This window comes from Zea mays, chromosome 5 (assembly GCF_902167145.1).
Source record: "Zea mays cultivar B73 chromosome 5, Zm-B73-REFERENCE-NAM-5.0, whole genome shotgun sequence".
In the NCBI taxonomy this organism is placed as follows: domain Eukaryota; kingdom Viridiplantae; phylum Streptophyta; class Magnoliopsida; order Poales; family Poaceae; genus Zea; species Zea mays.
The window spans coordinates 7,780,095-7,850,378 of NC_050100.1; the positions used below are offsets into that span (position 1 = coordinate 7,780,095).

General features: G+C 44.9%; 2 protein-coding genes across 2 annotated transcripts; both read right to left on the reverse strand.

The window, feature by feature from the left end:
• Positions 1-14,397: 14,397 nt before the first annotated feature.
• Positions 14,398-16,829, reverse strand: LOC103625886 (heat shock 70 kDa protein BIP2). The gene is made up of 2 exons (XM_008646286.3): positions 15,187-16,829; positions 14,398-15,070 (listed from the first exon to the last, which is right to left on the reverse strand). Exons 1-2 carry the CDS (start codon positions 16,457-16,459, stop codon positions 14,583-14,585), a joined length of 1,761 nt encoding a protein of 586 aa, XP_008644508.1. The 5' UTR covers positions 16,460-16,829; the 3' UTR covers positions 14,398-14,582.
• On the reverse strand, positions 16,717-26,254 carry LOC103625885 (myosin-12). The gene is made up of 40 exons (XM_020537869.2): positions 25,811-26,254; positions 25,536-25,664; positions 25,316-25,459; positions 25,072-25,217; positions 24,848-25,004; positions 24,688-24,746; positions 24,459-24,618; positions 24,221-24,370; positions 23,975-24,111; positions 23,749-23,895; positions 23,528-23,629; positions 23,380-23,437; positions 23,174-23,275; positions 23,056-23,093; positions 22,795-22,921; positions 22,540-22,710; positions 22,336-22,467; positions 22,118-22,224; positions 21,929-21,986; positions 21,637-21,814; positions 21,331-21,536; positions 21,133-21,252; positions 20,951-21,049; positions 20,645-20,860; positions 20,421-20,560; positions 20,229-20,333; positions 20,009-20,123; positions 19,855-19,899; positions 19,688-19,753; positions 19,388-19,558; positions 19,126-19,281; positions 18,607-18,813; positions 18,386-18,532; positions 18,230-18,300; positions 17,993-18,092; positions 17,720-17,776; positions 17,583-17,639; positions 17,418-17,498; positions 17,202-17,284; positions 16,717-17,110 (listed from the first exon to the last, which is right to left on the reverse strand). Exons 1-40 carry the CDS (start codon positions 25,811-25,813, stop codon positions 16,984-16,986), a joined length of 4,674 nt encoding a protein of 1,557 aa, XP_020393458.1. The 5' UTR covers positions 25,814-26,254; the 3' UTR covers positions 16,717-16,983.
• Positions 26,255-70,284: the final 44,030 nt, after the last annotated feature.

Sequence of the window (70,284 nt, forward strand, 5' to 3'; positions counted from 1 at the left end):
GCACCAGACACTGTCCGGTGCACCACCGGACAGTCCGGTGCACCCAGACTGAGCAGACTTTGGCTGAACAAAGCCATCTCTTTTCCAGTTTGATTTCTCCTATTTCTAGCACTTAGACACAATACATTAGTCCATAAAACAATGTACTAAGTCTAGAAACATACCTTTTGACTTGATTTGCACTTTGTCCACCACTTTGCATAGATTAACACTTAAGCACTTGTGTAGGCACTCAATCACCAAAATATTTAGAAATGACCCAAGGGCACATTTCCCTTTCAAACCACACCACCGACGTTGCCACTGCCCCCTGTTGTTGCCACTCTCGTCGTCGTCGCTTGCGCCGTCGCTGCCCTTTTGTTCCCATTGTCGTCGTTGCCACCCTCGTCACTGCCCTCGTAGCCACTCTCGTCGTCGCTGCCACTGCCCTCCTCCTCGAAGTCTTCCTCCTCAGAGTCCTTTGATGAGTCTTCCTCCTTCGAGTCATCCGACCCCTCGAGCCCTGCTCGCTTGACGAATTGGACATAGGCCCGCTCCGCTACCGATAACCCCATCGAGTTGTCCGAGTAATCGGACGATGGCGAAAGGGGGACCGGTGGCAGGGACTCCTCGCCCTCGGAGGAGAACCGCTCCTCCAATAACTTAGAATCGCCAAAATCCTCCAAAGAGAGAGTTGGGGGCGCTTCCACTTCCCATCTTTTTGGCCAAGCTTGCCTTAGCTACCCTTGCCATCGGACATTGTGGTTTTGATAGTGGAGAAGTGAGAACGAGAAGAGAAACCGGAGCGAGTGAAGAAAATGGTCGCAAGTGGGTGGTTTATTTAAAGAGGCCAAGGGACGACCCTTCGGCTCCCACCCGTACAACAAACAATCGCTAGGACTTCAATAGTCGTGTAAATTTCAAAGAAAAGGAGCAAGTCACTAACACCCATCAGCGTAACATGACACCTGGGAGGAGTAATACAAACCGTTCAGGTGCATTATTACCCCCTGTCGCACCAGGTTACTGTTTTGAGACAAGACAACATACACACCCATTTGGTGCACAAACCGTATTTTTGAAGCAATATGATCCACAAGATATCCGGAGGAGTCACAAAACGATAAACTCAACATCAGGTCAAACTAAAATTAGTCGGACTTCTATCGACTAGAACCCAGTCAGCAGCCGCATTAAAAGCCCTGGCTGAATGCCATCTAGACGGACTTCGGACTTCTATCGGCTCAGACTTAGTCAGCCAGGTTTTAGTCGGCTAGGCCTCAGCCATCACATGTTCAATTGGGAAAATCTCAGTGGGGGTACGATCATTATAATAAACTAGAGTTTTCTAAAGGTAGATTGTGAAGACCTTTGAATTGATTAGTACTCAAATCAATTCAAAGCTCGGGGGCTACACCCAAGGTGCACCCAATGGATACAAGGACAAAAAGAAAATGCTAAACTCAAAAGAATACAATGAATACCTTTGAGTTGATTGATACTCAAATCAATTAGAAGCTCAGTGGATACACCCATTGGGTGCACCTGTGGATACATGGACAAAAAGAAAATGTTGAACTCAAAAGCAGACCATGAAGACCTCATTAGTTGACCGATACTCAAATCTATTCAAAGCTCCCGGGCTACGGTGCACCCAATAGATACAGGAATGGAACAAAACTACCTTCAAAAAGCTTGGAATAAACAAAGGACATCGATCCTTTTCAGAGTCTTGAGCCAACTACTCTCAAAAGTTGGCTTGAGCCTCAGGGGCTTGTGGGGGATAGATATCCCCTGGGTCCTCATGAACACTAAAACGTATCACAGGCCGCCTGATGGGCCTCCCACTGGGTTGTCCTACGGGATGGACTGGTAGGTTATAGCTGGGTTAGGCGAGCCTGATCCAAGAAGACAAATATTGACGTCTGAGTTAGGCGCTACTAAGGCACTGATATCTTGGGTGGTGCAGTTGTAAGCACTTGAGGAGCTATGCATTCGGCGATAGCTCAGAAGAGAAGATGATCAAGACTCCAGATATATAGGTCCACAAGCTGCGACAAAGAAGGAGATAACTGAAGTAGATAGTGATCACAACTTGTAAAGGGATAACTCTTTGGTCGTGTATATAAGGCCAATGGGGGACCACTACAAAACCATCTCACAACATCTCACCCCATCCTCATCAACAGCAGCTGAGCCATCACAAAGCTCATTTGTAATCCCCATACTCTAGAAATCAATACCTAGCCACAACAAGAAGTAGGATGTTACACAATTCAAAGCGACCAAACCTATATAAATCTCTGAGCAATATCGATGTGCCTCCGCATGTACCATCGAGTCGCAATCAACGACATCGTCCTACTCAAAAGCATCACGTGGGCAACCCCGTGGTGTGCAGTCGGGTCACAAACACTGACACGGTCAACTCCATGTTATACTTTAGGGAAGCCGGATGAGAATCAAGGGCGCAACCGGATTGTTCCATTGGAAGAAAGGTGAATGACAAACAGGGGGAGCAACCTATAGTGTACTGTCGAAAGTGGACTAAGAAGTAGGGGGAGCAACCACAACCCGAACGAGTTGAAGCTCCAGTCCAATATCACTCTTCAGACTCCTCTCCAGACCTAGTTAGTAATGTCTCTCCAATCCTTGTTTCCCCCATCCCCATCCCTGAACATGAAGAAATCCTCTTGCACAAAGAAGAGTTCCTAGAGTAAATGTTGGAAAGCCTCTTTCTCGTTATTGTTAGGAACATGACATTGCTAAGTATGTCTCATACTCTAGTGTCTCTCCTACATATAGAACTTTCGTTGCATCTCTACAAACAATATCTATCTCAAAGGATTGAAGGTGTGCTAAACAGGATCCAAAGTAGAAAGATGCCATGAAAGAAGAGCTACTTGCCCTTCAAAAAATAAGACATGGGAACTTGTTCACCTTCTAGAAGGAAAGAGGGATGTGGGGTGCAAGTGGGTCTTCACGTACAAAGCAACACTGGTGGCGAAGGGATATAGTTAGACATATGGGATTGGCTATGATGAGACCTTTGCACCTGTGTCAAAAATGGGCACGGTGAGGACCTTAATCTCATGTGCAGCCAACTTTGGTTGGCCACTTCATCAGCTGGTTGTGAAGAATGCATTTCTTCATGGTGACTTACAAAGAAGATGTCTATATAGAAATTCCACCTGGATTCAATAATGAACAGTCCCATGGGAAAGTGTGTAGACTCAAGAAGTCACTCTATGGCCTGAAGCAATCACCAGGTGTAAGGTTCGATAGATTCAGGCGAGCTGCGCATGATATGGGTTATCATCAATGCAATGGAGATCACATGGTCTTCTACAAACATCGGGGATCCTGTATCACTATTCTGGCTATCTATGTTGATGATATAGTGATCACTGTAGATGACACAGAGAATATAAAAAAACTAAAGGAAAGACTAAGCAAAGTCTTTAAGGTAAAAGATCTTGGACCATTTTGATACTTTCTTGGGATTGAGATTGTGTCACACCCGGATTTTAGGAGTCCAAAACCCGGGCGCGAACATAAACACCAGGTGTGCTGGGACCAAGTCTCACACATATGATGCATAGTGGCACAGGATCGAATGTCACATCTTTACTATATAACAGGAGTTCTGTACAAAAATAATTAAATAATTACATCATATGAGGAAACGATCCAGCAACCCAAAGTTGACTGGGAGACGACGACCTAGACCTCTCACGAACTCGCCACAGCATCCTCCACGCGCCTCATCCTGTGGTACCTGTTCTTGACCTGTGGGGGGGTGTGAGACAGCAAGAGTGAGCTCACATACGTTCATCGCTCAACAAGTTGTGGGGAATAATGTGCATGAACTCGCCAAAGGTGGGAGCTCATGTGAAGTGTAAGGCTTACCAAAGAGGATGGTTAGAGCTGAGCATTGCTTTTAAAGTTGGTCAAAATTTTATTAGCAATTACTAAGTATAAGTAAATACCAGCCCAATTAAGTAGTAGAACAAAAGTAACAACCTCACCTGCGATGCAATGCATATGACAAAATGAGTTTAAGTTCCATAATTTAATCATGTGAGGGTCCGAGCTGCTCATGACCGTGAGCACGGCTAGTATACCAGTTTTACACTCTGCAGAGGTGGCACATCTTTACCCACAAGTCATGTTACCCATCTGCCAAGGGATCGCGACTTCCCATACACCTCTACCGAGGAGGCGAGGCAGGGTAACACTACGAGGCCTTTACAAAGTTCCACTAGCTTCAGAAAACCCGCTACAGTTTATAGGAAGCTCCAATGCAGGAATCCCTTGCAGGACCGCCATCGCAGCAAAATCCTCCCGAGGGCCTCCCTACACTGACCACTCCCCTACTGCCCTTGCCCCTTTCGGGTAAGGTAGTCTTCCACTAGCTTTCCTAATTAATCAGCCAAGGGCGTCCCATTAAACCCTTGTGGTAGCACTGTTTTCCCGGGTGGTCGCTCTATGTTCCAATTAACATAATGATCTTATCATGAACAGTAATAATAAACATATAATAAAAGTGTGATCATGAATAATGTACCTTCATACCCAAAACCACATAAAGCACTAGCAAGTACTACCCAAAAAGTTCAGTGGTAAACAAGGTATAAAGATAATCAAACTAGGGTAACCTATTGGGTCCCATCAAAATTAACCTATGCAGATCATTATGATTAATCAGAACATGAGTAGGTAAAAAGAAGTGATCAAGGGCACAACTTGCCTGACACTTGAGATTCCAGTTACCAACTTGCATTTCAGATGACACGTGTCCTCGCGCTAGTCGTAGCAATACAAACAAACATGGTATAGATAAAATTAACATCACACCAAACATAAGAACAAACTGCATAATAACGATCTACGCGTTGCTACGAGACTAACGCAACTGGAACGAGTCAAATCGGATTTAAAACGGAGGAGATACAAATTTTCTAAGGTTTATGTATTTGATACGAGATTAATTAAGAGATCAATTTTATTATTGTTTTCATGTCAAAACAGAGGCATTAGGTGATAAACAACATTATTACAAAATTATAGCAATTAAAATGGATTAATTTGGACATCATATGAATTTTCTATGAATTAAACCAATTCTAACATTTATTTCTACATTAAAAATCCAATTCTATATTTGTTTTCTGATTTTTCTGACTCTCTGGACTGGGCGCACTAATACAGAGAAGTTCAGGGGCTAAGCCGCAAGATTCTTAAGACTCAGCCCACATCAGCTATGGATGGCGGGTTGATTACTGCTTTCCTCGGGGTCTCTTTAGAAAAACGGCCCCGCGAAGGGGTATCAGTGGTTTTCGGCCGTTGGATCTCCGCGCGACGGCAAGATTAGAAGGCCGTTTTAAACGAACCGGTATCCATTCCACGCCATCGGATTCGAATCTGACGGTGGTTATTTTATGAAAGCGAGATCGGATCGGGTCCGTCAGATCACATCCAACGGTCCACGATCAAAGTCCGAAAGGGTATCCCTGTGATCTATCTCGACCATACGATCGTTATCGGACGGCACTCCTACGTCCCTCCTTCTTACGGTCTCGGGGACGACGAAAACAGTGACCGCGGCGGCGGTCTCGCCGGCGTTCGCCCGATTCTAGTGCTAGGGCCACTAATTCTCCAATTAGGTCGACCTACGCAATGCCACAAGTGCGACAAAGGGGGTGAACGACATACCAGCGCAGGAGACGGTCCGAGGGAGACTATCCACGGCGAGAGGCGGATTTACGGCGGAGCTCTCACCACGGCGAGCAATTGCCCGCACCCGGCTTCAACAGTGGTATGCTACGCTAATGATGATACGCCGAGCAGGTGCGAGCGAGGGGAAACGCTTACCGATGACCACTCGAACAACGCCTTCGCGATTTCACCCACCGCCGGGCGCAGTCGCAGAAGAATCCCGACGGCAGCGGTGACCGTTCCGAGCTCCACTCTGGGCACCCGGCTCCTGCGGCGACTACCCGACCACCCAGAGCAACGAACGGAGGTGAGGCGACGGCGGCGACCCCAACACCCACGGCGAATCCCGAGCTCCCCTCCCAGCAGTCGGGTTCCCAGATAATCCAGTTGAGCGGAACAGGCACAAACCGGCAAGTTTATAGGGGGAGGGAGTCCGCGGTGAGGCGAATTACCGACCCCACCCAGGCAGCGCGGTGGTTGAGCCGAATCCCAGGGATCACGGATGGTTGTTGCAGAAGCTCCCGATGAGTTCGGTGAGGAAGGAAAGGCTGACCCAGGTGGCCCACGTCGCAGAGACCCGAAGTGAGCGGCGTGCGATTACCAGTGGCTGTGAAGTGGCCCCACCACCAGAGAAATCGCGCCAGGCAGAGCGGCTGGGACGCGGCTGACTCGTGGGGCCGTGGTGTCGGCGTCCGGAAGCGGGCTGCGACCAGCTTATGTTGTTGGGCCGCGCGGGTGTGAAAGGAAGAGAGAAATGGGCTTGGCTGGCGAAAATGAAAATGGGTAGAGGAGGAATCCGAGCCCAGGACACAGGGTGAGCCTTTTCTTTTTATTTATTTATTTTCTGATTCCTATTTTAAATTCAAATCAAACTTCAAGTTTGAATTTCAAACTTTTTTTTTGATACACAAATAAAATGCCAGCATGAATGCAAAACTATATATATATATTTGTTTTATTTTAGTTCTTTTATACATGATCCAACCATGAAAATAGAGAATAGTTTATATCTCATGAATTTAAGGGAATTATAATTTATATTGTAGATTATATGTTTAAAAAATAGTTTAATCATAGTTCATCTATATAATTTCAATCCAAGGATGTTTTAGTTTATCTAAGTGTCTTTTATTTTAGTCAAGAAAAATTATATTAATTTTGGGAGTAGTAACTTCGAAATACTTTTAAGGAAAGGTGTTTTGATTTAAAACCTTTGGGGAATTTTCCTTATTTTCACAAAATTGAACTTTAGGGTGTTACAAATCCTACCCCCTTAAAAGAAATCTCGTCCCCGAGATTTGTAAGAAAAGGGATACAATAGGTTTGGTCTAGAATTTTAGTTTCTCATTTGGTTTTGGGAATCAAAGTTTTGTTCAAGTTTTTACATAACAGTTAGTAGATGATATGAATATTGTATGTCTAGACATTTATTAGGTCAGATGAGGTACGGTTATGGCAAGGGTATAATAAGGAAAGACTTCATCCTGAACTCTGGATCTAATTTCCTCTCGCGATCCAGCTTGATCTTTGAAGACTTGAGTTGATGCTTATCTTCCTTTGACGTGGTTGGTCTTCTTTGGCCTTTATTCTTAGAGTTATCATCCGAGTTAAGGACATATGGTTAAGATAGTTGTCGGTGCTTGGGATGGATAGGCCCAACAAGGTTTACTTTGCTTTTTTTTGGATAAATGGGTTGGGCACTCTATAACATAGGCTAGGTTGTGGTGGTTCCACAGACGAGTTGGTCTAAGACACCAATTTAGGTTTAGCACCCTTTTATAGTAATATGATCTAATCTATGTTACTAGTATTATCTTACTTGTTTAAGTAACTTACATTAGATTAGATAAGATGGGATCTAGATTAGATCGGTTAAGATATGAGGTCAGTTAGATCTATTAGGATAAGATAACATCTTTTCAAGATAAGATGAATCTATTAAAATAATAGAGTATCATTTAAGATAAGATGGATCTATTTGATATATTCTAGTGGGGGTACTCTTAGTTGGTCTAATATATCTAGTTTAATAGATACATTTTAATAGGGATTATTCTATGTGGTCTATTTTGTAAATGTTTTCCCTTATGTCTAGGTGTATATGCAGATGGAATTGTGGACATTACTCCACAACTCATCACACTCAATCAAAGATCCAAATCAGACAAGAGTCATAAGAACAAGCATTCAAGCATATAGATACTAAAAAGTAGTTTTGTTTTTGTTCCTAAGATTAGGTCTTCTATTCCTAAAGGTCACTTTAGGCACAAGATTTCAAAGTGTGAAATCCACATTTGTCTTTAGAAGGAAAAAGGTAAGAATAATCAGAGTAAAGCGGAAATAGATGAGAAAAGATTAAGATAAGTTTAGAAAGGATCAGAGTAGCAGAGATAAGTAGGGAATGGTTGTCCAGTTCTAACTAGGTTTCGTCCTACAGTCAACATTCCTCTGATACCACTTCTGTCACACCCGGATTTTAGGAGTCCAAAACCCGGGCGCGAACATAAACACCAGGTGTGCTGGGACCAAGTCTCACACATATGATGCATAGTGGCACAGGATCGAATGTCACATCTTTACTATATAACAGGAGTTCTGTACAAAAATAATTAAATAATTACATCATATGAGGAAACGATCCAGCAACCCAAAGTTGACTGGGAGACGACGACCTAGACCTCTCACGAACTCGCCACAACATCCTCCACGCGCCTCATCCTGTGGTACCTGTTCTTGACCTGTGGGGGGGTGTGAGACAGCAAGAGTGAGCTCACATACGTTCATCGCTCAACAAGTTGTGGGGAATAATGTGCATGAACTCGCCAAAGGTGGGAGCTCATGTGAAGTGTAAGGCTTACCAAAGAGGATGGTTAGAGCTGAGCATTGCTTTTAAAGTTGGTCAAAATTTTATTAGCAATTACTAAGTATAAGTAAATACCAGCCCACTTAAGTAGTAGAACAAAAGTAACAACCTCACCTGCGATGCAATGCATATGACAAATTGAGTTTAAGTTCCATAATTTAATCATGTGAGGGTCCGAGCTGCTCATGACCGTGAGCACGGCTAGTATACCAGTTTTACACTCTGCAGAGGTGGCACATCTTTACCCACAAGTCATGTTACCCATCTGCCAAGGGATCGCGACTTCCCATACACCTCTACCGAGGAGGCGAGGCAGGGTAACACTACGAGGCCTTTACAAAGTTCCACTAGCTTCAGAAAACCCGCTACAGTTTATAGGAAGCTCCAATGCAGGAATCCCTTGCAGGACCGCCATCGCAGCAAAATCCTCCCGAGGGCCTCCCTACACTGACCACTCCCCTACTGCCCTTGCCCCTTTCGGGTAAGGTAGTCTTCCACTAGCTTTCCTAATTAATCAGCCAAGGGCGTCCCATTAAACCCTTGTGGTAGCACTGTTTTCCCGGGTGGTCGCTCCATGTTCCAATTAACATAATGATCTTATCATGAACAGTAATAATAAACATATAATAAAAGTGTGATAATGAATAATGTACCTTCATACCCAAAACCACATAAAGCACTAGCAAGTACTACCCAAAAAGTTCAGTGGTAAACAAGGTATAAAGATAATCAAACTAGGGTAACCTATTGGGTCCCATCAAAATTAACCTATGCAGATCATTATGATTAATCAGAACATGAGTAGGTAAAAAGAAGTGATCAAGGGCACAACTTGCCTGGCACTTGAGATTCCAGTTACCAACTTGCATTTCAGATGTAACATGTCCTCTCGCTAGTCGTAGCAATACAAACAAACATGGTATAGGTAAAATTAACATCACACCAAACATAAGAACAAACTGCATAATAACGATCTACGCGTTGCTACGAGACTAACGCAACTGGAACGAGTCAAATCGAATTTAAAACGGAGGAGATACAAATTTTCTAAGGTTTATGTATTTGATACGAGATTAATTAAGAGATCAATTTTATTATTGTTTTCATGTCAAAACAGAGGCATTAGGTGATAAACAACATTATTACAAAATTATAGCAATTAAAATGGATTAATTTGGACATCATATGAATTTTCTATGAATTAAACCAATTCTAACATTTATTTCTACATTAAAAATCCAATTCTATATTTGTTTTCTGATTTTTCTGACTCTCTGGACTGGGCGCACTAATACAGAGAAGTTCAGGGGCTAAGCCGCAAGATTCTTAAGACTCAGCCCACATCAGCTATGGATGGCGGGTTGATTACTGCTTTCCTCGGGGTCTCTTTAGAAAAACGGCCCCGCGAAGGGGTATCAGTGGTTTTCGGCCGTTGGATCTCCGCGCGACGGCAAGATTAGAAGGCCGTTTTAAACGAACCGGTATCCATTCCACGCCATCGGATTCGAATCTGACGGTGGTTATTTTATGAAAGCGAGATCGGATCGGGTCCGTCAGATCACATCCAACGGTCCACGATCAAAGTCCGAAAGGGTATCCCTGCGATCTATCTCGACCATACGATCGTTATCGGACGACACTCCTACGTCCCTCCTTCTTACGGTCTCGGCGACGACGAAAACAGTGACCGCGGCGACGGTCTCGCCGGCGTTCGCCCGATTCTAGTGCTCGGGCCACTAATTCTCCAATTAGGTCGACCTACGCAATGCCACAAGTGCGACAAAGGGGGTGAACGACATACCAGCGCAGGAGACGGTCCGAGGGAGACTATCCACGGCGAGAGGCGGATTTACGGCGGAGCTCTCACCACGGCGAGCAATTGCCCGCACCCGGCTTCAACAGTGGTATGCTACGCTAATGATGATACGCCGAGCAGGTGCGAGCGAGGGGAAACGCTTACCGATGACCACTCGAACAACGCCTTCGCGATTTCACCCACCGCCGAGCGCAGTCGCAGAAGAATCCCGACGGCAGCGGTGACCGTTCCGAGCTCCACTCTGGGCACCCGGCTCCTGCGGCGACTACCCGACCGCCCAGAGCAACGAACGGAGGTGAGGCGACGGCGGCGACCCCAACACCCACGGCGAATCCCGAGCTCCCCTCCCAGCAGTCGGGTTCCTAGATAATCCAGTTGAGCGGAACAGGCACAAACCGGCAAGTTTATAGGGGGAGGGAGTCCGCGGTGAGGCGAATTACCGACCCCACCCAGGCAGCGCGGTGGTTGAGCCGAATCCCAGGGATCACGGATGGTTGTTGCAGAAGCTCCCGATGAGTTCGGTGAGGAAGGAAAGGCTGACCCAGGTGGCCCACGTCGCAGAGACCCGAAGTGAGCGGCGTGCGATTACCAGTGGCTGTGAAGTGGCCCCACCACCAGAGAAATCGCGCCAGGCAGAGCGGCTGGGACGCGGCTGACTCGTGGGGCCGTGGTGTCGGCGTCCGGAAGCGGGCTGCGACCAGCTTATGTTGTTGGGCCGCGCGGGTGTGAAAGGAAGAGAGAAATGGGCTTGGCTGGCGAAAATGAAAATGGGTAGAGGAGGAATCCGAGCCCAGGACACAGGGTGAGCCTTTTCTTTTTATTTATTTTCTGATTCCTATTTTAAATTCAAATCAAACTTCAAGTTTGAATTTCAAACTTTTTTTTTGATACACAAATAAAATGCCAGCATGAATGCAAAACTATATATATATTTGTTTTATTTTAGTTCTTTTATACATGATCCAACCATGAAAATAGAGAATAGTTTATATCTCATGAATTTAAGGGAATTATAATTTATATTGTAGATTATATGTTTAAAAAATAGTTTAATCATAGTTCATCTATATAATTTCAATCCAAGGATGTTTTAGTTTATCTAGGTGTCTTTTATTTTAGTCAAGAAAAATTATATTAATTTTGGGAGTAGTAACTTCGAAATACTTTTAAGGAAAGGTGTTTTGATTTAAAACCTTTGGGGAATTTTCCTTATTTTCACAAAATTGAACTTTAGGGTGTTACAGATTGCTAGGTCACCTAAAAGAATTATTCTCTCCCCGAGGAAGTACGATTTTTAAGGTGGTGCCCTTAGTTTTTTTGTTGGTCTCCTCATTTTACCCTTAGTCGTGTTTTGCTCACTTTTGTCCTTCCAGTGCTATAGAGCAAAAGGGGAAACTGAGCGAAAATGCGAGTAAGGGTAAAAATGAGGAAGGTGGCAAAAGTAAGTGTATGAATTTAAATAGCCCGAGGAAGTATGTCCTCAATCTGTTGGCAGAGACGAGAATGCTTGGGTGTCGTTCGTGTGGTTCACCCATTGATAAGAATCATCAAACTCATGTTGAGTCAGGTTACCCTATGGATTGGGAGAGATATCAGAGGGTGGTTGATCGATTGATATACATATGTCATAAAAGACCAGAAATTGCCTATGTGGTAAGTGTAGTGAGTAGGTATATGCATGATCCTAGAACTAGGCATACGGGGGTAGTTTATCAAATCCTAAGATATCTGTAAGGGACCCCCGACAAAAAGGTTGTGGTTTAGAGCAAACCAACACCTGAACCTAGAAGGATATTGTGACGTTGACTAGGCAAGCAGTAGAGATGATTGGAGATCCATATCTGGATATTGTGAATTTGTGGGTGGTAATCTAGTTTCATGGTTCATGGAGAAGTAAGAAACAAGTGTGGTGTCTTGGTCTACTATGGAGGCTAAACATAGAGCAATAGCTTTAGCTTTGTGTGAAATGATGTGGTTAAAGAGCCTTCTCAAGGAGCTTCAAGTGTTGACGAATGAGACAATGCTACTTCATTGTGATAATGTAGCATCAATCAACATCGCAAATAATACAGTTCAGTTTGATCGTATGAAACATGTGGAGATCGATAGTGGGGTTTTGAAGCTAAAGTATGTCAAATATCGTAGTCAATTAGCGGATGGTCTCACAAAAGGATTAGGTCCCAAGGATAATGAGCTGGTATGTAACAAGATGGGAATGTTGAATATATTTAGCCCATCTTAAGAGGGAGTGTTGGTGTCAATGTAAATAGAACTAATGTAAGGGCCTTCTTGTATATTGCTAATATATAAGATGAGCGGTAGGGTGTGCTGTGTCAAGGGACACACACCAAAATCAACACGATGTGTGCTAAGGGAGCTCGGTTGAGCTATTACTCCTAACGGTAGCTTGGCACGTACAACGTGTTTTCCCATCATTTACGATATTTTGTTTGCACGTTCAAGTAGAATGGTAAATTGACAATGCATCCAATGAACATATCATTTTATCGATGCACTATTTAGAAAAAAATGAAATGATTATTAAATAGCAAGCTTTTCACTTAATCAATTTATGGAGATAATTTATTTAAAATTACAACACATAATAATACTCTCCGAATAGTGGTCTAGTCGAACACACTCTAACTCGTTGACATCATCCTGGTCCGTGGTGGCGGTCAACCCGACATTTTCTTGTTGAAAGAGAAATATGGTTAACCTTTTCATGCTTGGCACACCATATCCTAGATTGTCATCTTCTTTGTCTGTACCTCCTCATGCTTGGCACACCATATAAATGGATTTCATAAAAGGCTTGTCTCAATCCAAGACATTGAACTACATACTGGTTGTAGTAGTCAAGTTTTCTAAGTATACTCACTTTGTGGCATTGGCTCATCCTTTCACAGCGGCCAAAGTGGCCAAAGCATTCTTGGACAACGTTTACAAGTTACATGGTATGCCATTCAACATCATATCTGATCGAGACAGGGTGTTTACGAGTAACTTTTGGCAGCAATTATTCATTCTGTTTGGGACTAAACTCATATGAGTTCTTAATATCATCCACAATCGGATGGTCAAACCGAGAGAGTAAACCAATGCATTGAGACATTTTTGCGTTGTTTTGTGTATGCTTGTCCAAATAAATGAGCCCAGTGGCTTTCAATTGCTGAATTTTGGTATAACACGAATTGTCATTCAACTTTGGGCCAGTCACCATTTGAGGTCTTATATGGACATCTGCTCGACATTTTGGGATTCAGAATGATTATGTGGTTCCAATGGAGGATTTGGCAGTATGGTTGAAGAACCGAGAAGTAGCTATGACGCTAATTCAACAACATTTGTTGCGAGCTCAGGATCATATGAAAAGACAGGCAAAAGCACAGAACTGAAAGGGTGTTTCAGGCTGGGGAATTCGTCTATCTAAAGTTACAGCACTACATGCAGTCGTCCATTGCTACACGTGCTAATCAGGAATTAGCATTTTGATTCTTTGGACCATATAAAATTCTTCAACGAATTGGATCTGTGGCATACAAGTTACAGTTGCCAGATTCTTCCACTGTGTATCCCGTTTTTCATGATTCACAACTGAAAGTGGTAATTGGACGCTAGCAAGTGTTGATTTCTACTCTGCCCGAAGGTTTGGGACATTTTATGGTGCCAACACAAGTGCTTAGTTGAAGAATGATTCAACACGGAGGTGCATTGGTGGCCCAAGTGCGGGTGGTATGGTCTAGAATGGATTTTGCTTGTGCTACAGGCTTGTAAGGTTGCGTCTGGATCAAAGGAGACTGGAGATGATTAAATCCATCTCTAGTTAAAATTGAATAGAAGATGATTTAATCTTCTCAATCTACTTCGATTCAGATGCAACCGAACCTAACCTACATGAAAGGATGCAGATGCTTTATGACTTTATTTTCCTAGTACTTCTGCTTAGGGACAAGCCGCGTTTGAAGATGGAGGGAATGTTAGATACTTTGGAAGAGGATGCGCTGGGCGCTGCTGGAGAAACTGAAGAAGACATCGTTGATCAAGTGCGCGGGAAAGGTATTCGTAAGCGTAACGTACATGTAATGCAGTATGGGCTACTTTGTGTTTGGTAAAAGGGAAGACAGACGCTGTGCTCGGCATCAAGAAATCAGAAAACTGCTATGGCCTACTTCCTCCTGTTTCTTCTTCCCTGAATCCTTGTTCTTAGAATAGGCGTAGCCAACAGTTCCGCTCGTCGACGAGCTCCCGGACGCGGCGGTTATCCTCCGCGAACCCCTCGGCCTCGCGCACCATCCGGTCGATCTCCTCCTGGCTGTTGCTGAGCCGCCCCATGTCGTTGGTGATGGCGATCGACCTGGACCGCCCGCCCGCCTTGTCCGCCGCCGTCACGTGGAGGATGTGGTTCTCGTCCAACTCGAAGGTCACCTCAATCTGCGGCACGCCGCGGGGTGCGGGCGGGATGCCCGTCAGGTTGAACCGCCCCAGCTCGCGGCAGTCCTTGGTCAGGCTGCGCTCGCTCTCGAACACCTTGATCGAGACAGTCGTCTGGTGGTCCTCGGAGGTCGTGAACACCTGCGACTTCTTCACTGGGATCAACGTGTTCCGCGGGATCAGCTTCGTCATCACGCCGCCAGCCGTCTCGACCCCCAGCGTCATCCGTGTCCGTCCCATGTCGAAGTCGAACAGGGTGTCTGGCCACCAAACATGGACTAGGAGAATTACTTGTCAGCGTCGAGGTGGAACCGCAAATTGCACACAGGCAAGTGAAAGAAAAAAAAAACAGCATCACTGACCGGCGGCATTATACCTTCGGTCTCGGCGCCTCTCTCGTCGCTGAAGATGCTGCCCTGGACGGCGGCTCCGTAGGCCACGGCCTCGTCGGGGTTGATGCCCTTGCTAGGCTCCTTGCCGTCGAACATCTCCCTAAGGAGCTCCTGCACCTTGGGGATCCTGGTGCTGCCGCCGACGAGCAGAATCTCGTCGATGTCAGACTTATTGAGCTTGGCGTCGCCGATGGCCTTGTTGACGGGGCCCAGCGTCTTCCTGAACAGGTCCACGTTGAGCTCCTCGAACTTGGCCCTGGTCAGCTGCTCCGCGAAGTCGACGCCGTCGAATAGGGACTCGACCTCGACGCGCACCTGGTGCTGGCTTCTGAGCGCGTCCTGGGCACGCTCGCACTCGCGCCGCAGCTTGCCCAGCGCGCGGCCGTCCTTGCTGATGTCCCTGCCGTGCTTCCGCCTGATGAGGCGGATGAAATGGTCCATGACGCGCTGGTCGAAGTCCTCGCCGCCGAGGTGCGTGTCGCCGCTGGTGGCCAGCACCTCGAAGACGCCGCCGTCGATGCTGAGCACGGTGACGTCGAAGGTGCTGCCGCCGAGGTCGTACACGAGCACGTTCACCTCCGCGCCCTCCCTGTCCAGCCCGTACGCGATCGCCGCGGCCATGGGCTCGTTGATGATCCGCAGCACGTTGAGCCCCGCGATGGTGCCGGCTTCCTTGGTTGCCAGCCGCTGCGCGTCGTTGAAGTGGGCCGGCACGGTGAAGACGGCGTCGGCGACGCGCTGGCCGAGGTAGGACTCGGCCGTCTCCCGCATCTTGGACAGGATCATGGCGCTGATCTCCTCGGGGCTGAACGCCCTCCGCTCGCCGCCCTTCATCGGCACCTCCACGTACGGCTTGCCGCCCTTGTTCACCACCTTGTACGGTAGGTACCTGACGTCCCGCTGCACCTCCTCGTCGTCGAACCTCCGGCCGATGAGGCGCTTGATATCGAAGATGGTGCGCTGCGGGTTGAGCGGCGCCTGGTTCTTGGCGGCCTCGCCGACGAGGCGCTCGTCGTCGGTGAACGCCACCCAGGACGGCGTGATCCGGTTGCCCTGGTCGTTGGCGACGATGTCCACGTGCCCGTTCCGGTACACCCCGACGCACGAGTACGTGGTGCCCAGGTTGATGCCGATCACCGGACTCGACGCCGCCTTCCTCCTCTTCCACGCCTCCGCGCCATCAGCCGCCCCGCACAGGTACCCCGAGCAAAGAAGAGAGACCAGAACGAGAGCCAGAATACTGGGCTTCGGCGGCATCGCTGGATGACCTTTGTCTCGATCGGATGGATGTTCAGTTCGTCTTGTCACTTGCGAGCTGTGCCTTTGCTGTTGCTGATCGATCCTCCGACGGCAGGCCCAGGAGTTATATAGGTTCTGTCCGTGCCCGGCGATGAGCGTACGTGTTAGTCGCCAGAGTGTTCTGACCCGTGCCGGACCTCCACCTCACAGGGCACCGTAGAAGACGGTCCACGTGAGGTGCCCAATCGTGTGTCGCCACGTAGCACAGGCCGCAGTGTGATCAGATGCTTCTATAATTTATATACATATTCAAATAATTACAAATCTCTCTGTTCCAAACAATCAAACCAATCAAATGAATGATATCACGATATACCCTATATTTCCCTTTCTTTGTAGCCATTTCCCACCCAAAACCATAAAAAAAAGGAAGGGAAAAAAAATCACAACTCAATCTGTGCACTCCTAAAAAAAAATCTTCAGTTCCCTGTAACTCCACAAGTAACTGTACCATTCATTCTGCTCTTTATCTGTAGAAGATATCAGTCCGTGTGCTGCTGCAGAAGAAAGTGAAACTGAGAATTCTGCCTCAGTAGCGGGGGCGGTTCCACATCGGACGGATCGATGTGAAGCATCAGCCGAGCTATGTCATCCAACGATATCGGTATGCTGCATTTTCATTCGTTTGGGCGTTAGATGAGTCACTGTTGCAGTTGCAGCTATGTCATCTGCTGCATCAGTACTGAACTAGTGATTATACCTTGAGTCGTCGTCCAGCAAGAACGAACTGTTTGGAGTAGTTACTGAGTCGTCCGTTGTCATCGTTCTCATCCTTCCAATGACCTGAAACAAAGTTGGCTCTTGCTAAGATTTTCTCTTCAGCAACGCATAGAGACGCATTCAGGATGCCGAATGCACTTGGGATTGCGTATTTGTCTAACCATGTGAAGTTAGCAGGCAGAAGTCATGCGCTTACCTCTTGAGATACGCCTTGTGCACCGTACTTGTCGTCCCAGAACATCGTTGCTATGCGGTATATTTGAGTTATGCTCAAAACCTGTGAAAACACACAGCATTTCATACATACTTGCTAGCTTGAAGAAAACCTAAGCACTTATAAGATGCTTTCGTTGCAGCTTACAGGGCAAATCTCATTCGTAATTTCCTCCAGGATTTTGTGTGATTTCTGATGCAAAACCTGTGATTTGGATTCATCTAATAAGTAGACAGATCAAACTAGTATATCAGTTAAAATAACTGCATGTTTTTCATGCATACCAGGAACCCGACTGCCTGCCTAATGTGTTGCAGTTCATCCCAGGACGTCCCTACATACTGCATTATGGAGAATGTTTCACCTTAATTAGCACTCTCTTACTGATTATAGTTTTTGTCTTGTTAAAAAATTACTAAGGCTTCGGTTTGATTGAGGGGATTGGTGGGGATTAAATCCCTTTCTATTCAAAATTGAATAGCGATAGAGAATTAATCCCCTTCAATCCTGCCACCCGTAATCGAACATGTACTAAGAGAGAGAAAAGAGTTATTCACCTCTTCAGTTGTCCTAGAGCACCACTGCTCCAGGTCTTGTAAACCAGCCTTTAAGAACTCCCCATTGCTAAAAGAGCAGCATTCCCGACGAAGCAGTAAGCTAAACAAAAAAAAAAGGTAGAAATTTGATACAGTACGGAATCAACCATGTAAAGCATGTACCAAGGATATTTTTGGTATCCCATATGAACTGTGCAGTCAAGTTTTTCTAAGAATTGGAATGGGATATAGCAGCACCTGTTGAAGAGTTGCACATTCAAGTATGCAAATACTTGGTTAAATGTTTTCCTGATTATCACCGGAGCTACCTACAAGGTTGAAATTAAATTCAGCAATGTACTTGTGCAGTTCCCTAACTGTAAGGCAGCTGGAAAATATCAAGAATAGACTCACATAGTTTTTTTTCATCGTTTCCAGTGTATGATCCAGGCACTTGACAATGTTTTGCCAATGCAGACTTGATGCTTGCCTAGCTAGTGCATTAGAGTGTATGCTTTTTAGTGATCCCCGTGATGGCCTCACACGGTTAGCTCTTGGAGCCTATGAAAATCGACAATGGTTAGAAAATTGTATTTCGTCATATCCTGGTAAGGGAAATGGCTTAGTTGCTATACCTGTATGCACATTGTCAAGAACGGACTTATTTCCTTCTTCAGGTTATCTCTGATTATCCCGTATATCTTCTCGACATATGCTGTCAAGTGTTGCTTGAACCGAAGTGCTGGATATTTTGCCTCTACCATCGATGCATCAGTGTCAGGCCTTCCCACCATTCCACTGTATCCACTAGCTATGCCTAAGCCTGATGATGTCCGGGCACTCTGAAATGAAAGTTATGGGGTGTAATCTCATGTTTACAATGTGAACATCAGTACTCGGTACTAAATGAAAGTTGACTAGTGAAATCTTTACGAGAGAGAAAAAATGCATAGTGCAAAACACATTCTATCTTTGATCGAATTTCAATGGGAGGCTGTGGCCCCAACCAATACGACATTGCGCAGCGCTCTATCAGTCTAGCAGTGGCCTTGATAGAATACGCCCCAACCAATACCACGAGGTCCAACTTGACGTTGCAACCTCAGATAGGAACCGTAACTCATTCGAAAAGAAAGTCTGGATGGAGAACTTACCTGCACCATTCTACTGAACAGACTGCCTGTTGTGGTCCGGCTGCGATTTGTTCCTTTACTTAATGAACTGCTAGCTTTGAGAGTGTTTTGTAACAAGTAGAGGAGAGTTGATGTTGTCGACAACCAATAGGCTAGCTCTCCAGAACTTTCTGCTCCCTGTAAAGTAATGTACTCGGGTGATGAGTTTCTCAATAAGTACTTGCTTGCCAACATCGTCTTACTTCAAGGAAAAGGTTAGGTGGCATGCAATGTGAATAGCAACCTCAACTGATGACCTAATTATTTGGATGATTCGATCAAATATGTTAGTCTTCTCCGCTTCAAATGAATGCCAGTGTAGGAGTGATTTGTAGACAATGCATGCTGCAGCGGATTTTTTGTCGTCAAATCTCCTGTCTTCTACCATACTTTTAATCAGGGCGTCGTGGTTTTCCTGTGGAAGCATGAAGGAAGAACAAATGATGAGAAATCAATCTTCAGTATGCTTCATTGTCTGTGTCTTTGATTCACAGAACTTGTTTTGCCACATTAATACTACAAAAAAAAGGAGCAGGGGGCGTACTTGCTGTCGATCCGTCAGTGATTTTTGTTTGCTTAGATTCTTTACAGGAGGAACAACCACTTGCTCCTGCGTCATAGCATATGTCCACATTAATGTGATATCTGAATGAGATTTTGCACTATCTTATACTGTATAAATGTTTGCCAGGTAAAACTTATAGCACATACATTGACCGTTTTAACTTCTTCAAGCTGGTGTCCCTTGTCAAATTCCTGAATATGAATGAGGTTTTAGACAGAATTAAATGCAAACGTTTTTATTTATCAAATAGTCAATGCTCCCAAGTAGTGTTTTCACAAAGCTCTCTTCAAGGAAATTTACCTCGATTACTGTTGTCTGATTCATTTCAGGAGTAACCACGGCCTGAATAGCTAGTGCAGAATTGCTGTGGAGCAACTCTATCTCTGACTCCAAGGTGGCGATCTTGCTTTCCAAGCTAAATGTATTATTATTTTTAGTTTATGAGACTTTCTCATAGGACATGAGTACAGCCCAGGAAGAAAAAAATGTGAATGTGAAGTATGAGTATTGTAGAATGTACCTCTCTATCTGTTTTGATTTATCCTCGTCAGCTGATGCAACAACCAATGACTGTTGTCGTAGAACTTGGTTTTCAGATTCCATATTGGATAAACTTGCTTCAAGCCTGCACCATATTGTGGTGGTAGTATGTGAGCAGAATTTGTAACATACACGATTTAGTTAGGCAACGAACCAAACAGGTCCTTATTACCTTTCGACCAGCTCTTGAAGTTCAGTAACTTTGGATGCTTGTTCTTGTGTCTCTTGTGACAGTTCATCAGACTGTTTTTGGAACTCAATAAGCTTATTTTCAAGATCCTCAGCCTTCTGTTTAAACGTACTTAGTTCATCCTGGATACAAATTTGTATGTGATCATTTATCTAAATAATTAAATTACGAATCTTATATCTGAATAAAATTTCAAGATCCTGAACCTCAAGTTCTTTATTTTGAGTTGTCAACTCCTCAAGTTTCGCATTGTCAATAACCGGCACTTCTACTATCTTTGGTGGTGCCTGTTCAATCGCTAACTTTGCAGCCTCTTTCTCATTTACTATTGCTGCATGGGCTTCCTCGAGATTTTCTTGCATTTTTTGTAGTGCAGATTGCAACTTTTCAATTTCATGGCTCTTTGCTTCTTCAAGGTCAGCCTGCCGGCAAGACATAGTAGATAAAGTCATTTGGGACCAAGTGACATACTAAACACTACAGAAACTACTTATATTGATCAAGTGAATTACCCTCAAACGCTTCTCGACGTCTAACCGCCATGTGAGTTCTTCTACTCTCTTTTCTAGCTTGTCTTTTGCTTCTTTCAGTGCGCCGGTCTCTCTTGCTTCCTGTTCACATGGTTATGCTTACTTTATGAGCATTAACAATGAATGGTGTGCTTGTGTTGAAGATGCATAATTGTACTACAGACCATTCTCAGTTTCCGAAGTTCCTTTCTTGCAATGCGTGCCCTCCACAAGCATTGGAGAATCAAAGAAGCTTTCTGTTGCTGTTTGTAAGCAGTATAAGCTCTGTGTTGGCGCCACCGAGTCTGTGATTCAAGGAACTGTTCATTATGTTTTTCCTACAAAAACCATTTGCAAATCATGATAGGCATAATAGTGCAAACCTGGATAATTATGGATGCCCTGGTCTCTCTTCGGAATCTGTGTTCGTTGCGAGCTGCCATTGCTCGTAATCCTGTTTGTATTGCTGTAGCTGATTCATATACTTGCAGGTACGCTTTTCTGGCAGAATGCGCACGCACGTGCTTTTGTATCCTAATTGAAGCAGCGTCTCTCCTCATATACTCAAAAATCTTTTTAGCTAGTCGTGCTGCAGGATTTTGTTAAATTGTATGTCAGTTTCAGTTAAGGCCAGTTTTGCTGACAACTGAAATTTAGGGCACAAGGTGCTCAAACTTGTGAAGAAATACCTCTCCAGAACTTCTGAGATTGAACTGAGGCTTTTCTTAATTTGATGAATTCCTTTCGCATAAGATGTGTCTTAATACGCCTTTGGATTAGTCGCGCAGCATTAGCCAAAATTTCTGCTCTTCGAGCATCCAGCTCTGCCATCTGACCAGCTCTTAGGAATACCTTAGTTTTCCCTATCTGATATATATACATAAAAATGTCTAATTTGAGGCACCGATAAAAAAAGGTCTTGAAAAAAGAAAGTTCTGTATACTATTGTTTTATTTCCCATATTCAGTAATCATAGGCTACCTGATATCCTTTCAAACCCATTCTATCACATATCGCTGCACAGGCGGCCTTCTCATCGCTGCAAATGCATTAAGCCCACTTTAACGTTTTTTAAGGAAAAAAATCAGTGTAACTAATATACATATCTCACTTAAGAGTTCCAAATCTATTTACATGGTCTACTTAAACTCAACAGCTAGAGCATTATACCTGTCGACAAGCTCCGGTGCAAGCATTCCAAACCGATCAATGAACTCATCAAATGTCCTCTTCGTTGGATAACCAGCACAGCTGATCCGAATTGCTTCCAGGACACCCTGTACCACGACCATGTGGGAATGTCAAACTGATTGAGATAAAGATTCAGTAAAGTATTGCAGATTGCAGCTGTTTCGAGTAGCACAGTAAAACAATTTGCACATACATACCCCACATCTCAACTGATTCAAGACGTTGTAGTTCTCGAAAATGCCGGGTTTGAGTACAGCATTAGGCTTGACACATCTGATGTAGTGAGGTTCTGTAGTATTCAGTGTTTCCATGAGGGATTGCAGTTGTTGCTGCATATACATGGGTTAGGGTTACTAACCATTCAAGAGTCAAACATAGAGATGTAGCTCAACATGACACACCTTAAAGCGAGTACCAATTGAAGAGAATTTGGACTGTTTAGAGGTTTCCTCAGGTAATGGAGGGAAGAGGTTTGCAACAAAAGGGCACCTTGAAGAATTTAGTAGGGCCTGGTGTTCGGCTACCACATAGTCTTTGTTCTTATCAAGGAACTGATCCGCTTGATACGTCACCTGTTTCGTTGAGCTGCTTGTTAAGAATTTTGTAACTGGTTGATGTTACATTTCATACAGGTAACTGAATACGTAGTTGCTTACATCCCCTGCATAATGGTTGATCGTAAAGGCTGTCCGAGCTAGCTTGGGCTTGCTGAAGCGCTTATGGACCTTATACGTTTGGTACATCTTTTGAGCAAATGTCTCATGTGTAGACTTTGGAAACATGCTGCATGAAAGACATGCCATATGCTTATGTTTTCCTTCAAATTGCATGTTTGCTAGGAAAAAACTACATGTTTCTCAAAGCTCTTCTCCATTTTTTTAAGTAAAACGAATCTCTCGAAGTACCACAAGCCATACCATGCCTCATCCAGGAGTGCAATTATTCCTCCAGGTTTCTGCATGCAATGTTGAAGTGTTATCGATCAGCCGATACTTGATTGTTCTTCTGTATGTCCATATACCAATACGGTCTTACCTTTTCAATCAGGTCCAGCACATCCTGATTGTCTACAAATTCAACATAGCTCCAGTCTATTTCCTCCCTTGTGTATTCTTCTTGCTCCATCTTAAACACATGCTGCAAAAGGAACTCATGTGTTTGATGTTTTAGATGTTTCCATAGTAATTGAGTATTAATTAATTAACTAATTATTCTCTTAGTATGCACGAATCTTGTCACACCTGATTGAAGTGCTGCTGCAGCTTCTCGTTTGTCAAATTGATGCATAATTGCTCGAAACTGTGTGATGAGAAGGTATAAAGATAAAAAAAAAACCCCGCAAAAGCCATACTTGCAGGACCAGACAGTGCTAAAGCACTAACGGCAAACCTGTTGATCTTGAAGCTCTCAAATCCATAGATATCAAGCACGCCTATTATATTGGTCGCATCTGGATCCTGGCCAATCGAGTTATTGATCTTGTCTACGATCCTGCCAAACAAAACAAGGAAACCCCACTCGTTGTTTAGACGGTTTCCATTAGCAGTGTTGCAATTAAATCATCCAGAGACCAGAATGCACTCATGAACATGATATGCCATCATTCCTACCAGTCAAACAGTCGTGAATACACTGTCTTTGCCAAGGCATCACGGCTTAACGCCGCAGAGCCTGGATCAAGGGGCTTCGTGATGTTCCCATCAGGCGTAACAATAACACGCTGGCAGAGGGAGTCTTCGAGGGCCTTCTCGTCACACCTGGAGGATAAGTTCACGCTTTAGCATACCAGAAAGGAAGATTCAGATAACCAAAAGAGAATTTTTTTGGAAGGCTTACATTAGCAGTTCCGCAACTGTTTTAAGGTGATGGACCGATTTATCGTCTCTCAGCTTGGACGAGTCGATCTCCTGCCCTTTGGAAAAGTTGATGTTTCCTAGGTGGAGGATCGCCGCTACTACTCTGAAGATCGCGTCCTTGAGCGGTGAGAAAGAAAGAAAGGAAAAAAAACCGATTGGATTAGTTCTTGGCTTCCCTCTCAGCCATCTGTTTGCAATTTCTTCCAAGTCTGTTTCTACGATGTACCTGTTCCTCTTGATCGATGCCAACGATATCCATAGCGTTTCTAGTTTCTATGTACTCTCTCGCGTCGTCCACGTTGGCCACCTCATAGCAGTTCGTCTGGTTCAGGTAATGGAACGACCTTGGGTCTCCCACCTTGAACCTCTTCACGTCCTGAAAACCAGCTGGCCTTCGCTTGTAATTGTAACCAGAGGCTGTATCTATTCTAGCTAGGCTCTGCTCTGCTCGAGAGTTTGTTTACCTCGGGGGGCGCGGAGCAGAGCATGTAGAAGCAGTGGTAGTTCCTCTCAGGATCGGAGACCTGACACACTCGCGATCGCTCGAGGAGATACGTGCGAACGGCAGCCCCGGATATCTTGCCATGCTTGTCGAACTGGATCTCCACGAACTTGCCGAATCGACTGCAGTGGTGAACGTGTTTAGATGATGTGAGAAGAAAAAAGAAGAAGCAAACAATGTCAGTGCGGAACCTTGAGTTGTTGTTCTTCACTGTCTTGGCGTTACCAAATGCTTCAAGTACCGGGTTAGACTATGCGCGTAGTACATGCAGGAACGAAGAAGTCAGTGCGGGCGCCGTGATCAAAGAGGAGAGAGGGGGAGGAGGAAATGGCGAGTTTTTTTTTTCCATACCTCTAGAACCTGCTGCTCAACGGTGCGTCCCTCGGTGCCGGACCGTCCTCCCATGAATGCGAGGTACCTCATGAGCATCTTGGTGGTCTCCGTCTTGCCAGCGCCACTCTCGCCGCTCACCAGGATCGCTTGGCTCGCCTGGTCATTGATGAGCGCCCTGGAATTTTCGCATTAACAAGTCTGTATCTACAGAGACAGAGTCGAGAGGCTATGGACCTAGCTACCTGTAGCAGGCGTCCGCGATGGCGAAGAGATGAGGGCTGAGCTCCCCGAAGCTGGCGCCCTTGTACTGCTCCATCATGTGCACGTCGTACAGATGCGGCAGCCTCTGGAAGGGGTTCACCGCGATCAAGATGTTCCCGGTGTACGTCTGCGTGTATGCAAGTCACGGTAGAGTGTTAGTGTTAGGTTGGAAGCCTGAAACACACAGTTGGGGACCCGGACCGGATGGCAAGCGAAAGTACTCACGTATATCTCGTTGAGGCCGTACCGGCAGGAGAGGTTGTGCAGGACGCCCGGCTCGTGGAGGTAGGCTAGCTTGGTCATGTCGTCCACTCCTGCCGGCGGCGCCTCCGTGTCCTTGGGGTATACGCTGCCAAGGCTCGCCACGACCTGGATGGAAGTTGGGGGTATTCGTTCAGACGGATAATAAATATGATAACTAAGGTGGCGGAGCACAACGACGCACCGTTTTGCCGTTGGTGGTGGCGATGGTGGCGTCGCCGCCTTTGATCTCGGTGACGACGCCGTCGACCCACGCCTCGCCGGGGTCCTCCAGCCACACGTGCGAGCCGACGATGATGTTCACCGGAGTCCCCTGCACGATTAATTATCATCAGGCAACCAGCTGTGCTGGCTGAGAGGAACTAAAGCAGCAGGGGCAGATCAATTAACTCGATCGCTAGCTAGCTGCATGTGTAGCCAGCAAGCTGGGAGGACACGATCGAAGAACAGACTACTGACCATGGTCTGGTGGCCGATCGATCGACGATCCGCGCCGGCGGACTCGGATTGTCGGATTGATCAGCTCGTCGTCGAGGAGCTAGCCGCCGCGCATAGCAGGAGCTGGATCAGTATAGTCGATCGGACGGAACTGCGAGAGCTAGCAGCAAGAGAGACAGGAGGAGGATATCGATCGATGGTGGGGGCCGGTGGTGGCTGGCTCGCTGGCTGCGCGAACGAATGCGCACGCGACGAACAGGTGGAAAGGGGAGGCGCGGGGGCCGGGCGGGGCGGGGCGTTCCGCGGCCCTGGTGGTGGAATGGAAGCACGGGAAAGCGTGGGGGAGAAGGAATATGCAAGCTGGCTTGGCTAGTGCACAGCACTACAGCAGCGGGAGTCGGGAGATGCGGTGTGGGGTGGCGGTCGCCGGCTCTGAGCTGGTTCGCCTCTCCCTTTTGCTACTAGAGCCTAGAGGGAACAGGCAGGAGGGAGAGAGAAGATCAAGGCCGGATCGGAATTGCTACGCAACGAACACACATGAATTACCAGCACGTGCAATCCGGCGCAAAATGACATTCTGCATGTTCTCCAAAACGCTTTTATGTGTGTAGATAAACTTCTTTTGGTTTTCGGGCGCTCGCTTTCACTGTTTCCGGGAGAAAGTCGGTAAAATAAATAGCCTGAGGATTTTTTTTTTTAAAAAAATTCTACTTATTAATTTAAGATGCGCGGTTACCGTCACGGATCGGAACTTGCTTGTGCTCCAATAGACATGCTGACCTGGAGACGGCAGGAAGGAAATGTGGTCGGTGAAGAGTAGTATATTATTTGAGAAACAAAACTAGCTAGGAAATTATAGATAGCGTTTTGACCTAATACATGTACTACAAAACTTTCCAGGAGACATAGGTCGCCTGTTTCGAACTGGCAGAAATTATCAGCTCCTAGTGTATCTTTTCGGTACTTTGATCATCCAATGGAAGCACAAGCGGTGGGTGGCTTGGCCAGCTCGTCGGGCGGCCCCGCTCTCGACTCGGTGGGCGCTGGGCGGTGCGCCGGTGCCTTCCCTCGCCTCTTTCGGCCGCCGGTGGGGGAAACAAAAGCGACATCCCACGAAAGCGGGGGAGCAAGAACGTGCCTTTCCGGCCGTCGCTTCGTTGGCCAAGTTCGCCTCCCGATCCCATCTGCGCGCTTCCTGTGCCCAGCCAGACGGGAATACTCACCGCCGGTGTGCCGCACATTTGACTGGGACTCCTGTTCCTGGCCTGTTTCGTGTGCCCCGCCCCCGATCGTCGCTGCCTGCCTGCCGGACCATGCCCTGGCAGCACGTGATCCAATATCCACGTGTCGGACGGGAGTTGCTCAGGCATCAGCTCAGTTCTTGACGCTATTAATATTCATACTACTCTAAATTTGTACTCTAAAATAAATATTCTTTCTGGTCAGGAAGATAATCTACCCTATATTACAAACTTTTACAGTCATGTTTACTCTACACATATTACTATATATTTTATCATTTCTTTCTAGCGCACGGGAGGAGAGTCGTTGTCCATAGCCAGGGCCGGTCCTGATATTTCGGGGGCCCTAAGCGAAAATTTACATGAAAGCCCTATACAAAGTTTGAGTCTGATATTTTTTCAACTTTTAAATAATATCTGAAAAATAAAAGAAGTTGATGATTTACACAATTTTATTCAAAATGATATGATTGAAGACACTGTTACATTAGTTTATGAGTCGTAAAATTATATAAATTATATAATATAACTCTACATTTGTTTTGACTTTTGAGAGAGTATTTTTACTTTTAATTTGTCAAACTAGCCTAAACCTTAAAATGCATAGTAAACCAAATCTAAATACATTAGAACAAATTTTCTAAAAACAAAGTTCAACATACTAAACTAGGATTAAGCAATGTAGGTTATTAGGGTCGGCCCTCTGATAGGCTAGAATTAAGCAACACGACAGGTACATGTGTACAACACCTTTCGTCCTTCCCACGTCAATTTTAGTATTTGTCATCAAGCAGACTGTTGCGCGACCTCGAAAAGATGATTGTCAGAAAATCAAATAGACGCAACAAAACAATGAGAATGGAGATTTATATGTAACATATATGTATTTGAATATAAGATGGATAAACGGGGGCCTGAGCGGTCGCACACCCTGCACACCCTCAGGGCCGGCCCTGTCCATAGCCAAGGCGGAGAAGAGAGACGGACGCCATATTTAGGGTTGGAAGGTGTCTCAACGACGATACAGTCGAGTATCTAGTCAACCGTTGTAGGGTGAAGGTTGACCCTAAAGGCTTTAGTGGGATTTTAAAGTATGAAAGAGAAATGACCTCAACATTTTCTATAATCAATTTTGGTGTTTGACGACCATCATAAACCTTATGGACTAAATAGTTTGCCCAGTTGAACATTTGTCAGGTGGATAAGTTCATCTACAACTTCTCTAAATCGTATGTCCGGAATACCGTAGATTATTCCGGACAGAAGAAGTTTTTTTGGAAAAAACACCTATGCGCGGACCGTCCAAGCCCTTGCAGCGGACCGTCTGCGACACCAGGGTGAGCCTCAGACAAGAACACTACAAAAACACAAGTTAACACTACGGACCGTCCGAATAAGAAGTGAAAGTCGCCTAGAGGGGGGTGAATAGGGCGAAACTGAAATTTACAAAGTTAATCACAACTACAAGCCGGGTTAGCGTTAGAAATATAATCGAGTCCGCGAGAGAGGGCGCAAAACAAATCACAAGCAAATAAGAAGTGTGACACGCGGATTTGTTTTACCGAGGTACGGTTCTCGCAAACCTACTCCCCGTTGAGGTGGTCACAAAGACCAGGTCTCTTTCAACCCTTTCCCTCTCTCAAACGGTCCCTTGGACCGAGTGAGCTTTTGTAATACCCAATTTGCAATTTGCTAGAAATAATATAAATGGAGAAACAATTTCTCTTTATGCGAGTTTGACATTTATGTACCATCACATGAGAACACCATATTTAAAAACAAATAACTATTAAGATATATGCTACCAAAATATGCATCATGTTGGGTTTTCATGTGGTGTGCATTCTGTGACAACCTAAAAAAAATAATAATGTGACAAAAAAATATATTAAAAAGTCCAAAAGTGGAATTTAAGTTCTAAAGGAAATTTAGAATTTGGGGATTTGAGAAAAGAGAAGAAATACTATACAAATGAGATAAAATAGATATATAAAATAACTAGATTTGGTTATTTAAATTTAACCTAAATATGAACTCCACAAATATAAACTCAAATTTTGAATTTGAATTTGAAAAGGAAAGAAAAAGAGAAAAGAACTGACTTACCTCGACCTGGGCCAATTCCTCACCACCAGCCCACGCCCACTCCCTCTTCACTTTCGCGTGGTGGGCTGAAACGTGCCCCGCCGGCCCAATTCGTGCGCCCTAGCCACCTATGTCTGCACTCGCGTCAGGCACTGACTTGTGGGCCCCACTCGACAGGGTTGTCATCTTCCCCGTGGCATTCGGCTCAGGTCGTTCGTAACAGGCATCACGCACATCTCGCTCTCCGATGACCGATTCTCCCCCTAAAATCGGACTCCGTTCGCAACCAATCTCCACAAATTTGGCGGTCCGTCGTAACTCCGCGCGATTCGCGGATCCTGGGGACTATAGAAATGAGCGTCGCTGCTCTCGTCCGTCATCCGCCCTGTGTCTATGACTTCCTGGTTGCCGCGCCGCAACTGAAGCCACCGAGAACTCTGGCATCGACCATTGGCGGAAATCTTGCCAGCCGAACTCCTATAAATTTCCACGCGCTCGCCTGGATCGTCGGTGGCCTCGCGGCGGGGGTTTGGCGGCTGGTGATTTTGGAATTCGTCGCCGGAGTGCGCGCTTCTCCGCCTGTCCGCCGTGCGCCGTAGTCAGGATCACCGTCATCCACCAGCGAGGTAAGACCACCTTCCGTGGGTCCGCCATGTTCCTTGCTCCGTATAGCAGAGTTTTGGCCTGTGTTGGCTCGCCTGGGCGTAGTCAGGGACTTTGTTCATGGCGCCGCCGCTCTGGTTGGTCGTGTGGATGGGAAGCCCTGGCTGCTAAATTGGCCATTAAATTCACGGCGATCTGACCTCTGTTTCAAGTCCGGTCAGTGGCTGGGTCCGTACGGGGGTCCTCGGCGTGCGTGCTCGCCGGGAGAGCGCCGCCGTGCGAACCGGCTGACTCAGCCGTGTCGCGTGCGTAGAGAGGAAGACGAACCTGGGCGGCGCCGTCACTCTGCCTGCTCGTAAGTGAAGATGGCGATCGGGCCGTTGGTCCGTCCGTGGATGGCACAGATCTAAACGTAAGGATACCGGTTCGGGGTTTTATTTGTACCGTAGATCAGCGATCCCGCGGCCGTGGGCGAGCGAGTGATCATGCGCCATCCGATTGTGATCCAGCGGTGCGCAGAGTGTACCGTTTCGCTTTAATAACGGATCTAATCCTAGCGCTCAGTTTTGATCGGACGGTTGGGATCGCATGTGGTCACGGCGCCAGGGTAGAATTCTTAAAGGGCCCTCGGGGTTCTTCATAATCAACCCGCGGTCCACTGCTTGGTTAAGCCTGGGTCTTAGGAATATTTCTGTTTTAGTCCCTGAACTTCTTGGTAATATTGCGCCCAGTCCAGGAATTTAAGAAATCAGATAAATGGAATTACAAAATGATTTTTTTATAAAAATTAAAATCCAGAATCTTGTTTAAATCATAGAAAATTCATTTTAACTCATTTTTGACCCGTTCCAATTTCTATAATTTTGTATTAATATTGTTTATCACTTAATGACTCTGTTTTGACATGAAAGTGACATTAAAATTTATATCCCATTTAATCTTGTGCAAAATACATAGAATCTTTAGAAATTCATAACTCCTCCGTTTTAACTCCGATTTGATCCGTTCAAGTTGCGTTAGTATCGTATAAATATTTACTACGCAGTAACAATATTGATTATATCATGTCTCATTCTTTTATAAGTAGATCTTTATTTAACTTATGTTGGTTAGTCTTGTTAAACTGCTTATCATTGTAATCTAATAGAATATGATCTATGGTTAATTGATAACTTAGATTAAAAGTTGAGATAATTATTTATAGAACAAATTCTCATATGATTCACACTAACTAATTTATAATATAGTTTAATGGTTAGATCACATAGATCCCCCATAAGTCATAACTTCGCAACCATGACTCCGATCTTGGTGGTGCTCGATCCCACGATCTCATAGCGACGCGTAGATTATTATTACGCAATTTATTCTTATGATTGGTGTGATGTTAATCTTGCCTATACCATGTTTGTTTGTATTGCTACGACTAGCGTGAGGACACGTGTCATCTGAAGAGCAAGTTGGTACCTGGAATCTCAAGTCCCAGGCAAGTTGTGCCCTTGATCACTTCTTTTTACCCACTCATGTTCTAATTAATCATAATGATCTGCATAGGTTAATTTTGATGGGACCTAATAGGTTACCCTAGTTTTGACTATCTTTATACCTTGTTTACCACTGAACTTTTTGGGTAGTACTTGCTAGTGCTTTATGTGGTTTTGGGTATGAAGATACATTAATTATGATTATACTTTTATTATCTGTTTATTATTACTGTTCATGATAAGATCATTATGTTAATTGGAACATGGAGAACCACCCGGGAAAACAGTGCTACCACAAGGGTTTAATGGGACGCCCTTGGCCGATTAATTAGGAAAGCTAGTGGAAGACTACCTTACCCGAAAGGGGCAAGGGCAGTAGGGGAGTGGTCAGTGTAGGGAGGCCCTCGGGAGGATTTTGCTGCGATGGCGGTCCTGCAAGGGATTCCTGCATTGGAGCTTCCTATAAACTGTAGCGGGTTTTCTGAAGCTAGTGGAACTTTGTAAAGGCCTCGTAGTGTTACCCTGCCTCGCCTCCTCGGTAGAGGTGTATGGGAAGTCGCGATCCCTTGGCAGATGGGTAACATGACTTGTGGGTAAAGATGCGCAACCTCTACAGAGTGTAAAACTGGTATACTAGCCGTGCTCACGGTCATGAGCGGCTCGGACACTCACATGATTAAATTATGGAACCTAAACTCAATTTGTCATATGCATTGCATCGCAGGTGAGGTTGTTACTTTTGTTCTACTATTTAATTGGGTTGGTATTTACTTATACTTAGTAATTGCTAATAAAATTTTGACCAACTTTAAAAGCAATGCTCAGCTCTAACCATCCTCTTTGGTAAGCCTTACACTTCATATGAACTCCCACCTTTGGCGAGTTCATTCACATTATTCCCCACAACTTGTTGAGCGATGAACGTATGTGAGCTCACTCTTGCTGTCTCACACCCCCCCCCACAGGTCAAGAACAGGTACCGCAGGATGAGGCGCATGGAGGATGCTGCGACGAGTTCGTGAGAGGTCTAGGCCGTCGTCTCCCAGTCAACTTTGGGTTGCTGGACCGTTGTCTCCTTATAATGTAATTACTTATTTATTTTGTATAGAACTCCTGTTATGTAGTAAAGATGTGACATTCGATCCTGTGCCATGATTCATCATTTGTGTGAGACTTGGTCCCAGCACACCTGGTGATTATGTTCGCGCCCGGGTCTTGGTGCCCCCGAAACCCGGGTGTGACAGAAGTGGTATCAGAGGAATGTTGACTGTAGGACGAAACCTAGATAGAACTGGACAACCATTGTCTACTTACCTTTGCTACTCTGATTCTTTTCTAAACTTACCTTAATCTTTTCTCATCTATTTCCGCTTTACTCTGATTATTCTTACCTTTTTCTCCAAAGACAAAAGTGGATTTCACACTTTGAAATTCTGTACCTAAAGTGACCTTTAGGAATAGGAGACCTACTCTTAGGAACAAAAAACAAAACTATTTTTATAGGTATTTGTATGCTTGAATGTTTGTTCTTATGATACTTGTTTGATTTGGATCTTTGATTGAGTGTGATTAGTTGTGGAGTAATGTCCACAATCACATCTGCATATACATATAGAAAAAAAACGGTTATAAAAAAATATCTAAATGAACTAGGTTATCCCTCATCAAAGAATCTAGCCTAGCAAAATCCATCTTATCTTGAAAAAGTCTATTCTACACTCATAGATCCATCTTATCCTAAAAAAAATAGATTCTCATCTTATCTTGAAAAGATTTATCTTATCCTAATAGATCTATCTGACCTCAAAAGATTCTACCTTATCCTTATGGATTCATCTTACCCCAATAAGCATATTTATCCCACGCTAGTGTAACAACCATGATCTAGCCTAAAATAAATAAGATCTTATCTAGTCAAACTAGTCACACCAATCTAACCTAGATCTGATCTAATCTAAAGTGACTTATCAAACATGTTAGATAATACTGATGAAATAGATTAGACTCTACTCCTATAGAACGGGTCTTAACTTAGTTCACCCTGCACTAAATTAAGAACGGCAGACCAACTTAGCCATATGCAACTACCTTAACCATTCGATAGTTGCAAAACCCCTCGATTTTAACCTAGCAAGAGATTCTAACCTACCTACACCATACAATCCATCCTACTCACATATGTCCTAGCCATATGTCCTTAACTCGGATGACAACTCCAAGAAATAAAGGCCAAAGAAGACCAACCATGTCAAAGAACGATAAGCATCAACTCAAGACTTCAAAGATCAAGTTGAATCGCCAGCGGAATCAAGATCCATAGTTTAGGATGAAGTCTTTCCTTATTATACCCTTGCCACAACCTCTACTTGCCATAACCGCACCTGACCTAATGAATATCTAGACATACAATATTCATATCATCTACTAACTGTTAAAAAAAACTTGAACAAAACTTTGATTCCCAAAACCAAGTGAGAAACTAAAATTCTACACCAAACCTATTATATCCCTTATCTTACAAATCTCGAGGACGAGATTATTTTTAAGGGGGGTAGGATTTGTAATACCCAATTTGCAATTTGCTAGAAATAATATAAATGGAGAAACAATTTCTCTTTATGCGAGTTTGACATTTATGTACCATCACATGAGAACACCATATTTAAAAACAAATAACTATTAAGATATATGCTACCAAAATATGCATCATGTTGGGTTTTCATGTGGTGTGCATTCTGTGACAACCTAAAAAAAATAATAATGTGACAAAAAAATATATTAAAAAGTCCAAAAGTGGAATTTAAGTTCTAAAGGAAATTTAGAATTTGGGGATTTGAGAAAAGAGAAGAAATACTATACAAATGAGATAAAATAGATATATAAAATAACTAGATTTGGTTATTTAAATTTAACCTAAATATGAACTCCACAAATATAAACTCAAATTTTGAATTTGAATTTGAAAAGGAAAGAAAAAGAGAAAAGAACTGACTTACCTCGACCTGGGCCAATTCCTCACCACCAGCCCACGCCCACTCCCTCTTCACTTTCGCGTGGTGGGCTGAAACGTGCCCCGCCGGCCCAATTCGTGCGCCCTGGCCACCTATGTCTGCACTCGCGTCAGGCACTGACTTGTGGGCCCCACTCGACAGGGTTGTCATCTTCCCCGTGGCATTCGGCTCAGGTCGTTCGTAACAGGCATCACGCACATCTCGCTCTCCGATGACCGATTCTCCCCCTAAAATCGGACTCCGTTCGCAACCAATCTCCACAAATTTGGCGGTCCGTCGTAACTCCGCGCGATTCGCGGATCCTGGGGACTATAGAAATGAGCGTCGCTGCTCTCGTCCGTCATCCGCCCTGTGTCTATGACTTCCTGGTTGCCGCGCCGCAACTGAAGCCACCGAGAACTCTGGCATCGACCATTGGCGGAAATCTTGCCAGCCGAACTCCTATAAATTTCCACGCGCTCGCCTGGATCGTCGGTGGCCTCGCGGCGGGGGTTTGGCGGCTGGTGATTTTGGAATTCGTCGCCGGAGTGCGCGCTTCTCCGCCTGTCCGCCGTGCGCCGTAGTCAGGATCACCGTCATCCACCAGCGAGGTAAGACCACCTTCCGTGGGTCCGCCATGTTCCTTGCTCCGTATAGCAGAGTTTTGGCCTGTGTTGGCTCGCCTGGGCGTAGTCAGGGACTTTGTTCATGGCGCCGCCGCTCTGGTTGGTCGTGTGGATGGGAAGCCCTGGCTGCTAAATCGGCCATTAAATTCACGGCGATCTGACCTCTGTTTCAAGTCCGGTCAGTGGCTGGGTCCGTACGGGGGTCCTCGGCGTGCGTGCTCGCCGGGAGAGCGCCGCCGTGCGAACCGGCTGACTCAGCCGTGTCGCGTGCGTAGAGAGGAAGACGAACCTGGGCGGCGCCGTCACTCTGCCTGCTCGTAAGTGAAGATGGCGATCGGGCCGTTGGTCCGTCCGTGGATGGCACAGATCTAAACGTAAGGATACCGGTTCGGGGTTTTATTTGTACCGTAGATCAGCGATCCCGCGGCCGTGGGCGAGCGAGTGATCATGCGCCATCCGATTGTGATCCAGCGGTGCGCAGAGTGTACCGTTTCGCTTTAATAACGGATCTAATCCTAGCGCTCAGTTTTGATCGGACGGTTGGGATCGCATGTGGTCACGGCGCCAGGGTAGAATTCTTAAAGGGCCCTCGGGGTTCTTCATAATCAACCCGCGGTCCACTGCTTGGTTAAGCCTGGGTCTTAGGAATATTTCTGTTTTAGTCCCTGAACTTCTTGGTAATATTGCGCCTAGTCCAGGAATTTAAGAAATCAGATAAATGGAATTACAAAATGATTTTTTTATAAAAATTAAAATCCAGAATCTTGTTTAAATCATAGAAAATTCATTTTAACTCATTTTTGACCCGTTCCAATTTCTATAATTTTGTATTAATATTGTTTATCACTTAATGACTCTGTTTTGACATGAAAGTGACATTAAAATTTATATCCCATTTAATCTTGTGCAAAATACATAGAATCTTTAGAAATTCATAACTCCTCCGTTTTAACTCCGATTTGATCCGTTCAAGTTGCGTTAGTATCGTATAAATATTTACTACGCAGTAACAATATTGATTATATCATGTCTCATTCTTTTATAAGTAGATCTTTATTTAACTTATGTTGGTTAGTCTTGTTAAACTGCTTATCATTGTAATCTAATAGAATATGATCTATGGTTAATTGATAACTTAGATTAAAAGTTGAGATAATTATTTATAGAACAAATTCTCATATGATTCACACTAACTAATTTATAATATAGTTTAATGGTTAGATCACATAGATCCCCCATAAGTCATAACTTCGCAACCATGACTCCGATCTTGGTGGTGCTCGATCCCACGATCTCATAGCGACGCGTAGATTATTATTACGCAATTTATTCTTATGATTGGTGTGATGTTAATCTTGCCTATACCATGTTTGTTTGTATTGCTACGACTAGCGTGAGGACACGTGTCATCTGAAGAGCAAGTTGGTACCTGGAATCTCAAGTCCCAGGCAAGTTGTGCCCTTGATCACTTCTTTTTACCCACTCATGTTCTAATTAATCATAATGATCTGCATAGGTTAATTTTGATGGGACCTAATAGGTTACCCTAGTTTTGACTATCTTTATACCTTGTTTACCACTGAACTTTTTGGGTAGTACTTGCTAGTGCTTTATGTGGTTTTGGGTATGAAGATACATTAATTATGATTACACTTTTATTATCTGTTTATTATTACTGTTCATGATAAGATCATTATGTTAATTGGAACATGGAGAACCACCCGGGAAAACAGTGCTACCACAAGGGTTTAATGGGACGCCCTTGGCCGATTAATTAGGAAAGCTAGTGGAAGACTACCTTACCCGAAAGGGGCAAGGGCAGTAGGGGAGTGGTCAGTGTAGGGAGGCCCTCGGGAGGATTTTGCTGCGATGGCGGTCCTGCAAGGGATTCCTGCATTGGAGCTTCCTATAAACTGTAGCGGGTTTTCTGAAGCTAGTGGAACTTTGTAAAGGCCTCGTAGTGTTACCCTGCCTCGCCTCCTCGGTAGAGGTGTATGGGAAGTCGCGATCCCTTGGCAGATGGGTAACATGACTTGTGGGTAAAGATGCGCAACCTCTACAGAGTGTAAAACTGGTATACTAGCCGTGCTCACGGTCATGAGCGGCTCGGACACTCACATGATTAAATTATAGAACCTAAACTCAATTTGTCATATGCATTGCATCGCAGGTGAGGTTGTTACTTTTGTTCTACTATTTAATTGGGTTGGTATTTACTTATACTTAGTAATTGCTAATAAAATTTTGACCAACTTTAAAAGCAATGCTCAGCTCTAACCATCCTCTTTGGTAAGCCTTACACTTCATATGAACTCCCACCTTTGGCGAGTTCATTCACATTATTCCCCACAACTTGTTGAGCGATGAACGTATGTGAGCTCACTCTTGCTGTCTCACCCCCCCACAGGTCAAGAACAGGTACCGCAGGATGAGGCGCATGGAGGATGCTGCGACGAGTTCGTGAGAGGTCTAGGCCGTCGTCTCCTAGTCAACTTTGGGTTGCTGGACCGTTGTCTCCTTATAATGTAATTACTTATTTATTTTGTATAGAACTCCTGTTATGTAGTAAAGATGTGACATTCGATCCTGTGCCATGATTCATCATTTGTGTGAGACTTGGTCCCAGCACACCTGGTGATTATGTTCGCGCCCGGGTCTTGGTGCCCCCGAAACCCGGGTGTGACAGCTTTCTCTTCTGAAATCAACCGGGAACAAAACTTCCCCGCAAGGACCACCACACAATTGGTGTCTCTTGCCTTGGTTACAAGTGAGTGTTTGATCACAAGAAAGAATGAGAAAGAAGAAAGCGATCCAAGCGCAAGAGCTCAAAAGAACACGACAAATCACTCTCACTATTCACTAATGCTTTTGTGGAATTGGGAGAGGATTTGATCACTTGGGGTGTGTCTTGTATTGAATGCCTAGCTCTTGTAAGTGGTTGGAAGGTTGAAAACTTGGATGCAATGAATGGTGGGTGGTTGGGGTATTTATAGCCTCAACCACCAAACTAGCCGTTTGGTGGGGTTGTCTGTCGCATGGTGCACCGGACAGTCCGGTGCGCCAGCCACGTCACCAGGCCGTTGGGTTCCGACCGTTGGAGCTCTGACTTCTGGGCCCGCCTGGATGTCCGGTGGCACACCGGACATGCACTGTAGAGTGTCCGGTGTGCCACTTCGCGCGTGCCTGACTTCTGCGCGCTCTGGCGCACATTTAATGCTTCTGCAGGTGACCGTTGGCGCGAAGTAGTCGTTGCTCTGCTGGCTCACCGGACAGTCCGGTGCACACCGGACATGTCCGGTGAATTATAGCGGAGCAAATTCCCGAAGCTGGCGAGTTCCAGAGATGCTCTTCCTTGGAGCACCGGACACTGTCCGGTGTACACCGGACAGTCCGGTGAATTATAGCGGAGCGCCTCTAGTTTTTCTCGAAGGTGAAGAGTTTAGCTTGGAGTACCCTAGTGCACCGGACAGTCCGGTGCGCCAGACCAGGGCTGCCTTCGGTTATCCCTTGCCCTTTTTGTTGAACCCAATTCTTGGTCTTTTTTATTGGCTAAGTGTGAACTTTTGGCACCTGTATAACTTATACACTGGAGCAAAACTAGTTAGTCCAATTATTTGTGTTGGGCAATTCAACCACCAAAATCAATTAGGAACTAGGTGTAAACCTAATTCCCTTTCAATCTCCCCTTTTTGGTGATTGATGCCAACACAAACCAAAGCAAGTATAGAAGTGCATAATTGAACTAGTTTGCATAATGTAAGTGCAAAGGTTGCTTAGAATTGAGCCAATATAAATACTTATAAGATGCGCATGGATTGTTTCTTTATTTCTAACATTTTGGACCACTCTTGCACCACATGTTTTGTTTTTGCAATTTCTTTTGTGAATCTTTTTCAAAGTTCTTTTGCAAATAGTCAAAGGCAAATGAATAGAATTTTGCAAAGCATTTTCAAGATTTGAAATTTTCTCCCCCTCTTTCAAATGCTTTTCCTTTGACTAAACAAAACTCCCCCTAAATGAAATCCTCCTCTTAGTGTTCAAGAGGGTTTTAGGATATACTATTCTCTCCCCCTTTTTGAACATAATAGGATACCAATTTGAAATTTCCAATTGAAAATCATTTTAAAAATTTAGGTGGTGGTGCGGTCCTTTTGCTTTGGGCTAATACTTTCTCCCCCTTTGGCATGAATCGCCAAAAACGGAGTCATTAGAGCCCTCAGAATTTCTTTCTCCCCCTTTGGTCATAAATAAATGAGTGAAGATTATACCAAAGACGGAGTCCTTCTCCCCCAAAGATGGAGAGTTGCTCGGAGTGACGGCGAAGGATAAGTTACGGAGTGGAAGCCTTTGTCTTCGCCGAAGACTCCAATTTCCTTTCAATACACCTATGACTTGGTTTGAAATAGACTTGAAAACACATTAGTCATAGCATATGAAAGTGACATGATCAAAGGTATATAAAAGAGCTATGTGTGCAAATCAACAAAAGAAGTTCTTAGAATCAAGAATATTTAGCTCATGCCTAAGTTTGTTAAAGGTTTGTTCATCTAGTGGCTTGGTAAAGATATCGACTAATTGATCTTTAGTATTAATGTATGAAATCTCGATATCTCCCTTTTGTTGGTGATCCCTTAAAAAGTGATACCGAATGGCTATGTGTTTAGTGCGGCTATGCTCAACGGGATTATCCGCCATGCGGATTGCACTCTCATTATCACATAGAAGGGGAACTTTGGTTAATTTGTAACCATAGTCTCTAAGGGTTTGCCTCATCCAAAGTAGTTGCGCGCAACAATGGCCTGCGGCAATGTACTCGGCTTCGGCGGTAGAAAGAGCTACGGAATTTTGCTTCTTTGAAGCCCAAGGCACCAAGGATCTTCCCAAGAACTGGCAAGTCCCCGATGTGCTCTTTCTATTAATTTTACACCCCGCCCATTCGGCATCGGAATAACCAATCAAATCAAATGTGGATCTGAGAGCACCTAGAGGGGGGGTGAATAGGTGATCTTGTAAAACTTAAAAACTTAAGCCACAAAACTTTGATTAAGCGTTAGCACAGTTAATGCCAAGTGGCTAAAGAGAAGATCTTGCACAATACGATAACCACAAGGAGTTCAACACAGAGAAGACACAGTGGTTTATCCCGTGGTTCGGCCAAGTACAAAACTTGCCTACTCCACGTTGTGGCGTCCCAATGGACGAGAGTTGCACTCAACTCCTCTCAAGTGATCCAATGATCAACTTGAATACCACATTGTTATGCTTTTCTTTTCTTATCGCGTTTTCGAGGAATCTCCACAACTTGGAGTCTCTCGCCCTTACACTTGAAGTTCACAAAGAAGCACGGAGTAAGGGAAAGAATCAACACACACAAATCCACAGCAAAATGCGCACACACACGGCCAAGAATCGAGCTCAAAAGACTATCTCAAAGTTCTCACTAGAACGGAGCTCGAATTACTGAGAATGACAAACAAATGCGCAAAGACTGAGTGTGGATGATCAAGAATGCTCTAAGGTTGCTTGGTTTTCTCCTCCATGCGCCTAGGGGTCCCTTTTATAGCCCCAAGGCAGCTAGGAGCCGTTGAGAGCAATTCTGGAAGGCCATTCTTGCCTTCTATCATCGGGCGCACCGGACAGTCCGGTGCACACCGGACACTGTCCGGTGCCCGATTTCCTTCCCAAACTGGCGCAGCCGACCGTTGCAGATCTGGGAGCCGTTGGCGCACCGGACATGTCCGGTGCACACCGGACAGTCCGGTGCCCCCTTCCGACCGTTGGCCCGGCCACGTGTCGCGCGCAGATTCCGCGGCCGACCGTTGGCCCGGCCGACCGTTGGCTCACCGGACAGTCCGGTGCACACCGGACAGTCCGGTGCACACCGGACAGTCCGGTGAATTTTAGCCGTACGCCGTCGGGCGAATTCCCGAGAGCGGCCACTTCGCGCCGAGTCAGCCTGGCGCACCGGACACTGTCCGGTGCACCACCGGACAGTCCGGTGTGCCAGACTGAGCTGTGTCTTGGTTGTACACAGCCAAGTCTTTTTCACCTCTTTTCTTTTCTTCTTCTTTCTGTTTCTAACACTTAGACAAGTATATTAGTACACAAAACCAATGTACTAAGGCTTAGAAACATACCTTTACTCTTGATTTGCACTTTGTCCATCCATGAGCATAAATTCACATTTAAGCACTTGTGTTGGCACTCAATCACCAAAATACTTAGAAATGGCCCAAGGGCACATTTCCCTTTCAATCTCCCCCTTTTTGGTGATTTATGCCAACACAACATAAAGCAACTAGAACAAGTGCAATATCACTTCAAATAAAACTCAAATTTATTTTGATTCAATTTTGGCATATATGGATCATCCTTTGCCACCACTTGGTTTGTTTTTGCAAATCAAACTCAAATCTCTATCTCTAATTCAAACACACATGTTGAAGCATAAAGAGAGTCTTTCCAAAAGAGATTGATCAATGATTTCAAAAACTCCCCCTATTTCCCATAGTCAACACTTCTCCCCACAAGAGGCCAACTTTTGACAAAAGAGACAATGCAAGAGTTTGACAAAACAAAAAGCTCTATTTTACTATTTTCAAAATTTCTCAAGTGATAGCTGATCCATTTATTGCTTTGGCCTTTATTTTCTCCCCCTTTGGCATCAAGCACCAAAACGGGATCAATCTTGGCCCAATAACCCCATTGCCTCACCAAAATCTTCAACTAAGAGCAAATAGGCAATAAGAGTATAAAGATGAACTTGGAAGAGTTACTCTTTTCATCGGAGTGCAGTGGAAGTCTTGCATGATCCAAGTCCACCTTTTTCCCTTTCAATTATCCTTGGAGACTAAAACAACCAAACTCAAGTACATGGTTAGTCTCAAAGAGTCAAGTTGTAGCACATCTCCCCCTAAATATGTGCATCACTTGCAAACAGGACTTGTGAGGTCCAGGGAGTGTTTGTACAACTTGAGCACCATAAGTAAGCAACGAAATGCATAAGGAACATGATCAAGGGCATAAACACATGTATGCTATAAGTCAATCCAAGTTCCGCGAATCTAAGACATTTAGCTCACTACGCAACCTGCAAAAGGTCTTCTCATCTAGAGGCTTGGTAAAGATATCGGCTAGCTGGTTCTCGGTGCTAACATGAAACACTTCGATATCTCCCTTTTGCTGGTGGTCTCTCAAAAAGTGATGTCGGATGTCTATGTGCTTTGTGCGGCTGTGTTCAACAGGATTTTCCGCCATGCGGATAGCACTCTCATTGTCACATAGGAGTGGGACTTTGCTCAGATTGTAGCCAAAGTCCCGAAGGGTTTGCCTCATCCAAAGTAGTTGCGCGCAACACTGTCCTGCGGCAACATACTCGGCCTCAGCGGTGGATAGGGCAACAGAGGTTTGTTTCTTAGAGTTCCACGACACCAGGGACCTTCCTAAGAATTGGCACGTCCCTGATGTACTCTTCCTATCGACCTTACATCCAGCATAGTCGGAATCTGAGTATCCAACCAAGTCAAAGGTAGACCCCTTTGGATACCAGAGCCCGAAGCAAGGCGTAGCAACCAAATATCTAAGAATTCGCTTCACCGCCACTAAGTGACACTCCTTAGGATCGGATTGAAATCTAGCACACATGCATACGCTAAGCATAATATCCGGTCTACTAGCACATAAATAAAGTAAAGACCCTATCATTGACCGGTATGCTTTTTGATCAACGGACTTACCTCCTTTGTTGAGGTCGGTGTGTCCGTCGGTTCCCATCGGAGTCTTTGCGGGCTTGGCGTCCTTCATCCCAAACCGCTTCAGCAAGTCTTGCGTGTACTTTGTTTGGGAGATGAAGGTGCCGTCCTTGAGTTGCTTCACTTGGAACCCAAGGAAGTAGTTCAACTCGCCCATCATCGACATCTCAAATTTCTGCGTCATCACCCTGCTAAACTCTTCACAAGACTTTTGATTAGTAGAACCAAATATTATGTCATCGACATAAATTTGGCACACAAAAAGATCACCATTGCAAGTCTTAGTAAAAAGAGTTGGATCGGCTTTCCCAACCTTGAAAGCATTAGCAATTAAAAAGTCTCTAAGGCATTCATACCATGCTCTTGGGGCTTGCTTAAGTCCATAGAGCGCCTTAGAGAGCTTACACACATGGTCGGGGTACCGTTCATCCTCGAAGCCAGGGGGTTGCTCTACGTACACCTCCTCCTTGATCGGCCCGTTGAGGAACGCGCTCTTCACATCCATTTGGTACAACCTGAAAGAATGGTGAGCGGCATATGCTAGCAAGATACGAATTGATTCTAGCCTAGCCACCGGAGCAAAAGTCTCCTCAAAGTCCAAACCTGCGACTTGGGCATAACCTTTTGCCACAAGTCGAGCCTTGTTCCTCGTCACCACCCCGTGCTCGTCCTGTTTGTTGCGGAACACCCACTTGGTTCCCACAACATTTTGCTTGGGACGAGGCACCAGTGTCCAAACTTCATTGCGCTTGAAGTTGTTGAGTTCCTCCTGCATGGCCAATACCCAATCCGGGTCTAGCAAGGCCTCCTCTACCCTGAAAGGTTCAATAGAAGAGACAAAGGAGTAATGCTCACAAAAATTAACTAATCGAGATCGAGTAGTTACTCCCTTACTAATGTCACCCAAAATTTGGTCGATGGGATGATCCCTTTGAATCACCGCTCGAACTTGGGTTGGAGGTGCCGGTCGCGCTTCTTCTTCCATCACTTGATCATCTTGTGCTCCCCCTTGATCACACGCCTCCTTTTGATGAACCTGTTCATCGTCTTGAGTTGGGGGATGCACCGTTGTTGAGGAAGAAGGTTGATCTCGTTCATCTTGTTCCTGTGGCCGCACTTCTCCAATCGCCATGGTTCGTATAGCGGCCGTCGGAACATCTTCTTCATCTATATCATCATAATCAACGACTTGCTCTCTTGGAGAGCCATTAGTCTCATCAAATACAACGTCGCTAGAGACTTCAACCAAACCCGATGATTTGTTGAAGACTCTATACGCCTTTGTATTTGAGTCATAACCTAACAAAAACCCTTCTACAGCTTTGGGAGCAAACTTAGAATTTCTACCCTTCTTCACTAGAATGTAGCACTTGCTCCCAAATACACGAAAGTAAGATACATTGGGTTTGTTACCGGTTAGCAGCTCATATGAAGTCTTCTTGAGGAGGCGGTGAAGGTAGACCCTGTTGATGGCGTGGCAAGCCGTGTTCACGGCTTCCGACCAAAAGCGCTCGGGGGTCTTGAATTCTCCAAGCAACGTCCTCGCTATATCGATTAGCGTCCTGTTCTTCCTCTCTACCACACCATTTTGCTGTGGTGTGTAGGGAGCGGAGAACTCGTGCTTGATCCCTTCCTCCTCAAGGAACTCCTCCACTTGAAGGTTCTTGAACTCGGACCCGTTGTCGCTCCTTATCTTCTTCACCTTGAGCTCAAACTCATTTTGAGCTCTCCTGAGGAAGCGCTTGAGGGTCCCTTGGGTTTCAGACTTATCCTGCAAAAAGAACACCCAAGTGAAGCGGGAAAAGTCATCAACAATAACTAAACCATACTTACTTCCTCCTATGCTCAGATAGGCGACGGGTCCGAAGAGGTCCATATGTAGCAGCTCCAGGGGTCTTGATGTTGTCATCACATTTTTGGTGTGATGAGAGCCTCCCACCTATTTCCCTGCTTGACAAGCTGCACAAGGTCTATCTTTTTCGAAATGGACATTTGTTAGACCTATCACGTGTTCTCCCTTTAGAAGCTTGTGGAGGTTTTTCATCCCCACATGTGCTAAGCGGCGATGCCACAACCAGCCCATGCTAGTCTTAGCAATTAAGCATGCATCTAGACCGGCCTCTTCTTTTGCAAAATCAACTAAGTAAAGCTTGTCGTCTAGTACACCCTTAAAGGCTAGTGAACCATCACATCTTCTAAAGACAGACACATCTACATTTGTAAATAGACAGTTATATCCCATATTGCATAATTGACTAACAGATAGCAAATTATATCCAAGAGACTCTACTAAAAACACATTAGAGATAGAGTGCTCATTTGAGATTGCAATTTTACCTAACCCTTTTACCTTGCCTTGATTCCCATCACCGAATATGATTGAATCTTGGGAATCCTTATTTTTGACGTAGGAGGTGAACATCTTCTTCTCCCCCGTCATATGGTTTGTGCATCCGCTATCGATAATCCAGCTTGAACCCCCGGATGCATAAACCTGCAAGGCAAATTTAGGCTTGGGTCTTAGGTACCCAACTCATGTTGGGTCCTGCAAGGTTAGCACAAATATCCTTAGGGACCCAAATGCAAGTTTTGTCTCCCTTGCATCTTGCCCCTAATTTTCTAGCAACTATCTTCCTATCCTTTCTACAAATAGCAAAAGAAGCATTTAAAGCATGATATATTGTAGAAGGTTCATTTACTTTCCTAGGAACATTAACAACATTTCTCCTAGGCATATTATGAACAATATTTCTCCTACCAACATTTCTCTCATGCACATAAGAAGAACTAGAAGCAAACACGGCATGAGAATCAAAGGCATTATATGCATTACAACTCCTATAAGCATTTCTAGATTGTCTCCTATCATGGTACATAAAAGCATGATTCTTTTGCACACTACTAGCCATAGGGGCCTTCCCTTTCTCCTTGGCGGAGATGGGAGCCTTATGGCTTGTCAAGTTCTTGGCTTCCCTCTTGTAGCCAAGTCCATCCTTAATTGAGGGGTGTCTACCAATCGTGTAGGCATCCCTTGCAAATTTTAGCTTGTCAAATTCATTCTTGCTAGTCTTAAGTTGGGCATTAAGACTAGCTAATTCCTCATTTAATTTGGAAATTGAAACTAAATGTTGGGGACTTGTTCTCAAATGCTCTGCCTTAAGAACAAGGCAACATAAAATGTTAAATGTTAACGTCCTTCGTCCATGAAACATTATTCCCTTGAGGATAATCAGCCTTAGACGAAGGTTAACGAGAATATGATTACGAAGCTTAAATCTTCGTAATAAAATTTCAATAAATATTGTAAGACAACGTAGAATAAAGAGTATAAAAAGGGTGAATAATTCATAAATGAATTATATTATACTATATTTATTTGATATGATGAATCATTGAATACAATAATACCTCTGCCTTGGTAAAGGTTGGATTCCGAAAGATGCGATTGCAATTACCAGAATGCCTGAACAGTAAAGGAATACTGTTCACTATTTATAGGCACAGGGCGCAGCCTGTGAGGAATTACAAGTATGCCCCTTATAAAAGTTTACAACATTGACTCAGACCTTTATGGACTAAAAGGTCATTCTATCTTTAGGTCGGTTTGTAATACCGAAGCTTTATGAAGAGGAACCTTCGGCCATCTTATACAAACAGCTTCAGCCGAAAGCCGCTTCTTCCTAGAAGACCTTCGGCGACGAAGCATAGGCCCAACAGTAGCCCCTTTCGCGGTGCTAGATCGTTTTTCGTAACGAGCTTGATCCGTGAAAAAAGTCTCTTAAGCTTCGGAGCGCCGAAGGTCTAAAAAACACCTTCCCTGAGCTCGTTGTCGAGAAACGATTCAATTTCCCAGCGTGTAGCGGCCCCACCTTGCAGAGTTACTGTTCGGTCTCTGCGGTCCACCACGCAGCGAGTGCGAGCGGGTGTCCGCCTGGTGTAAAAATCCTGGCGCTTTGCCTTCTTACCTGCAACACTATATAAACAGACGAGTAGGTGTGAAGTTACCACAGCATTCATTGCTATTTGCACTGTTTTGCTGCCAAAATTTTTAACCGTCGCCGAAGCTTATCTGTCGGAATCGAACGAAGCTCCAGTTTGATACCTGCTTCGGAGGAAGAAAGTATTAACGTTCCACAAGTTCATAATTAAATGGCCAGAGTGCGTTCTACCGCCAGGGTTGAGCGTGAGGGGGACGAGACTGAAGCTTCGGAGACTGTTCCCATCTCCGAAGCTATGCAACGATCCGGGCTGGTGACTTCGGAAAAGATCCCTAATGATGATGCAGAACAAGCAGAACAAGCAATCGCTGAAGCAGAAGAAGAAGATATTGAGGAAACTGATTCCGAAGATGATTATCGTATTGCCATGCCAAGCAAACCCAGCCACATGGACTTCGGGAAATCTACTGTTTCGAAGGCTGATCTGTCCAAGATGGTAAAGTCAGGCTTTTTTACTGAAAATCAGAAGAAGCTATTACGCTTCGGAGGAGAAGAAACTACCCCAAAGCCGGAGAAGGATGAAATTGTTATTTTCAAGAGCTTCCTAAAGGCTGGATTAAGATTTCCCTTACATGGGATTATTGCAGAGGTACTGAAGAGGTTCGGTATCTATTTTCACCAGCTGACCCCTAACGCTATCGTTAGGCTTAGTGTTTATATCTGGGCACTCCGAAGCCAAGCGGTGGAACCATTTGCGGACAGCTTTTGCCGGGTTCACGAGTTGCATTATCAAACGAAGGCTAGAAAGGATGGATTGCACGACAATTTTGGTTGCTATAACTTCGCCTATCGGAAATCTACAAAGTTTCCTGTAATTAGCTACCGAAGCAAATGGGCAGCAGGCTGGAAATCAGAGTGGTTCTATGTCAAGGTTGATGACGACAAGGAAAAGCTTGTACAAAGTCCACTCGAATTAATCTTCGGAGAAACCCGACCTCGCTGCAATATGACACCCGAAGGTCCAACACAACAAGCAATGAATGAATTCAGAATTATTGCAGAGCATATCAGCACAAGGGACCTGGTTCAGGAGTTTTTGGCTTTCAAAGTTTTTCCTAGTGTAAAGGAGTGGGAAATGCCGAAGCTGAAGGGGGAGAAGAAAGAAGGTGAACTCATGCGCTTACCTTACTACTTCAAGTTTAAGAAATACTTCAAAACACCTTGCCAAGAGTGGCTGGATACAATTGAAGTGATGTGCAATGAGATACTTGGCAATTATTCTAAAAAAGAAGATCAGTTGATGACCGCAGCCTTCGGCACCCGTCCGAAGCGAAGACTAAACCGAGTGCTGGACGCCCTAGGTTTCGAATACCCTGATTACGAAAATCTGAACAAAGGTGCCGGAGGCCAAAAAAGGAAAAGGATAACTGAAGCCTTAAATGAAGATGAAAAAGAACTACCAAAGAAGAAAATTCCGAAGAGGAAGAGAGCGTCTTCTCCGAAGCGTAAAATATCCGACGAAGAAGAAACCCCCGCATCACCCTCTGCCGCTGACATTGAGGAAATTTTGAAGGTAATGACTGAATCCTTACCTGCGAAGCTAAGTCCACTGGGGCCCCAACTGACAAAGTTTTTTCAGAAGGACAAGGAGCCCGAAAAATCGAAGAAAATAATCAAAGCAAAGAAACAAAGAATTATTACTGTGACAGAAGTAATTGACAAGACACCGCCAAGAGCTTCAGCTCAGAAAACACCAGCAGCTGCGAAAGGGACAGATATTGAAATTACACCTTCGGAGGTCGCAGCTGCCGAAGCTGCCTCGGCTGAAGATTTGAACCTGGAGAGCACAATCGAACACATTGACAAAATACTGCTAGACATGGCTGCAGAAGAAGCTACCACCGCCGCCGAAGAGGCCGCGACCGCAGCGTCGGAGAAAGGGAAAGAAATTGCTGATGAAGCTTCAGAAAACGAAGCCTTCATGTTCCAGAATTTAGTTGGAGAAAAACTGTCAAAAGCTGAAAGAGAAGAGCTTAGAGAATATGCAAAATCATGCGGATACAAACCTGGAGCACTCCTCTTCGGAGGCGTTGATGATGAAAAATTAGATTGTATTCGAGATCAAACCGGAGCCAAAGTTATCGGTACTCTGTCCAAGAGTATCGGCTTTCCGAAGCTAGAAACAGACATCAGCCGCTACCGACGACAACATATCGTCGGTAGTTTATTTTATTCCAACTTCAAGGTGAACTACTTTTGCTTTAACTTTTATTGTTTCTAATAATGAAAACATGTCTGACGAAGGTTGTTCTCGTGCAGAGTATGCTGTTGAGCAAAGCCTTGCAAATGCAGCAAGATTTTGAAGATAGGAAGCACGAAGTTATAATTGAAAATTTGGAAAGCAAAATAAAGGAACAATCAGATGCTTTCGAGAAAAAGAACTTTGAGCTCCAGGCAACCGAAGGTTTATTGGCGGAAGCTGAAGCAAAAATAACAGAACTGAACACGAAGCTTCTCCGCCAGTCTGAACAGTTCGAACCAGAAAAGCAAGATCTTAGTGCAAAACTTGAAGCCGAAGCTCAACAAAATTCAGATTTGAGAAAACTACTGACAAGCCTTCAAGAAAAATGTTTGGAATTTAGCAACAAATGCATTCAACGATTAAGAAAGATTTTTCACTCAGTTGGGGCCAGTAGTGAAAAATTCACCCCCTCAGCTGAAGATCTACCGAAAACCTTCGAACATATTGAGGGTGAGATTGACGAGCTCGACGAAGTCATAGCTGGGCACGGTGACTTCTGTGCCTGGGTGGCTTCTCGGGGCACTGCTGCAGCTTTCCTGAAAGCTGGCTGCGATCATGGAAAGATTGTCAATAGGCCAAATTTCACTTTAACACCATCAATCCTAGATGACATTCCTGATCTCGCCCGAAGTATCTCTAATAGATTTGTAAAAATGATATGGACAAAAGGTGGGCGAGAAAAGGCTGGAGACGAAGCTCGTAGCCACCTTGAACCAGTAAGAAACCATACCTTGTGCTTACCTTTTCCTGCAAGGTCGACTCTGACTTACAACGACCTTATTCATGTAGGATGACGAAGCCGAAGCCGATGATTAAAAATGACGCTGAAGCCGAAGCTCCTTGGAGATTAGATAGTAGACTGTAGACAGTACTTGAGAAACTTTTGAGATAACTTTTGTAAATGTAACTAAAACTTGTCTTTAATGAATTCTGTTCATACCTTGTGATATATCCTTATCCTTCCATTGATGTATGAGAAATGCTTTGATGTGGACGAAATTTTCTTTTTTGAGCCGAAGGCGAAAAAACACCTTCCCTTCTTTTCGTACGCAGCGAAGCATAGAAAACAACATTTTCCTTTTTTCCGAAGCTCTCCTTTTTGTACACGAAGCTCTTTCTTCCCCTTCTTTTTTTTTTCTTTTTGCCGAAGCAACCACTTATGCCATGAAGATGATTATCCTACATATGCCTGGATGAATGTTTATGAATGCAAATGCTATGATGTAATGTGATGTGCAAATGAATGGCCAAACACGTATTCCGAAGCCATACTCATAGCCATTATTTTCTTAAAAACAATCACACCTCAGCTCTGCATTCCCTTAGGAACGACTTTGGAGCTTCTTCGCCTTTACTTTTGGCGGAATCAGCGTTGACTTTTCCCTGTAAGCTCTGCATTCCCTTAGGAACGACTTTGGAGCTTCTTCGCCTTTACTTTTGGCGGAATCAGCGTTGACTTTTCGCTGTAAGCTCTGCATTCCCTTAGGAACGACTTTGGAGCTTCTTCGTTTTTACTTTTCGACACTCGATGGTGCGTTCTCAGCTTTTACATTTACATTCCTTGGGGGATTTTGCTCTTATAGAACTAAAAAAGGAAATTACATGTGATGGCCCCATTAAAAACCTTTCTCCCCCTTCGGAAAGGAAAAGGGTGCCATGAAAGAAAAATAAAAAATATGAAAAATTACATCGAGTTATACATAGTATCGCCGAAGCTCATCCGCATTCCAAGATCTAGGAATGTCGTTGTCGTCCATATCCTTCAATCTGTATGAACCGGGTCTTGACGAAGATGCTATTAAGAAAGGTCCATCCCATTTCAACTGCAACTTGCCCACTGTTTCTGGATTGGCCACTCTCCGAAGCACCAAGTGTCCTGGCTCAATATTCTTTAGCCGAACCTTTCTATCTCGCCATTTAATTGTTTCGGCTTGATATTTATTGATGTTTTCCACGGCTTGCAGCCTGATCCCTTCTAAAGCATCTTTTTCCATAGAATAAGCAGCTTCGGAACCTGATTCTGCCGAGGCTACTACCCTTATTGATCTGGTTTTAGCTTCTTCCGGAGTTATTGCTTCGTCACCGAATAATAACTTGAATGGAGTAAAGCCTGTAGACCTTGATGTTGTTGTATTGTGGCTCCACACCACTTTGGTTAACTGATCTGGCCACTTTCCCCTGGGTTGATTGAAGATTAACTTCATTATTCCTGTCATTATGATGCCATTTGCTCTTTCAACGAGTCCATTTGACTCCGGATGTCTGACTGATGCAAAATGGATCTTCGTACCAATTTGATCACAGAAATCCCTAAAAGCTTCGGAGTCAAACTGTGTTCCATTATCCACAGTGATAGCCTTTGGTACCCCGAAACGACAAACAATATTCTGCCAGAAAAACTTTTGGACGGTGGCCGAAGTTATTGTGGCTAAAGGCTTTGCCTCAATCCATTTAGAAAAATATTCCACCGCCACTACAACATATCTTAGGTTCCCTTGGGCCGGTGGTAACGGACCTAACAAGTCAAGGCCCCACCTTTGCAATGGCCAAATGGGTTGTATGAGCTGTGTTAAGGACGAAGGTTGTTTTTGATCTCGTGCACATTTCTGACAACCTTCGCACTTTTGGACTAATTCCGCTGCATCCGAAGCTGCCTTCGGCCAATAAAATCCTTGGCGGAAAATTTTTCCAAGTAACGGCCTAGATCCAATGTGAGATCCACACAGGCCTGCATGTATTTCTTTCATCAACTCTATACCTTCGGTTCTGGATAAACACTTGAGTAGCGGAGCACAAACTCCATGCTTGTACAACTCTCCTTCTATCATGACATATGGACGAGCTCTTGCCTCTATCCTCCTGTTATAAGCTTCGTCATCTGAAAGGAATTTACCCTGAAGATAAGAGATGATCTCAGTTCTCCAATCTTCGCTATAAACAGGAGATATATTGAGGACTGCTCTTTCAAGAAGTTCGACCGAAGGTGCTTTTATTGTTTCGAAGAACACATCCGAAGGTAAGGGCAGCCCCTGTGCTGCTGACTTAGCTAGCAAATCAGCATGCTCATTTTGTCCTCGAGGGATATTTTTGACAGAAAATCCCTCGAAGGAAGCTTCAACTCTTCGAACGATATCCAGATACTTTTCAAGCTTCGGATCTTTAGCCTTGCAACTCTTGTCAATATGACCCGAAACAACTTGGGAATCAGTTTTAAGAACAGTCCTTCTGATTCCCATTGCTTTTAGCTTCCGAAGACCCAGAAGCAGGGCTTCGTACTCGGCAATGTTGTTTGTGCAACTAAAATCAAGCTTTGCCGCATAACAAGTTTTAACTTTGGAAGGTGAAACCAACACAGCAGCCGCTCCCGCTCCGAAGGTTCCCCAGGACCCATCGCAAAACACTGTCCATGCTTCGGCGTCTTTATTTGTTTCTTCCTCCTGAGCCCCTGGCGTCCAGTCAGCAATGAAGTCTGCTAACGCCTGGGACTGAATCGAAGATCTATGAACATATTCAATACAAAATTCATTGAGCTCTGCAGCCCATTTTCCAATCCTTCCAGTAGCTTCTCGATTCTTCATAATATCCTTCAGAGGTTGTGAAGAAGGAACAATTATGTTGTAAGCTTGAAAATAGTGCTGAAGCTTCCTGGATGCCATCAAAACAGCATATAACACCTTCTCTAATTCTGTGTAGTTTTTCTTTGATATACTAAGAACTTCAGATACAAAATATACTGGGACCTGCTTCCTGGCTTGGCCATCAAGCTTCTCCTGGACAAGTGCTGCACTTACCGCTGAGTGCGAAGCTGCCACATATAATAATAAAGGAGCCCCTGGCGTAGGTGGAGTTAGTGCTGTTAGATCTATCAAATACTGCTTCAGCTCTTCGAAGGCCTTCTGCTGGATTGGTCCCCATTGAAAGACTTCGACTGACTTCAGCACTTCGAAGAATGGTAAGTTTCTCTCTGCTGATCTGGATATGAATCTATTGAGAGATGCCAACCTTCCTGTCAATCTTTGAGCCCCCTTTTTTGTAGTTGGTGGCTCCATCCGAAGTATAGCTTCAATCTTACTTGGATTAGCTTCAATTCCCTTTGTTGAAACCAAGCATCCTAGAAATTTCCCCTTCTTTACTCCGAAGACGCATTTTTCTGGATTCAACTTTAAGCCAGCTTGTCTGAAACTGGCGAAGGTCTCCTGCAGGTCAGCAATATGATTCTCCTGCTTCGTGCTTTTTACAATGATGTCATCAACATAAGTTAGCACATTTCTGCCTATCTGAGACTGGAGAACCTTCACAGTCATTCTGCTGAAACTTCCTCCAGCGTTTTTGAGCCCCTCAGGCATCCGAAGATAACAATATGTGCCACTTGGAGTTATGAAGCTAGTCTTCGGCTCATCTTCCTTCTTCATCCAGATTTGATGATAGCCTGAATAGCAGTCTAACAGACTCATAAGCTCTAAAGAAGCTGCTGCATCAACTAAAGAGTCTATCCTTGGCAATGGGAATTCATCCTTCGGACAAGCCTTGTTAAGATCTGTAAAATCGATACACATTCGCCACTTGCCATTGGCCTTTTTTACCATAACAGTGTTAGCTAGCCATTCTGGGTACTTTACTTCTCTGATAACTCCTGCACTGAGGAGTCTTTTGACTTCGTTGCGAGCACCTTCGGCCTTATCATCTGACATTTTCCGAAGCCTTTGCTTTCTGGGTCTGAAGGATGGATCGACATTGAGCGAGTGCTCAATAACATCCCTATTAACTCCGCAGAGATCATTGGCTGACCATGCAAAAACATCTTTGTTGTTGAACAAAAACCTTATCAAGGTTTTCTCTTGTTCTTCGGATAACTGAGAGCCCAACAGCACCTTCTGCTCTGCTATATCCTCACATAAGAGCATGGGCTTCGGCTGATCTGCTGAAGCTGCTTTCTCCCTTCTGAATTTGTATTGTTCACAAGCTTCAGCTCCATCTATGTTATGGATTGCTTTTGAATCAGTCCAGTTTCCTTCGGCCCTTCTGGCAGCTTCCTGGCTTCCATGAATAGCGATGGGTCCTTGATCCGAAGGTATCTTCATGCAAAGATAGGCATGGTGAAGAATTGCTTCAAAAGCATTGAGGGTGCCACGACCAATAATTGCATTGTAAGGGTATTCCATGTCAACGATGTCAAACACAACTTGCTCAGTTCTAGTGTTGTTGATGAACCCGAAGGTCACTGACATGGTAATCTTGCCTAGTGCTACAATCTGTCTTCCTCCGAAGCCACAGAGAGGATGTGTAGCATCATGAATCTTATCTTCTGGCTCTTGCATTTGTCTGAAGGCCTTAGCAAATATGATGTCAGCTGCACTGCCTGTGTCAACCAAGACATTGTGGACCAGAAATCCTTTGATAACACAAGAAATAACCATGGCATCGTTGTGTGGGTAATCCTTGAGCTGAAGGTCCTCTTGGGAGAAGGTAATAGGAATGTGAGACCATCTTGACTTGATGAAGGGTCCTTGCACCCCAACATGTTGTACCCTTCTCTGTGCTTCCTTCTTTTGTTTCTTGTTAGCTGGCTCTGAGGACGAGCCACCTGTGATCGGGAGCACCAGCTTCGGGTCCGAAGCAGCTCCAGCTTGATCGTTGAACGAAGCCATCAGCTCAAAAAAGTGGAAGTGAGTTCACCGGAGGTGGGCGCCAATGTTGGGGACTTGTTCTCAAATGCTCTGCCTTAAGAACAAGGCAACATAAAATGTTAAATGTTAACGTCCTTCGTCCATGAAACATTATTCCCTTGAGGATAATGAGCCTTAGACGAAGGTTAACGAGAATATGATTACGAAGCTTAAATCTTCGTAATAAAATTTCAATAAATATTGTAAGACAACGTAGAATAAAGAGTATAAAAAGGGTGAATAATTCATAAATGAATTATATTATACTATATTTATTTGATATGATGAATCATTGAATACAATAATACCTCTGCCTTGGTAAAGGTTGGATTCCGAAAGATGCGATTGCAATTACCAGAATGCCTGAACAGTAAAGGAATACTGTTCACTATTTATAGGCACAGGGCGCGGCCTGTGAGGAATTACAAGTATGCCCCTTATAAAAGTTTACAACATTGACTCAGACCTTTATGGACTAAAAGGTCATTCTATCTTTAGGTCGGTTTGTAATACCGAAGCTTTATGAAGAGGAACCTTCGGCCATCTTATACAAACAGCTTCAGCCGAAAGCCGCTTCTTCCTAGAAGACCTTCGGCGACGAAGCATAGGCCCAACACTAAATGATCACTACAAGCATCAATGTCAAACTCTTTACACCTATTACAAGTTTCAACAATTTCTACACAAGACTTAGATTTACTAGCTACTTCTAGTTTAGCATTTAAATCATCATTAAAACTTTTTAACTTAGCAATAGTTTCATGACAAGAAGATAATTCACTAGAGAGCATTTCATTCCTCTTAATTTCTAGAGCAAGAGATTTCTGTGCTTCTACAAATTTATCATGTTCTTCATACAACAAATCATCTTGCTTTTCTAAAAGTATATTCCTATCATTCAAGGCATCAATTAATTCATTAATTTTGTCTACCTTGGTTCTATCTAATCCCTTGAATAAGCATGAGTAATCTATCTCATCATCATCACTAGACTCATCCTCACTTGAAGAAGCATAAGTACTAGTATTATGAGTGCTTACTTTCTTCTCCCTTGCCATGAGGCAAGTGTGACGCTCGTTGGGGAAGAGGGATGACTTGTTGAAGGCGGTGGCGGCGAGTCCTTCATTGTCGGAGTCGGACGAAGAGCAGTCCGAATCCCACTCCTTGCCAAGATGAGCCTCGCCTTTTGCCTTCTTATAGTTCTTCTTTTTCTCCCTCTTGTTTCCTTGATCCTGATCACTATCATTGTCGGGACAGTTAGCAATAAAATGACCAAGCTTACCGCATTTGAAGCATGAGCGCTTCCCCTTGGCTTTGGTCTTGCTTGGCTGTCCCTTGCGACCTTTAAGCACCGTCTTGAATCTTTTGATGATGAGAGCCATCTCTTCATCATTAAGTTCGGCCGCCTCAATCTGTGCCACCTTGCTAGGTAGCGCCTCCTTGCTTCGTGTTGCCTTGAGAGCAAGGGGTTGCGGCTCGTTGATCGGACCATTCAAGGTGTCGTCCACGTACCTTGCCTCCTTGATCATCATTCGGCCGCTAACGAATTTCCCAAGAACTTCTTCGGGCGACATCTTGGTGTACCTAGGATTTTCACGAATATTGTTCACCAAATGAGGATCAAGAACGGTAAATGACCTTAGCATTAGGCGGACGACGTCGTGGTCCGTCCATCGCGTGCTCCCGTAGCTCCTTATTTTGTTGATAAGGGTCTTGAGCCGGTTGTATGTTTGGGTCGGCTCCTCGCCCCTTATCATCGCGAACCGTCCAAGCTCGCCCTCCACCAACTCCATTTTGGTGAGCAAGGTAACGTCATTTCCCTCATGAGAAATCTTGAGGGTGTCCCAGATCTGCTTGGCGTTATCCAAGCCGCTCACTTTGTTATATTCATCCCTGCACAATGAAGCTAGAAGAACAGTAGTAGCTTGTGCATTCTTATGGATTTGCTCATTAATGAATATAGGACTATCCGAACTATCAAAGTGCATTCCACTATCTACAATCTCCCATATACTAGGATGGAGAGAGAATAGGTGACTACGCATTTTGTGGCTCCAAAAACCGTAGTCCTCCCCATCAAAGTGTGGGGGCTTGCCGAGTGGAATGGAGAGCAAATGTGAATTTGAACTTTGCGGAATACGAGAGTAGTCAAAGGAAAAGTTCGAATTAACCGGTTTCCTTCTCTCGTAGTCGTTGTGGTCGTCGTCCTTTTGGGAAGAAGTAGACTCATCGCTGTCGTCGTAGTAGACGATCTCCTTGATGCGCCTTGTCTTCTTCTTCTTCCCTTCCTATCGTCTATGACCCGAGCCGGAGTCGGTAGGCTTGTCATTTTTGGGCTCGTTGACGAAAGACTCCTTCTCCTTATCGTTGATCACTATCCCATTGCCCTTAGGATCCATCTCTTCGGGCGGTTAGTCCCTCTTCTTGAAGAGAACGGCTCTGATACCAATTGAGAGCACCTAGAGGGGGGTGAATAGGTGATCCTGTAAAACTTAAAAACTTAAGCCACAAAACTTTGATTAAGCGTTAGCACAGTTAATGCCAAGTGGCTAAAGAGAAGATCTTGCACAATACGATAACCACAAGGAGTTCAACACAGAGAAGACACAGTGGTTTATCCCGTGGTTCGGCCAAGTACAAAACTTGCCTACTCCACGTTGTGGCGTCCCAACGGACGAGAGTTGCACTCAACTCCTCTCAAGTGATCCAATGATCAACTTGAATACCACAGTGTTATGCTTTTCTTTTCTTATCGCGTTTTCGAGGAATCTCCACAACTTGGAGTCTCTCGCCCTTACACTTGAAGTTCACAAAGAAGCACGGAGTAAGGGAAAGAATCAACACACACAAATCCACAGCAAAATGCGCACACACACGGCCAAGAATCGAGCTCAAAAGACTATCTCAAAGTTCTCACTAGAACGGAGCTCGAATTACTGAGAATGACAAACAAATGCGCAAAGACTGAGTGTGGATGATCAAGAATGCTCTAAGGTTGCTTGGTTTTCTCCTCCATGCGCCTAGGGGTCCCTTTTATAGCCCCAAGGCAGCTAGGAGCCGTTGAGAGCAATTCTGGAAGGCCATTCTTGCCTTCTGTCATCGGGCGCACCGGACAGTCCGGTGCACACCGGACACTGTCCGGTGCCCGATTTCCTTCCCAAAATGGCGCAGCCGACCGTTGCAGATCTGGGAGCCGTTGGCACACCGGACAGTCCGGTGCCCCCTTCCGACCGTTGGCTCGGCCACGTGTCGCGCGCAGATTCCGCGGCCGACCGTTGGCCCGGCCGACCGTTGGCTCACCGGACAGTCCGGTGCACACCGGACAGTCCGGTGAATTTTAGCCGTACGCCGTCGGGCGAATTCCCGAGAGCGGCCACTTCACGCCGAGTCAGCCTGGCGCACCGGACACTGTCCGGTGCACCACCGGACAGTCCGGTGTGCCAGACTGAGCTGTGTCTTGGTTGTACACAGCCAAGTCTTTTTCACCTCTTTTCTTTTCTTCTTCTTTCTGTTTCTAACACTTAGACAAGTATATTAGTACACAAAACCAATGTACTAAGGCTTAGAAACATACCTTTACTCTTGATTTGCACTTTGTCCATTGAAAATCGCCTAGAGGGGGGTGAATAGGGCGAAACTGAAATTCTCAAAAACAATCACAACTACAAGTCGGGTTAGCGTTAGAAATATAATCAAGTCCGCGAGAGAGGGCACAAAACAAATCACAAGCGAATAATGAAGTGAGACACGCGGATTTGTTTTACCGAGGTTCGGTTCTCTCAAACCTACTCCCCGTTGAGGAGGCCACAAAGGCCGGGTCTCTTTCAACCCTTCCCTCTCTCAAACGGTCCCTTGGACCGAGTGAGCTTCTCTTCTCAAATCACTTGGGAATCAAGCTTCCCGCAAGGACCACCACACAATTGGTGTCTCTTGCCTCAATTACAAGTGAGTGTTTGATTACAAGAAAGAAAGCCAAGAAAAGAAGCGATCCAAGCGCAAGAGCTCAAATGAACACTACAAATCACTCTCTCTAGTCACTAGGGCTTTGTATGGAGTTGGGAGAGGATTTGTTCTCTTTTGTTGTGCTTTGCAATGAATGCTAGCTCTTGTATAGTGGTTGGAAGCTGGAAAACTTGGATGCAATGAATGGTGGGGTGGTTGGGGTATTTATAGCCCCAACCACCAACTTGACCGTTGGTGGAGGCCGTCTGTTCGATGGCGCACCGGACAGTCCGGTGCACACCGGACATGTCCGGTGCCCCCGTCACGTCATCAGTGCCGTTGGAAATTGACCGTTGGAGTTCTGACTTCTGGGCCCGCCTTGATGTCCGGTGGCGCACCGGACATGCACTGTTCACTGTCTGGTGCGCTGGCATGGGCGACTCTGACTCTGCGCGCGCTGCGCGCGCATTAAATGCCGTCGCAGGTAACCGTTGGCGCGAAGTAGCCATTGCTCCGAGGATGCACCGGACAGTCCGGTGCACACCGGACATGTCCGGTGAATTATAGCGGAGCAGCTTCTGGAATTCTCGAGGCAAGCGAGTTCCGGAGCCGCGACCCGTTGGAGCACCGGACACTGTCCGGTGTACACCGGACAGTCCGGTGAATTATAGCGCGCCGGCTCTGGATTTTCCCGAAGGTGACGAGTTGGAGCCTGAGTCTCCCTGGTGCACCGGACACTGTCCGGTGGCGCACCGGACAGTCCGATGTGCCAGACCAGAGGGGCCTTCGGTTGCCTCTTTGCCCTTTTGTTGAACCCAACACTTGGTCTATTTATTGACTATGTGTGAACCTTGGCACCTGTATAACTTATACACTAGAACAAACTAGTTAGTCCAAAGATTTGTGTTGGGCAATTCAACCACCAAAATTAATTGGGAACTAGGTGTAAGCCTAATTCCCTTTCAATCTCCCCCTTTTTGGTGATTGATGCCAACACAAACCAAAGCAAATATAAAAGTGCATAATTTGAACTAGTTTGCATAATGTAAGTGTAAAGGTTGCTTGGAATTGAGCCAATATAAATACTTACATGATGCGCATGGATTGTTTCTTTGTTTTTGACATATTGGACCACATTTGCACCAAAAGTTTTGTTTTGCAAAATCTTTTGTAAATTCTTTTCAAGAACTTTTTGCAAGATAGTCAAAGATAAATGAATAAGAATTTTGAGAAGCATTGTCAAGATTTGAAATTTTCTCCTTTTGTTTGAAATGCTTTTCCTTTGACTAAACAAAACTCCCCCTCAAATAAATTCTCCTCTTAGTGTTCAAGAGGGTTTTAAGATATCAAGTTTTGAAAATACTACTTGCTCCCCCTTTAGGACACAAGGAGATACCAATTTTGAAATTTTCCATCCAATTGAAAATCATATTTTAAAATTAGGTGGTGGTGCGGTCCTTTTGCTTTGGGCTCATGTTTTCTCCCCCTTTGGCATGAATCGCCAAAAACGGAATCATTAGAGCCCTCCGAAATACTTTCTCCTCCTTTGGCCATAAAATAAATGAGTGAAGATTATACCAAGGTTGGAGAGATGCTCGGAGTGACGGCGAAGGATGAGTAGTAGAATGGAGTGGAAGCCTTTGTCTTCGCCGAAGACTCCAATTCCCTTTCAATATACCTATGACTTGGTTTGAAATAGACTTGAAAACACATTAGTCATAGCATATAAAAGAGATATGATCAAAAGTATATAAATGAGCTATGTGTGCAATCTAACAAAAGAAGTTGCGGGAATCAAGAATATTGAGCTCATGCCTAAGTTTGGTAAAAGTTTGTTCATCAAGAGGCTTGGTAAAGATATCGGCTAATTGATCTTTAGTGTTTATGTAAGAAATCTCGATATCCCCCTTTTGTTGGTGATCCCTAAGAAAATGATACCGAATGGCTATGTGTTTAGTGCGACTATGCTCGACGGGATTGTCGGCCATCTTAATTGCACTCTCATTATCACATAGAAGAGGAACTTTGGTTAGTTTGTAACCGTAGTCCCGCAGGGTTTGCCTCATCCAAAGCAATTGCGCGCAACAATGGCCTGCGGCAATATACTCGGCTTCGGCGGTAGAAAGAGCGACCGAATTTTGCTTCTTTGAAGCCCATGACACCAAGGATCTTCCCAAGAACTGGCAAGTCCCCGATGTGCTCTTCCGGTTAATCTTACACCCCGCCCAATCGGCATCTGAATAACCAATTAAATCAAAAGTGGATCCCCGAGGGTACCAAAGCCCAAACTTAGGAGTATAAGCCAAATATCTCAAGATTCGTTTTACGGCCGTAAGGTGTGATTCCTTAGGGTCGGCTTGGAATCTTGCACACATGCATACGGAAAGCATAATATCCGGTCGAGATGCACATAAATAGAGTAAAGAACCTATCATCGACCGGTATACCTTTTGATCCACGGACTTACCTCCCGTGTCGAGGTCGAGATGCCCATTGGTTCCCATGGGTGTCTTGATGGGCTTGGCATCCTTCATCCCAAACTTGTTTAGTATGTCTTGAGTATACTTGGTTTGGCTAATGAAGGTGCCCTCTTGGAGTTGCTTCACTTGGAATCCTAAGAAATACTTCAACTCCCCCATCATAGACATCTCGAATTTTTGTGTCATAATCCTACTAAACTCTTCACATGTAGACTCGTTAGTAGACCCAAATATAATATCATCAACATAAATTTGGCATACAAACAAGTCATTTTCAAGAGTTTTAGTAAAGAGTGTAGGATCGGCCTTTCCGACTTTGAAGCCATTAGCAATAAGAAAATCTCTAAGACATTCATACCATGCTCTTGGGGCTTGCTTGAGCCCATAAAGCGCCTTAGAGAGCTTATAGACATGGTTAGGATACTCACTGTCTTCAAAGCCGGGAGGTTGCTCAACATAGACCTCTTCCTTGATTGGTCCATTGAGGAAGGCACTTTTCACGTCCATTTGATAAAGCTTAAAGCCATGGTAAGTAGCATAGGCTAATAATATGCGAATTGACTCAATCCTAGCTACGGGTGCATAGGTTTCACCGAAATCCAAACCTTCAACTTGGGAGTATCCCTTGGCCACAAGTCGAGCTTTGTTCCTTGTCACCACACCATGCTCATCTTGCTTGTTGCGGAAGACCCATTTGGTTCCTACAACATTTTGATTAGGACGTGGAACCAAATGTCATACCTCATTCCTAGTGAAGTTGTTGAGCTCCTCTTGCATTGCCACCACCCAATCCGAATCTTGTAGTGCTTCCTCTACCCTGTGTGGCTCAATAGAGGAAACAAAAGAGTAATGTTCACAAAAATGTGCAATACGAGATCTAGTAGTTACCCCCTTATGAATGTCGCCGAGGATGGTGTCGACGGGGTGATCTCGTTGGATTGCTTGGTGGACTCTTGGGTGTGACGGCCTTGGTTCTTGCTCATCCTCCTTTTCTTGATCATTTGCATCTCCCCCTTGATCGTTGCCGTCATTTTGAGGTGGCTCATCTTCTTGATCCTCTTGTTCAATATCTTGAGCCTCATCCTCAATTTGAGTTGGTGGAGATGCTTGCATGGAGGAGGATGGTTGATCTTGTGCATGTGGAGGCTCTTTGGATTCCTTAGGACACACATCCCCAATGGACATGTTCCTTAGCGCTATGCATGGAGCCTGTTCTTCACCTATCTCATCAAGATCAACTTGCTCTACTTGAGAGCCGTTAGTCTCATCAAACACAACGTCACAAGAAACTTCAACAAGTCCTGAGGACTTGTTAAAGACTCTATATGCCCTTGTGTTTGAGTCATATCCTAGTAAAAAGCCTTCTACAGTTTTAGGAGCAAATTTAGATTTTCTACCTCTCTTAACAAGAATAAAGCATTTGCTACCAAAAACTCTAAAATATGAAATATTGGGCTTTTTACCGGTTAGGAGTTCATAGGATGTCTTCTTGAGGATTCGGTGAAGATATAACCGGTTGATGGCGTAGCAAGCGGTGTTGACCGCTTCGGCCCAAAACCGATCCGGTGTCTTGTACTCATCAAGCATGGTTCTTGCCATGTCCAATAGAGTTCGATTCTTCCTCTCCACTACACCATTTTGTTGTGGAGTGTAGGGAGAAGAGAACTCATGCTTGATGCCCTCCTCCTCAAGGAAGCCTTCAACTTGAGAGTTCTTGAACTCCGTCCCATTGTCGCTTCTAATTTTCTTGATCCTTAAGCTGAACTCATTTTGAGCCCGTCTCAAGAATCCCTTTAAAGTTTCTTGGGTATGAGATTTTTCCTGCAAAAAGAATACCCAAGTGAAGCGAGAATAATCATCCACAATAACTAGACAATACTTACTCCTGCCGATGCTTATGTAAGCGATCGGGCCGAATAGGTCTATGTGAAGGAGCTCCAGTGGCCTGTCACTAGTCATGATGTTCTTGTGTGGATGATGAACACCAACTTGCTTCCAGGCTTGGCATGCGCTACAAATCCTGTCTTTCTCAAAATGAACATTTGTTAGTCCTAAAATGTGTTCTCCCTTTAGAAGCTTATGAAGATTCTTCATTCCAACATGGGCTAGTCGGCGGTGCCAGAGCCAACCCAAGTTAGTCTTAGCAACCAAGCAAGTGTCGAGTTCAGCTTTATCAAAATCTACCAAGTATAGCTGACCCTCTAACACTCCCTTAAATGCTATTGAATCATCACTTCTTATAAAGACAGTGACACCTACATCAGTAAATAGACAGTTGTAGCCCATTTGACATAATTGGGATACGGAAAGCAAATTGTAATCTAATGAATCAACAAGAAAAACATTGGAAATGGAGTGGTCAGGGGATATAGCAATTTTACCCAAGCCTTTGACCAAACCTTGATTTCCATCCCCGAATGTGATAGCTCGTTGGGGATCTTGGTTTTTCTCATATGAGGAGAACATCTTTTTCTCCCCTGTCATGTGGTTTGTGCACCCGCTGTCGAGTATCCAACTTGAGCCCCCGGATGCATAAACCTACAAAACAATTTTAGTTCTTGACTTTAGGTACCCAAACGGTTTTGGGTCCTTTGGCATTAGACACAAGAACTTTGGGTACCCAAACACAAGTTTTTGATCCCTTGTGCTTGCCCCCAACATATTTGGCAACTACTTTGCCGGATTTGTTAGTCAATACATAAGATGCATCAAAAGTTTTAAATGAAATGTCATGATCATTTGATGCATTAGGAGTTTTCTTCTTAGGCAACTTAGCACGGGTTGGTTGCCTAGAGCTAGATGTCTCACCCTTATACATAAAAGCATGATTAGGGCCAGAGTGAGACTTCCTAGAGTGAATTCTCCTAATTTTGCTCTCGGGATAACCGGCAGGGTACAAAATGTAACCCTCGTTATCCTGAGGCATGGGAGCCTTGCCCTTAACAAAGTTTGACAATTTCTTAGGAGGGGCATTAATTTTGACATTGTCTCCCCTTTGGAAGCCAATGCCATCCTTAATGCCAGGGCGTCTCCCACTATAGAGCATACTTCTAGCAAATTTAAATTTTTCATTTTCTAAGTTATGCTCGGCAATTTTAGCATCTAATATTGCTATATGATAATTTTGTTGTTTAATCAAAGTCATGTGATCATGTATAGCATCAATGTTAACATCTCTACATCTAGTACAAATAGAGACATGCTCAATGGTAGATGCAGTTGGTTTGCAGGAATTAAGTTCAACAATCTTAGCATGAAGAATATCATTTTTATCTCTAAGATCGGAAATAGTAGCATTGCAAACATCAAAATCTTTAGCCTTAGTAAGTAATTTTTCATTTTCATTCCTAAGGCTAGCAAGAGATATGTTCAATTCTTCAATCTTAGCAAGCAAATCATCATTATCATTTCTAAGATTGGGAATTGAAACATTGCAAGCATTTGAATCAACCTTAGCTAACAAATTTGCATTTTCATTTCTAAGGTTGTCAATCATCTCATGGCAAGTGCTTAGCTCACTAGATAGTTTTTGACATTTTTCTAATTCTAGAGCGTAAGCATTTTTAACCTTAACATGCTTCTTATTTTCTTTAATAAGGAAGTCCTCTTGGGTATCCAAGAGATCATCCTTTTCATGGATGGCACTAATTAATTCATTAAGTTTTTCCTTTTGTTGCATGTTGAGGTTGGCAAAAAGAGATCGCAAGTTATCTTCCTCATCACTAACATTTTCATCACTAGAAGATTCATATTTAGTGGAGGATTTAGATTTAACCTTCTTTTTGCCGTCCTTTGCCATGAGGCACTTGTGGCCGACGTTGGGGAAGAGGAGTCCCTTGGTAATGGCGATGTTGGCGGCGTCCTCGTCGTCGGAGGAGTCGCTTGAGCTTTCGTCGGAGTCCCATTCCCGACAAACATGGGCATCGCCGCCCCTTTTCTTGTAGTACCTCTTCTTTTCTCTCCTCTTGCCCTTCTTGTCGTCGCCTCGGTCACTGTCACTAGATATAGGACATTTAGCAATAAAATGACCGGGCTTACCACATTTGTAGCAAACCTTCTTGGAACGGGACTTGTAATCCTTCCCCTTCCGTTGCTTGAGGATTTGGCGGAAGCTCTTGATGACGAGCGCCATTTCCTCATTGTCGAGCTTGGAGGCGTCGATTGGTTGTCTACTTAGTGTTGACTCCTCCTTCTTTTCTTCCGTCGCCTTGAATGCGACGGGTTGAGCTTCGGATGTGGATGGATCATCAAGCTCATTGATCTTTCTCGAGCCTTCGATCATGCACTCAAAACTTACAAAATTCCCAATAACTTCCTCGGGGGTCATTTTAGTATATCTAGGATTACCACGAATTAATTGGACTTGAGTAGGGTTAAGGAAAATAAGTGATCTTAGAATAACCTTAACCACCTCGTGGTCGTCCCACTTTATGCTCCCGAGGTTGCGCACTTGGTTCACCAAGGTCTTGAGCCGGTTGTACATGTGTTGTGGCTCTTCCCCTTTGCGAAGCCGGAACCGACCGAGCTCCCCCTCGATCGTTTCCCGCTTGGTGATCTTTGTAAGCTCATCTCCCTCGTGCGCGGTTTTGAGCACATCCCAAACCTCCTTGGCGCTCTTCAACCCTTGAACTTTGTTATACTCCTCTCTACTTAAAGAGGCGAGGAGTATTGTTGTCGCTTGAGAGTTGAAGTGCTCGATTTGGGCCACCTCATCCTCATCATAGTCTTTATCCCCTACGGACGGTACCTGTGCACCAAACTCAACAACATCCCATATACTTTTGTGGAGTGAGGTTAGATGAAATCGCATTAAATCACTCCACCTAGCATAATCTTCACCATCAAAAGTTGGTGGTTTGCCTAATGGGACGGAAAGTAGAGGTGCATGTTTAGAAATGCGAGGATAGTGTAGGGGGATCTTACTAAACTTCTTACACTCTTGGCGTTTAGAAGTTACGGAGGGCGCATCGGAGCCGGAGGTCGATGTTGATGAAGTGTCGGTCTCGTAGTAGACCACCTTCCTCATCCTCTTTTGCTTGTCCCCACTCCGATGCGGTTTGTGGGAAGAAGATTTTTCCTTCTTCTCTTTGTGGTGAGAAGAAGATTTCTTCTCCTTCCCTTTGTTGGAGGAGTTCTTCTTCTTCTCCCTCCTTTTGGTGCGGGACTCTTCCGATGAAGTGCTCCCGTGGCTTGTAGTGGGCTTTTCGCCGGTCTCCATCTCCTTCTTGGCGTGATCTCCCGACATCACTTCGAGCGGTTAGGCTCTAATGAAGCACCGGGTTCTGATACCAATTGAAAATCGCCTAGAGGGGGGTGAATAGGGCGAAACTGAAATTCTCAAAAACAATCACAACTACAAGCCGGGTTAGCGTTAGAAATATAATCAAGTCCGCGAGAGAGGGCACAAAACAAATCACAAGCGAATAATGAAGTGAGACACGCGGATTTGTTTTACCGAGGTTCGGTTCTCTCAAACCTACTCCCCGTTGAGGAGGCCACAAAGGCCGGGTCTCTTTCAACCCTTCCCTCTCTCAAACGGTCCCTTGGACCGAGTGAGCTTCTCTTCTCAAATCACTTGGGAATCAAACTTCCCGCAAGGACCACCACACAATTGGTGTCTCTTGCCTCAATTACAAGTGAGTGTTTGATTACAAGAAAGAAAGCCAAGAAAAGAAGCGATCCAAGCGCAAGAGCTCAAATGAACACTACAAATCACTCTCTCTAGTCACTAGGGCTTTGTATGGAGTTGGGAGAGGATTTGTTCTCTTTTGTTGTGCTTTGCAATGAATGCTAGCTCTTGTATAGTGGTTGGAAGCTGGAAAACTTGGATGCAATGAATGGTGGGGTGGTTGGGGTATTTATAGCCCCAACCACCAACTTGACCGTTGGTGGAGGCCGTCTGTTCGATGGCGCACCGGACAGTCCGGTGCACACCGGACATGTCCGGTGCCCCCGCCACGTCATCAGTGCCGTTGGAAATTGACCGTTGGAGTTCTGACTTCTGGGCCCGCCTTGATGTCCGGTGGCGCACCGGACATGCACTGTTCACTGTTCGGTGCGCCGGCATGGGCGACTCTGACTCTGCGCGCGCTGCGCGCGCATTAAATGCCGTCGCAGGTAGCCGTTGGCGCGAAGTAGTCGTTGCTCCGAGGATGCACCGGAGTCCGGTGCACACCGGACATGTCCGGTGAATTATAGCGGAGCAGCTTCTGGAATTCCCGAGGCAAGCGAGTTCCGGAGCCGCGACCCGTTGGAGCACCGGACACTGTCCGGTGTACACCGGACAGTCCGGTGAATTATAGCGCGACGGCTCTGGATTTTCCCGAAGGTGACGAGTTGGAGCCTGAGTCTCCCTGGTGCACCGGACACTGTCCGGTGGCGCACCGGACAGTCCGGTGTGCCAGACCAGAGGGGCCTTCGGTTGCCTCTTTGCCCTTTTGTTGAACCCAACACTTGGTCTATTTATTGACTATGTGTGAACCTTGGCACCTGTATAACTTATACACTAGAACAAACTAGTTAGTCCAAAGATTTGTGTTGGGCAATTCAACCACCAAAATTAATTGGGAACTAGGTGTAAGCCTAATTCCCTTTCATCCATCCATGAGTATAAATTCACATTTAAGCACTTGTGTTGGCACTCAATCACCAAAATACTTAGAAATGGCCCAAGGGCACATTTCCCTTTCAGGATCCCCTAGGATACCAAAGCCCAAACTTAGGAGTATAAACTAAATATCTCAAGATTCGTTTTACGACCGTAAGGTGAGCTTCCTTAGGGTCGGCTTGGAATCTTGCACACATGCATACGGAAAGCATAATATCTGGTCGAGATGCACATAAATAGAGTAAAGAGCCTATCATCGACCGGTATACCTTTTGATCCACGGACTTACCTTCCGTGTCGAGGTCGAGATGCCCATTGGTTCCCATGGGTGTCTTGATGGGTTTGGCATCCTTCATCCCAAACTTGCTTAGAATGTCTTGAGTATACTTCGTTTGGCTTAGAAAGGTGCCCTCTTGGAGTTGCTTTACTTGAAATCCTAAGAAATACTTCAACTCCCCCATCATAGACATCTCGAATTTTTGTGTCATGATCCTACTAAATTCTTCACATGTAGACTCGTTAGTAGACTCAAATATAATATCATCAACATAAATTTGGCATACAAACAAGTCATTTTCAAGAGTTTTAGTGAAGAGTGTAGGATCGGCCTTTCCGACTTTGAATCTATTAGTGATAAGGAAATCTCTTAGGCATTCATACCATGCTCTTGGGGCTTGCTTGAGCCCATAAAGCGCCTTAGAGAGTTTATAAACATGGTTAGGGTACTCACTATCTTCAAAGCCGGGAGGTTGCTCAACATAGACCTCTTCTTTGATTGGTCCGTTGAGGAATGCACTCTTCACGTCCATTTGGTAGAGCTTGAAGCCATGGTAAGTAGCATAGGCCAATAATATACAAATTGACTCAAGCCTGGCTACGGGTGCATAGGTTTCACCGAAATCCAAACCTTCGACTTGGGAGTATCCCTTGGCCACAAGTCGAGCTTTGTTCCTTGTCACCACACCATGCTCATCTTGCTTGTTGCGGAAAACCCACTTGGTTCCTACAACATTTTGATTAGGACATGGAACCAAATGCCATACCTCATTCCTAGTGAAGTTGTTGAGCTCCTCTTGCATCGCCACCACCCAATCCGAATCTTGAAGTGCTTCCTCTACCCTGTGTGGCTCAATAGAGGAAACAAAAGAGTAATGCTCACAAAAATGTGCAACACGAGATCTAGTGGTTACCCCCTTATGGATGTCGCCGAGGATGGTGTCGACGGGGTGATCTCGTTGGATTGCTTGGTGGACTCTTGGGTGTGGCGGTCTTTGTTCTTCATCCTCCTTGTCTTGATCATTTGCATCTCCCCCTTGATCATTGTCGTCATCTTGAGGTGGCTCATTTGCTTGATCTTCTACTTCATCAACTTGAGCCTCATCCTCATTTTGAGTCGGTGGAGATGCTTGCGTGGAGGAGGATGGTTGATCTTGTGCATTTGGAGGCTCTTTGGATTCCTTAGGACACACATCCCCAATGGACATGTTCCTTAGCGCGATGCACGGAGCCTCTTCATCACCTATCTCATCAAGATCAACTTGCTCTACTTGAGAGCCATTAGTCTCATCAAACACAACGTCACAAGAAACTTCAACTTGTCCAGAGGACTTGTTAAAGACTCTATATGCCCTTGTGTTTGAATCATATCCTAGTAAAAAGCCTTCTACAGTCTTAGGAGCAAACTTAGATTTTCTTCCTCTTTTAACAAGAATAAAGCATTTGCTACCAAAGACGCTAAAATATGAAATATTGGGCTTTTTACCGGTTAGGAGTTCGTATGATGTCTTCTTGAGGATTCGGTGTAGATACAACCGGTTGATGGCGTAGCAAGCGGTGTTGACCGCCTCGGCCCAAAACCGATCCGAAGTCTTGTGAAAGGGAATTAGGCTTTCACCTAGTCCCTAATTAATTTTGGTGATTGAATTGACCAACACAAATAATTGGACTAACTAGTTTGCTCAAGTGTATAGATTATACAGGTGTAAAAGGTTCACACTCAGCCAATAAAAAGACCAAGTTTTGAATTCAACAAAGGAGCAAAGGGGCAACCGAAGGCACCCCTGGTCTGGCGCACCGGACTGTCCGGTGTGCCACCGGACATGTCCGGTGCACCAGGGGGACTCAGACTCAAACTCGCCACCTTCGGGAATTTCCAGAGGCGACTCGGCTATAATTCACCGGACTGTTCGGTGTACACCGGACATGTCCGGTGCTCCAGGGAAGGTCGGCCTCCGGAACTCGCCAGCCTCGGGTTTTCTCCCTCGCCGCTCCGCTATAATTCACCGGACTGTCCGGTGTGCACCGGACTGTCCGGTGCAACCTCGGAGCAACGGCTACTTCGCGCCAACGGCTACCTGCAACGACATTTAATGCGCGCGCAGCGCGCGCAGGAGTCAGAATCGCCCATGCTGGCACACCGGACAGCAAACAGTACATGTCCGGTGTGCACCGGACACCCTGGCGGGCCCACAAGTCAGAAGTTCCAACGGTCAGAATCCAACGGCAGTGATGACGTGGCAGGGGGCACCGGACTGTCCGGTGTGCACCGGACTGTCCGGTGCGCCATCGAACAGACAGCCTCCCAACGGCCACTTTTGGTGGTTGGGGCTATAAATACCCCAACCACCCCACCATTCATTGCATCCAAGTTTTCCCACTTCTCAACCACTTACAAGAGCTAGGCATTCAATTCTAGACACATACAAAGAGATCAAATCCTCTCCAATTCCACACAAAGCTTTAGTGATTAGCGAGAAAGATTTGCCGTGTTCTTTTGAGCT

Bases quoted from the DNA above. Each gene is read 5' to 3' on its own strand.
- LOC103625886 (XM_008646286.3), bottom strand. From the start codon at position 16,459: ATGCCGCCGAAGCCCAGTATTCTGGCTCTCGTTCTGGTCTCTCTTCTT. The intron at 15,071-15,186 runs GTATAATGCCGC...TTTGGTGGCCAG, and splicing joins GAGAGGCGCCGAGACCGAAG to ACACCCTGTTCGACTTCGAC.
- LOC103625885 (XM_020537869.2), bottom strand. The intron at 25,005-25,071 runs GTAGCTAGGTCC...CGAAAATTCCAG, and splicing joins ATCGCGGACGCCTGCTACAG to GGCGCTCATCAATGACCAGG. The intron at 17,285-17,417 runs GTAAGCGCATGA...ACTTTGTTTCAG, and splicing joins CACAAGGCGTATCTCAAGAG to GTCATTGGAAGGATGAGAAC.